We start from the raw sequence: 72,089 nt of genomic DNA on the forward strand, positions 1-72,089 counted from the left end.
TTTTCACTTATAACACACAGCTCTCTTCACCCATCAAAATTTTTTCTGTTTTTTAGAGGCTCTCTGTCTGACTGTCCAGGCTCAATATCAATAAGGTAGTTATTTATCTGTTTACATCCAGTGCTTCTTTTCAAAAATCTTTCCATGTCACTTCTGGTACAAACTCCTAATGAGACAAACAGCTTTGTGACCCTCCTCTGCACTGAGGCTTTATATTTGCCAGTGTAGTCTCATGAAAATTATCTGCCACATTTAATCAAACTTAAGCTTTTCAATTTATTAGTCTTAGCTGTTCTATTTGTGTCTCAAATGGGATTAGTTCATGTTCACTTGGTTCACGGTTATTTTCTATAATGTCGTTTCTTCTACAGCTTCACTTGCTGCTTACTTAAATCAACTCTAATAAAATATTGCCCTTGTAACTTCAGTGATTATTTAGTGAATAGCAGTTAGTTATTACACCTTTGAACATCTGAGCACAATCAGTATTTTTTTCTCCTGACTATTAACTTACACGTTAAAGACATCCAAAATTATATTTTCCATGCTCAGATAAGACTTTGGGGTCTACAGAGAACTGACAGTACCTTGCTAGTAAAACCTTTCTTGCAAGGTATCTCAGTAATCCAGTTTCTTTTTTAGCCATGCTTATTTCACTTTTCCAAGAAACGCACAGTGAGGTGTCTATATGATATCAGACAAGTTACCTGTTGCAAAGTGGTTGACTAGGAATTTTGTTTAAAAACTATTTGGTGGTTTGTGGAATTTTTTTCTTTGCTGAGAGGTGTACAATGATGTATTTGATTTTCTCCTTAGCCAGATTAAAACCAGATAAAAAAATTTCTGCTCATGCCTTCAAAAATATGCATTTGGGGAGAAGCCAAAAAAAGAAAGTAGGGTCTGCACAGATGAATCACTCTTAATAATTTATTAATCTAAGAAAAGAGGGTTTATAGATGAAACCTTTTCATATTTTTACTGTTTGGTGACAAGGCTCTATATGAGATAACTATAAACCATACATAAATTTGCTAAATTAATTATTGAAGAAGAATGTGAATTCAATTTATACCAGTGATAATCCAATAGATATTCACACTTAAAAAAAAAAAATTTTCAAATAAAATTGAAACTCCTTCTTTTTCAGATACTACTTTTAGAGTAAGACTTCCTACATAAATTTTATGTTCCAATAGAATTTTTTTTTCATGGAAAAGCCATAAAACCTTTACATTTGCATTTATGTTAAAAATATGGCTGTCACTGATCAGGGAGTGAATGCACAAATCTTTATTTTAATTACTAAAATAAAACAAAGGAACCCTTATTTCAATTGTAGGTGTGCTACTTGGAAAGCTGCAGCTGACTGATATCTCACTACTCTCCTCAATCAGAAACTGAATATTTTCACAATAACACACAATGGAGCTTAATTTCCTTGAAACTCATAAGCAATGCAAGTGTATAATCTAGGTCTCAGTATAATAGTTGTGCTGTTTATTTTAACCTCCAGAGAATTCCGTTCGATCCTATCTCTCGGATGCCTTTCTTAAAACCTCTGAAAAGAAAAGAAAAGCTGACTTTCCAAAGGCACTTAATGTTACATCATGTGTCTTTATAATTAACTATTTTTATAAAGATGGGTTTTTTTCCAAAGGCATGTTTTCTCTCACTGTTTAAGAGAGTGGCACCCAACTGGGAAGTCACACTGAATGGTCATAGGGTCTTTCAGCTCTCCCATTAAGACCTGCCTATTTGAGTGTTTTATAATGTGGCCATTTTTATTCACATCAGGCTAAATCTTGGCAAGTGTGTCCCCAGCTTAGGAGTAAATTGTGTGTATGGAGCTGAATTGATCTAGCTGTTGCTCAGTGAGAACGATGCCAAAACCCGCAGCTCCTGAGGTCAACTTCCACCTCGCAGGCAAGTCAGAGGCCAGCTAGGCATTAAATAAACTTTGGTTTGGGACACCTACGCCCTCCATTCCTCCCACTTCTGTCCTCTCCTCCCAGTCAGTTCTGCCTTTACACTTTCGGCAGGAACCTAAGTGAAAGCCATTTCTTTCCCTATCAGACTATTTGGAGGATATCGATGTTATTCTGAACCAAAATATTGCCATTTTGCCAGGAACAAGACGGACTCCGAGGATTACCTGCAAGGTTCATCTGGATGTTAGATTCACAAGCAGTGCAGGAGAAGGTGTGGAACATCCAGGCATGGATGGTCCTGGGCAGGCCACGGAGTTCATCCCCAGGAAAGCTTGCCTCTGCCTCCAGGCCACTGCTTGGGCATCAGGCAAAGGAGCATCCTGTCTCAAAACCCCCCAGAAGTCTCCTGTAAGAGGCTGCAAAACACAGTTCTCAGTGTAATTTCACTTTGCTGCTCTCAGGTAGCCTGGATTGTATTTCTCAAATTAGTGCATTTTAATTTCAACAGTTCCTTTAAATTATTATTTGATGCCTCTCACAGTGGGAATTATACTGTCTTCTCTTCAGAACATACTGATTGCATTCTAAATACTTGTATTCTTTTACAAAGTAAAAGAAATAACGTAATAGTCTACTGTTGCAGTACTTCTTCCCACTGTTGTTCTTAGCAATATAAACAGCATGTACAGGTCTTTGGGTGGTTCATTGCTGGATTGTCTCTTTTTATTTATGAGGCCCACTTTCATTTCAACTGAAACAGAGATTATTTTCTGAGTACTGAGTAAAAGCTAAGGTGTTTCTTAATCCTACTAGCAAACGCATTTTTTATTATCTGCAGCTCATCACAGAAATTTCAGATGCTCTCTTGTGTCCTGTTAGACATGCCTAAAAATGGAATCAGGCCCAGTAGTGCATATTTAACACTAAATACCAGCTGAGCTGGTATGTTGCACTGTGTTTGATTAAGTTGTTCTTTTGCCTTAATTGTAATTTGACAATTTTAGTTTCCCAGTTCAACATTGTTAATGGACAGATAAAGTTTGCATATTCCCTGCATATCCCACTGTCAAGCTTAAAGTCTGCTGTCAACTGTCATGTAAAATCAATTAACTTTTTAAATGCAATGACTTACAATTACTTTCTCTACTTCAATGTTTTTAACCTTTGTCCTTTGGAAATCTTTCTATTACCTGGCACTCAATCCCCAACAAAGTGAATGAAATCCTGTATCATTTTATGCTACTTTTGTCTGCACAAATATTTGGGTTTTACACGCAGAAGTGGTATAAGAAATAACTATCATGTTTTTCTTATTATTTTCCCATTTGATGCAAACTTTAAAAAATGTTTTTGATCAGTGGTGCTCTTTGCTGAGAAGCTAATTTTTCCATGTTGGCTCAGTGCAGCTGAGTACCAAATGGAGGTATGCTTGGTAAAATTTAGTTTCAAATGTTACAGTGCAGACTGTATCTACAACATACCGAAAAGTTCAATAACCACATAGAGTGAATACCAGCTAGGTCATCCTTTTCATAGACATGACACTCTAAAATTACATTTTTTTTGTTAAATTTAGTTTTAAATTGCCAAAGAATTTATGTTTTTTCAGTTCGTTACGGAAAGTGTTCTGCAGAAGGGTAGACCTCAATATCAGAATATATCTTCTGGAGGTTTTAATCTTCCTCCACTTTATTCACCCTGTCCCAGCCAATAACTATTTCAGGGCTGCCCTTAGACACAGCCCTGACCTATTTGCATGCTAGACACAAATAAAAAGAGATATGCTGGGATGCAGACACACACCCAGCATCTGCTGCCAAGGCAACAGGAACAGGATGTTTCAGATAAAGAAGGGATGACGTTGCAGTCCTGCCAACACCCACCATTTCCTTCAGGAGAGGACAACTTTGCCAGTAGACCTAGAAGTCATCTAGGATAAACACTTTGCACTTGGCTTACCTTGAGTTCATCTGACTGAGACAAGTACAAAGCGTGACTTTCAACATTGCTATTTAGAAACTGGAATCTGGGCTCTTCCTTCCACATGGGTATATATATGTATCATGAAGACATTTCTTGTGCCTTTTCCTTACACCATGGCCTCAGGAGCCATAATCTGATCCGGAAAGTCTGTGTCTTCTGCATAATACTGGCACACATCTTTGGCTACTTGTGATATTACTTCATTTCAGCACTTTGATCACGTTTGTGCCCTTAGGCAGGTGTTATGCTGAAAGGCAATGGTTTAAATAGCAGGTGACTACTCACAACCTGTCAATGAAGGTATTTTGCATGCAAAATTAGAAAAAGGACAAAAAAAATCTGTAGCTGTGGATAAACATGAAAAAAATGATGAAAAAAATGGGCAAATTTAGTTAAATTATTTTCTTACCCGTCTTTTAAATTTCACTAAATGAAATGGGCTGAAACATTTTATTTCACAGCAAACAACTCCGCTGTGTGCTGTTGGGCATGGAAAAGTCCTTCCTTTACCTTCCTGCAGGACTACACGTTCCAGCAGAGCAGGAGCTGGGAATGTTCTCGGGAACACCAGAGCACAGGAAAGAATCTGCTAATTGTCTTTTGGAAGCCTTTTTACGAACACAGGAAGGGAGTGCCGTGTCCATTTAGAGAGAAATGTATGCGTTTGGAGCACAACACTCTGCATGAGAAGTCACTGGAGTCTGGCATTGCAGAAAGCCTTAAGCAGCCAGCTCACACTGTGTCACACACTGGCGTTTTTCAACCTCTCAGATGTCCTCACAGTTCATCAGAAAACAAGCAGAAAATTCTCTCTGTGTGCCTCCCTGAATGTACATTAAGTATTGTTGAGGCATGTCTGCTGAAAGGCCTCAAAGCCTGAAGCAGCTGCAGAGTGCGAGGGGAGAAGTTGCACACAGGCCCCACTACCCGAGACAGGAGACCTGCTTTAAGTTGTGTCAGGGGAGGTTAAGTTTGGATATTTATGAACATTTCTGCATGGAAAGGGTTGTTAAACACTGGAACAGGCTGCCCAGGGAAGTGGTTGACTCATCATCCCTGGAAGCATTTAAAAGACATGTAGATGTGGCACTTGGGGACATGGTTCTGTGGTGGGCTTGGCAGTGCTGGGTTCGTGGTTAGACTTGATGATCTCAAAGGCTTTTTTGCAACCAAAAAGACTCTAATTCTAAGATGCTGTCCTCATAATCTTCTGCCATCTCCAGTGTGTCTGAAGAAGATACAAATTTTTGTGTTATGACCTTAAAAACTGCAATGGTTGAATACACACATGGTGCATTAGGGGACAAACTACACATAATCACCACAGGTGATGAAATCTCTAATGGAAAACCAGGTTTAGATTGTCTCACATTCCTTAAAATCAATGATATAAACCATTCACCATAAATCTTACTTGCATATTTAGAGATATCAGGCAAAAACATTACTTACTGTGATTATTATGACAGTGAATATTATGCAAACTTCTAGTTTGATTCATAAAATCAGATCCTTTTTTATTATTTTCCTTAATTTTTATTTAACTGGTCAAATAACAGTAGCTGATGCACCACAGAGGAAACATTTGATTATCTATTTTAGTAAACCACTATGGAAGATATCAAAAATTTTAGTGGTTTTGCAAAGACTGAGATAGTGCTATAGGAAATATTTCTAAAAGCAAAGTAAGTTTGAAAAGTTATTTCCAAACTGTAAATTACAGCTATTTGAGATAAAAAGATTTTAGTGATTCTATGTCCCTGAAGAGTGTATTAAAAAAAGATTATACAAATATACATTTTACCTAACTGTAGTCACTGTCAAGGGTTTTTAGAAAGTTTGGGGGTTTTAAGTGAAGTTATAGGTCTAGGCAATTTTTAAGAGACTGAAATAGGAATTTCTGGTGCTTACTACATGCTTGCTTTGTTGCATTTTAAATGTACAGTGCTATTCAAACAGTCTGTCTCAATGTATTAAATTTGGGAAGATAATTGGCTTTACTGGAAATACAATCATGTATCTGCATATTCAGGTATTTTATGTCTACTGGCAGTTATTTTTCAGCCATGGTCTTTTCATTTTACCTAAGCACTTATTTGGAAGTTTCATTTAGGATAGAAAATAATAAAAGTTAGTGTTAACATTCTTGGCTTTAATGCAAAAGAAATCCTCCTGAAATACATCTCACTGTACCTTGAATCTTCAGGATTTATGTACCCCCATGCCCAAGTTTATATCATCTAAACAGCAAGTGGCTGTTCCACTCCACCCTTTCAAAAGCTTTCCAAAAGCTCTCAGCAACTGAGAGGGTTTTTCCAATACCTTTCCTTTCTTATTGTATCCAACAAAAGCATTTTAATATTACAGCAGACAAAGCTTCCCTTGTGAACTGGCCTCACTTCCGCAAAACATTAAGCACATGATTAACTTTCAATGTATTTTTTAAATTTAAGCTCAAAATGTATCCCCATATGACAAATATAGCTGATATATCACATATGTGAAAGTAAACGCATGCTGAAGTGTTTTACCAAATCTGAATGCCTGTCCTGTGTGTTGAAAGATAAGTATGTGCTTAACTGGTTGGACATTCCTTAATATCAGTAGAGTTTTGTTCCCTGTACTTTTTATTTCTAAACAAATCCCACTAACAAACCATAAAGAGGCTTTAAAAAGGAGAGTTCTGATGGCTTTATGAAGGGTTTCTGTTCATTTAAATGCTTAGGATCATGTTTTTACAAATATATGTTAGTGTTTATTTTAGGGGGTTTTATACTACTTAAATGAATTACTTTTATGAAGTACAGTACATTATATTGTACTGTCTTTGATTTAACTGAGCTAAATTACAACCTTTCCTTTTTCATGATTTTTTTTAATATGGAAAGTGTAATTTAATTTTCTCTTTTTTCAATCTTTCTTTGATTCATTTAAACTATTCCTGTAGTGCTTTTACTTGTGTATGCCGCATTTACCCTTAAAATGAGGCAGAAAATGAAAAGTCCCCCAGAATGTCACAGGGGTTTACCTAAGTAAAGCTAATAGTTCCACAGGGAATAGAGGCAAAAAGTTATACCTTAACTTTTTGCAAGTTCAGGTAGCAATTGAGTATGTTAGATATGATGTGCCCAGTTCTACAATTATTGTCTCTCCTTTCTTTTCCAAAAGTTTCTGGAGATTGTGCTCTCCAGGACAAAATTGTTCAGCTATTTTGTACAACAAATACAGGTAGGGCAGAACTTCAGCCGTGGTGGCAGTGCTATTACTATTATTTCTATTACTCTGTTACCATTACAACACTGTGCTATATGATCTCTTCCTAGGCCATAACAGAGCGTCCCTTCCCAAACTGGTATAAAGATAATGCTATATACAAGCAGATCCTTTTCCTCCTTCCTCAAATCCCACTTCTTCACAAAAAACATTAGAACTTGAATAGCAGTTGAATAATGAAACGACTGTGCCTAGTCTTTGCATGAAGTTTATGAAGAGATTGCCTAGGACATTCTTGTTTTTTATGAGAGTATTCAAAACATCTGTATATGGATAGAAGAGCATGCAAATCCAAGCATTAATCATTTGCATCTAGGAGTGATGAAAAACCTACCAAAAACTATGGTTTTATCAATTCAATTTTTTTGATGTTGTTGATCTGTAAGAACAAAGATCTCATAGTACTAGCAATTGTAGAAAGTTTATACAGATGTGTTTTCAGAAATAATAGATCATATCCAAATATCAAAACTTATTCAAAATCTCTTCCCTTAACTGTAAGCTTTGCCTGTTGCAAGAAATGCAGTCAGTCTCACATCACCTAAAATATTTTCACATATGCAGATGAATTTCCCACAAACCAGATTTATTTTCATCACAGTACATTGAATCTTACAATAGAGATTGTTTTGTATGAAGATATTTGTACCTGTTGCTACAATAATCAAAATTATTGATACATTGTCACTATCATCTGAATTCTTTGAGGTCAGAGCTTGTTTCTGGCACCATCAAACCAAAAATATTAACAAGAAACACAGCTGCAAAATCTGTCACAAAGCTACAGCTTTATACTAGCATTTCTTTAACCACTTTTGTCTACATAAGGGGAATTCCTCTCCCCTCAGTTCTGTGCATGCATTGCCATCCAGAAGCATCTGATTGGTTTTTTGGCTTCGAGGCTCACCCCAAGTATTCCACCAATTGTATTGCTCAGTCCTTGCCTTGAAGTAAGACATACACAAGAGCTGCTGTCCCCTTTCACACCATGGAACATTTTTACTGGTAGTGGCTAACTAACATCCCCACTATCTCCCACATCCTCATATCCTCACTGAAACACCTTCCTTGCTCTCTGTACAGCAGTCTTTACGAGAAGCCCTTTCCTGAGCTCTGGTTTCATGTTTCAAAATAGGAGGAACCTTCTGACCTTTTCCAGAAGCTCCCATGCACCAGAGGAGCCATAAGTCACCCAAATCTGGCAGCAAACCTGCCCGCATGTCTACTCTTTCTGCTCTCTCTCCTGTGCTTTCATATTTCATTCTGTCTCTTGGTGGTCATGAGTGTGTATACTTACCTAATAGCAAAGTCTCTCGTGTGCTCTTGATGGGGAGCCTGGGGTCCCACCCGGAAGGTTTTGCTGGCACAGGCACAGAGATGTTAAATAACCAGAGACAAGCTACAGGCAAAGGCTTCCACGGCTCACGGCGTTGCATGATCCCAGATGTGATTATCTTTAACGTGGCAGTGAGCCACACAAAACAGGCTCTGCTTGAGCCTGGCCTACAGCTTGCAATAACCTGGTGGCAAAGCAGGCAGGTATGCAGTCCTGCTCCTGACAGCTTTGGTCCTGCCCACAAGCATCACCCAGAGAGTGCAGAGAGGGGATGGCCAAGGATGTCAAAAGACGGTGACAATCCCTGGCACTGTAAAGAGGTGGTTAAAATGTTTTCATTTCCAGTTTTGATTGATGAGGCTACGGAAAGGGTCAACATAGGGATCACTGTTTTCCTTCATTCTCTGAAGAGGCACAATATAAATTGCAATCAAGGCTGCATTTCTTTTTTCTGTACTTTACAGCAGTAGTTAATGATCCCAGTAAACAATATATTTAATAACACTATTTGGAGCAACTGTGTGTGCACCTGTATTGAACAGCTTTCGCAAAAGCAGGGCCAAGGGCTGGCTGCTGGAAAAATGGGAATGAGATCCAGCCACATCTCTCCTGGACAAGCTCCTTTCTCACCACCCTCACCTGGCAGCAGCAGAGCTGCAGCTGAGCATTTTCAAAGGGCTTGCAAATATTTTATTTCTGAGTAAAATCTACTTTTCATAATTATTTGATTCATTCTCAATTTTGCCTGTTGTATTGGTCATAAAGAAACCACCTAACATTTTTAAAATGCATTTCAGATACATTCCCTAGCAAATAACACTGTCGAAAGTCTTGCTGGCTCACCCATGGTCTGCTGCTTCTATTACAATGAAATCAATGGAAAAGGCACAGCAGTGTCTTAAGAGACTCTTTATAAGCTGCACAATAAAGTGAAAGGCTTGGATAAGGATGTGTCATTAAAGATTGTGAACTTAAAGCCATATGTGTGGCAGATGTGTTTGATTGTACAGAGAATACACAGCAGCCTCCTATTTCCAGTGACCAGAGTAGTGGCATATTAACATGGAACAAGTTAAATAAAAGTCAGAGCATTTAATCCCCTAATATAACCAGAGTAAATGATTGTTTTTTACTGCAAAATTGTGACAGTTATAAAATAAAACAGGATATAAACTCAGGTAGGTAAGCACCGAGATGGACTGCAAATTTTCCCTTTTTCAAGTACAGTACAGGTATTTTTAAGTGGATACACCAAAATATTCCTCAAATATCTAAATGCATGCTCAGGAGTTTATCACACACACCAGCTCCATGCACCTCGCTGAGAAAGGTCAATGTTGTGGCACGACCCAGACTGTGCAATAGGTTCTCCAACTGAGAAGCAACTGTTGGGATCAGTGGAATGGCCACAAGAGTCAAGCTCAGACACTGACAACTGAAACCTGTAAGCATTATGAAAAATATTTCAATTTACAATGAAGTGAGGGAAAGATTTATAAAGGAAATCTGTATCTGTAGTTCCCTAAGTAAGCCGTCTCTTTTGCTGAATAGCTCAAGTGGCTTTCACTCTGCTTGGATAACCTGCAATAATTTGCTTAATCAGCTGTTCTGTTCATTGAATCTGGACACCTCATCAGGAAAAGGAAATTCCATCCTATGAATTAGATCACAAGCCAGGTTAAAAGAAAATACTGAATTTCAGACTCACTGCACGTGATTTATGAATTTCCACAAACCAGAGAAGGTTGTTTAAAATCATTTGGCAAAAACATATAAAATAATTAACAGTTTTGGGAAAAGTCACCAACACATCATGAGAGTCCAAGAACAGTAGAAGGAACTGACAATTATTTTGTCCAGATATAGAGGTCTTCAGCTCTGTATTTTGGTGATTACTGAGCTTTGAATGGAAGTATAAATTCCAGATGAGGTCTTCTAAAAGAAATGCCCACCAAGCACACAGTGTTTCTTAAACCCTGGCAACAGCTCATCGCCCTCCTACCTTTTCAAAAACTTCTTTTTTTGGCCAATACTGGTTTTAAAACAAAACTATGTAACTCTCTCATAAATATAAATAGATTCCATGTTCAACTTGGTTTGTAATCCTTCAAGTAGATCTGTGTTTAACTCCCATCCTCCAGAAAAAGATAGATGGATGCAGTAGACTATGTAGGTAAGATTTAAGTTGGATTTAATTAAAGGAAAATCTTACATAATCAAGATCCCTTCCTTTCCAATGTAAACATGAACTATGCCCTCTCATACAATAGCTCTCGCAACAGGGACTTCCTGTGGATGTTTTGTTAGCATTTTCACGTGCCTGTGTGCCTGCCTGTGGTGGTACAGGTTGCTGCAACGTGGCAGGATCTCTTTGCTGTAGGCAAAGTGCCCTGTGGCAGTCACTGCCCAGAGCAGCACTCATCAGGACTCCCAAGGGAGCAGGGCAGGTATGCCCTGTTGGTCTGTCCCCATGGCCAAGCAGGTTCACACCCTCCCATGGCCAGAAGGGAGTGTTATGATCACACACTAGCATCACATTTCTGCTTTTGCATGCAAAGGAACAGTTAAGACTGGAAAAGGACAGCTCCTAGAGGAAAGAGATATCCTCATTCTTCAGTATTGAACAGAAATGTCAGGTTAGGACCTTTTTTTTCTGATAGAAGAGGCTATTGTCAGCTTACATCTCAATCTATAACTTCCACACAGGTTTTATCCATTTTTCTATGATCAGGGAATAAGCTCTCAGTTTATAACTAAACTGCTCCTCACTTTCAGGAACAGAGATCCTGAAATTTATGAAAATCAAAAACTCTCACCTCTTCATTAGCACTGAATATTCAAAAAATAATCACAAGAAAACAGCCTTACAATAGTTTGGAGTATTAACATACTGCAACAATTAACTTCAAATGCAAAGTCTTAGCAACCAGAGCTGCATAAAGGCTACTGGAGGGTCTCTGGACCTCCCAAGAGCCTTGACACATAAGGCTGTACTAATTTACAAGACAGGCATCATTTATGGGAAGACACAACCATAACATGAAGAAGCAGACTAGGCAAAAACCACCATGGCACATATCTGGAGATCTGCAGTTCCAGAGGGCTGGTGGGTGAACTGCAACCCTCTTGACTCCCCTTTCCTCCTCATTCTGTCCATAAATCCTTGTGTCCTCAGCTCCGACAGACGCTTTGAAAAAGTTTCACTCCAGTTGGAGAAGAAGGCATAGATGGAGGGCATCTCTTCTTCCCTCTATTTCTGGAGCAATGCAGGATGACAGAAAAGAGCATGAACTTCCAATGAATACCTCCTCATAGGAGGCTCTATAACAGAGTAATATAAATATATACCTCCCAACCAACCTGATTTTGAGAGGACATTTTTCCATATCCTCTGAAGCACTGTAAGTACATATATGTGTGTATATACACTCACACAGCTGCACTATCAGATCACAGAGCATAATACACAGTTTCAGACTGGCAGGGGAATTTTTAGTCCATCAACAATAAACTCTGGTATTCTATCAGCACTATATTTAAAATAAATTGTGTTTGAAGTCTGGTGAGTGTCGCTGCCACATAATGGAGAATCCAGGGCTGACTCAGCTGTCAAGAGTGAAAGACTACTGCTTCTGGGTATAAAGGAGGAGGTTGATTAAAAATATTTGGATGTATGCAAGAAGGGCTAAATTCAGGGAAACACCTAAATCAATAGACATCAGCTTTCAGCCTCTCTTGGGGAAGGCCAGAAATTACTCTCACCTGTGAGAAAGTAAATTCTGATGAACACTTGCAATATAATGATAAAACTTCAATTCATTTAAATGGAAGTACCTGACTATAAAAAGTAATTTATTACATACCATAAAAGAGAAAAGGCAATTACAGGCACAGAATACAGGAAAAATCTATTATATACAGGATGAAAATTACTGTACTGTAAATAAGATAAACTCTCATTTATGTATTTATCTGAGAAGTTCTGATCTATGATGGCTACCTCAGAAAAGCATTGTGCCCTGTGAAGTTGTTGAGTAAGTAAAATGGAATTTATATCCCAGTGAGCCAGGGAATAAAATATTATCAGTATAAATGTTTTATTTTTTCCTTGTTTATAGTATTATTTTTTTCAAATTAAAAACCTGATCCTGCAAACATTATCTTTCCTGCCCACAAGCAAATTTACTCATGTTTAAACATTTCTAATTTGTGCTTGCTCTCAAATAGTCCAAGAACTTAGGGCTTTGATCTGAACATGAGGATTCACCAAACAATTTGAGTAGAACAATTTTTAATCTTTGGGTGATTATCAAAAATTTTCATTTGGATTCCACATTTTTGGGAGAGTCATTGGACCTTGCAAATTATACTATGCATGATTCCTCCCTTCTTGGAACTTTTAACCAGCAGACAGCAAAGTAGAAACCAGTGAATTACAGTCTGTCCTCCTGACCTTTAGGTTAAGCCAAGCCTGCTCTGCAGTACCATCAACGAAGCAGTCACAGTTTTATTGCCCTCCTTCCAAAAGGCTGCTGAGCATTAAAGCTACACCATGGTATTGTATTCAAAGGGCAAATCTGAACACATTATACAGGTTTCAAATGCACGTCCTTGCCACTCACATCAGGCCTGATCCAATGCCCACTGAGGCCACTTGGGATGGTATTCCCCTCTTTTAACCTTGCACAGTTAAAGTAAACATATCTACACCTCAGTCAAATTTTTTTTTATATAGTCAATGGAAGAAAATAGGTCCTTTAAAGTGTGTTTCATCTGACCAGATTTTGACTTGTACATGAGGATGGAATAAATTTCCCTCCTGGAGCTCTTCTATTTTTTCATTGATTATAAAGTGATCACAGTATGACTCAGATGACTTTATGAACATCTAAAGTTAGATAAGAGAAACTGGAACCTCTGACTCACAAAGTTGGTTTTTGGTTTTGTTTTTTTTACTCGCTACAAGGTAGCACCTTGGTGCAAGTGTTAATCAGGACATGAAAATTCTCAGTCTCTACAGTTGTATCTGTGATGAGGAAGACTTCAAAATAACCTGGAGAAGGAAAGGAGTCTGCAGTTCCTTTCTGAGAAATCCTGAGTGCCTCAGTGTGCATCTTCAGGTCTTGGAGATGAACAGTGGAGTGTTCATGTACGTTAATTCAAATGCATTAAATGTAAGTTTTGAGTTGCCCTACTCTAGGTCAGTGACCTCATTTTACACAGAAGGCACCTTGCACAGTCTCTGTAAGCCCCACACACAAGCTCCTCAGCCAGCACCTGTCACAGGCTGTGGGGAAATCTCAAGCAGTGGTAAAGCTGTGCCCTAACCCCGTGCCATGGCGTGTCCAACTTGTCCCTATCCTTGGGCATTTCTGTGTTTTCAGTGTTTCCCAGTGGTTCTGCCTGGCAGATTGGATTGATGGGCAGAAGCCAGGACGAGTGTGGCCAGCACAGGGCAAAGAAGGGTACACAGCAATCACTCAGGGCCATGGCCCTTTCATGAACTTGATCCAAAGACTGCGAGGGCATCAAACGCACTCTGGTGTAAACTTGCAAAGTGTCTGTTCTGTGTAAACAGCTTTCACCGCCCCAGCAGTTTCTGCTTGCAACATTTCAGATGCAATTCTAAGTTGTCATCAGAGACTGGGCACTGAAAGGGGTGGATAAAAGCCTGTTCCTTTTATTCTAACTCCTCTTCTGTTTAACTGAAAAACCATATTAAATTATTTGAGAACAGAGTTAATCATCTTCTGCTTTGTTCTGTGAACTGCCAGGAGACACTAAATACAAATTTAACACTGTAACATGAGTTACATGAATCTCTGCCTTAATATTTTAAGAGTGAATTTGGTTTTATACTAATTATTTGATTTATTATATTTATTATTGAAATTTACTTGTTATGAGAGAAGGATTCTAAGTCAGGTGTTTTGCCTGAGTAAAAAGTACAAGTCTGTACTGCTTCTGTAAATGAAAAGTTGGCCTGTTTTTCCACAGACATATGTAACATTCTGAATGCAACAAAAACAGTGTTAGAAAAAGGAAATAATCTGAAAAGGAAAAGAAAGAGATTGAATTTCCAGTGATGTACTTTCAGGTATTTGCATTAATACTTTATGCTTCCAGCTCTTCTCTCTCAAGAATCCATAAACAAGATAACTAGCTCCTTTATGAAAGAATAACATGGGTCTAAAATATTATATAATGAGATGCAGCTTCTTTTGCAAAAATTACTGAACCCGTAATTGCTAACATAGTACCTGCCCTTAAGAAATGCACATATTTAAATGCATTAATTATAATGTGTTGACTGTATTATCTAAGAAATTGATTTATTTTTTCCTTCTGAAGATGCTAATCAGGTCCTGTGGCAGATTTGTTTGAGTGTGCAATGCCCAAGCTTTTATGCTTTAATTTAAAATAAATTCTGAGATGCAAATTTCATTCTCTTGTTTTCCTTTTTTCTTGTTACTATATTTCCTCCTGTGCTCCCCAATCCATTCTAAAGATGAACTTCCCATTGTTTTTAAGTCCTTTTCAGAGATTTTAGGCACAAAATCTTCTCTAAGGAAGCACAATGACAAACTTCAGATTAATTACTTTTGTGATAGTAAGATTCTCAATTAATTACTCAAGTACACTGGTGAACATGTTTGAATTGTAACACTGATAATATGAATGTATTTTCTTTTTATACTCGAGAAAGCCATCTCTTAACCTAAAGCTTCCTACACCGCTGCGCAGCCTCAAGAGCTCTGAACCCCGAGGACAGATTTGTGTGAACACAAAGGCTTCGTTGCTGCATGTGTTTGCAATTGGTCTTTGTAGTTTTTTATTGCAAAAAACCACAAAATTAAATAGAAAATAAACTCTGTTTATTTTAATCATTGCGTTGGATTGATCTATCTAAGATTTATCATCTTTTATTTCTGACCCAGTGCATGGGATTGACCTTCCAGTCACACCTGACACATGCAGACAGGTCAGAAGGAATTCTGGTATTTGAACCACTTAAGCACAAACTGATGCTGTAAAATAGGAAACAAACTAATTAATTTAGCCTGTTACACTTATTGAAACTATACGATGGTTTGGCTTCGTTTCACATCTGTATTTCCTGACATTTGCTTAGACTTTGAATTCTGCACAAAACTTCAGCATCCAAGAGCAAGCAGAAATAACATAGAAATCCAATGCTTAGTAATGTTCATTTTCATTGTGCTTATTATCTGAAAAGTAATGTTTAAGTTCATTCCATAACTTCCACAGCTTTCCTTTCCCCAAGGAATGGCTTTGAGAAGATAAATGTAGCTTGAATCCTGTGGAGAAGACAGAAGAAGAGTAGGGTAGCTGGACTTCAGGACTGAGTAATTATCTTCCATGAGTAATACTGGACAAAGAGGCAGACTGGGACTTGTAACTCCATGCTTGAATGCTGGAGATCCTGCTAATAGGAAGGGACTTTGGGACATTTGCCACAGAAAGGGAAGTTTGCTTCTGCCTTTTCTCCACTCCATGCTGTTTTGTGTAACTCCTTTTTCTTCTTTCCCCAGGTGAAACAGGAGAGTTCATAAATCTGGCTGAGTTCAGCCCACAGGAGAACCGGTTAATAATGGTTTTGCACCTTTCCCATTCATACAGATCAGGTCAGTGTTTTGGCTTCTTGACTTGAACAGGAACCTCAGTCTCAGGTCTCCATTTACAGCCCTGAAGCAGGTATACACTTTCAGGTGCAATTGTGAGGAGAATGCCTCTTCAGATGGATTTAAATTATGACAAAATCCTGTTACACACATTTGAAATAAAGTAGAGGCAGGCTGTGCCTTCTTTCTTTCCTGTCTATTTTTTTTTCCTTCTTTTTTTTAATTATTAAGTAAAATGTGACTTTTTGTCAAGACAGATTAGGCCCTCCTAAAAGAGAAAAAGTTGGCTCAGTCCAGGCACTGGCATGAGGCAGCATCTTGGGCTTCTGTCTGCACAGAGTTAATCCAGGCAAGCATCCACAGGGAATGCCAGGAGCAGTTAAGCACACCAGGCATCACCTTTGATAAACAGGTTTGTTGCCACCCTGCCACCCTTCCGCAGCCAGTCTCACTGTGTACCTTGTGCCTCTTTCTGCAGAGCAGCATGGCCAAAATGGGACTGAAGCCAATGGAATCATTTCAGCTTCAGAGCCTCATTTCTGGCAATAATCCAGCTTTCCTCTGTGTTTCCCAGCAGACCACCCTGAGCAGCAGCATACATAGACAGGACTTTCTGTGGAATTTCTCCACTAGCAGTGCCTGCTCCCCCTCTGGCCACAGCAGCATGAGCCCAACATCTCTGATTCTGGAGCTGGTTTCGTTTACTGCAGGTAAAAAAGAAGGGGGAAAAAAAAAAAGCTGAAACTTTTCTCAGTGAATCACATTGAACATGCATAGCTGAGGGAAAGGATGGGAGATGGCTGATCATTGTCAGTTAAATTCAAGGTGCTCACTACTCAACAAAAGCACCATAGGAATCCCACAGGTGACTCTGTGGTATTTCAGAGTAGTTCTGCTGCTGTTGTTGCTCTCGGGGTTTTTTCTCAAATCCTGAATTGAGATTTTTCTTCCAGAAATGAAAAAGAATTCCTGAGCTAATGTGTTATTGAAGCACTGCAAAACAATATATTCCCTTTACTTCCAAGGCACATTTTGTGTTCAAAATAAAACAGTAACAAAAATAAAAATACTTTTATGCTATTCAGAAGAGGACTTTGTAAGGCAGCCAAGAATTTTCCCTCATTATTTCAGTCTGTCATTGAGCCTGACTTTCATAATAATAATATTTTTATTACTTTGCATTAATAGGAAACACGAGCCAACACTATCCAGATATAGCTGAGATGAGTGATCACATCTCCCAGGACTGCACACATAGCGCACAGCACAAGGGACACCCTTGTCTTCCTCAGCACAGGGCACTCCACTAGCACTGCAAAGAAATCCCAGCACCAGCCCCTGGCCTGGCTTGTCAGTAGAGTCCTCAGGGGAGCACAGAGGAGCTCCCATCCCAGAAACAAATGAAGGGGATCTTCAAAGGGAGCCTCGAGGAAAAGGAGCAGATTTAAGAATATGGGGTATCCAGGAGATGGCACATGAGCCACCAATCCCTTGAGAGGCTTTGGGGATACCTGTAGTGAGTTCCTCATTTGTCAGTGCTGAACCTCCTGTGTTTTTAGGATATCCTGTTCGTTCAGAGCCCTCTGCCCTCCACTTTGCGGAGCTCTATGTCCTTCTGTCTCTCATCACCTGTTACCAATTCCCCATCTGTAGCTGGGTGTGTATGTTTGCTGCAGAGGTTTGCCACCCTTCCACTTGAATCCCACCCTGTTTTGGTCTGGCCATCATTTCGGCACCTGCTTACAGGAATGTCATTGATGCCATTGGCTCTTCTAAGGAGTTGGAGGATCTGGCAGAAGTTTCTTTTTTGTTCTTCCTTTGGTCACTCTATCAGATAAGAAGTTCATGACACTTTCCTGTCTCAGATCTCTATTTTTGAAGCACTTCAGAACAAAGCATTCCCCAAGTTATTTCAGGAAGTTTCTGCGAGCTAAGAGCAGATTTTCTGCATTTTCTTTTTTATTATATCTAAACTAGGGATATACACACACTGTGAATGCTGCCTTCTTTTAAGGAAATACAGGGTGGAGGAGGGTGTTTCTCTGATCTGACAACACCATGCTTCATGACTGGGTACATAATTCCTTTCACCTAGACCACTGTGTTTATTGTCACCCACCCCAACCCCCACACTCAACTCAATTAGACTCTACTGAAAGCAGTTCTTCATTTCTCTCAATAGGACAAAAATTCCTACGAGTTCTTGGCCCAGGTTTTAAACTAGTTACAGAGTCAGAGCCAATTACCACCATGTCCATTAAATGATCATTTTAGCAGCAGAAAATCAGGAGAAATCATGATTTCTCAAGCAAACAAGATGGCCTATCCATCTGCAATCCCTTTTCCAATGCATGCCTATATCACCGTTAGCTAAAGGAAACTCACCACAGCCTCCATCTTTCTCCAAAAAAACTGTTAAAGGTCTTTGAAAGCAGTTATGACCCTGTTTGTGTAAGGTCTCTGATTTCTAATCTTTGGTATGGGGAGAGCACTTTATGCCCTTTGTCCCCTTGTAATATTATCCTGCTCTCTGAACACCCAGACTGAAGGTTGCATTTCTCATGTACCTGGTCATGCTTCCCCAAGATGAGTCGCTCTCCCTATAACTACTCACTGCCACACCATCTACCAGTTCTCTCCATTTCACCCATTAAAATTAATTAGGCTGAATCAACTACTTTCCTTAAAAGAGATTATAAAAAATATCTACTGCCCTACCAAAAGGGGGGACACCTGAGCTAATAGTTGAAACAACCATTAACTTTTGGTATGATTAATATCTTGTGGTTGCCTGATTTACAGGCCCCTTTCAAGAGTAAATAGTTGATACAGAAAGAGCCAAGAAATTGTTGGGATGTTTCTACAGTAAGTATGAGATTCTGAGCTGACACAGATGTCCTGCTAACTAGCCAGAAAATGAGAGCCATGACTTAGTGTAGTGCTATTCCAGGGAAAGAATCTGCTTCTTCATCTAGTGCTTTAAGGATAAATTGAGACCAAAATCTACTCCCAACTGAAAGAACAAGCTGTGTCCAACCCAAAAATTACAAAGAGCTACTCCTTCAGTTTAGGGAATCCACAGGAAATAGGCACTTTGCCTTCTGGCTGAGTGCTGTTTGCTCAATACTCAGCTCTCTATGCAAATGGCAAAACAGATATTCCAGTACCATCTGATACGTTTTCTAAGTTACATGCAAAGATGTAGCCTTATCAGCAATTTGGTTTGTAGGTACAAAAACTCTATTAAATACCATCAAACACAAAGAGATTTTTCTTGATCTCTTCAAGCTAGGGAAGAGATCAAGACAAATCTCAGTTTCCTAGAGAGTTTATGAACCAAATCAGCAGACCTAAAATTTAATACTTTAGTCCTGGTTAGTATTCTCTTTCATGAATTTTGCCAGCACATGTCCATTTCCACACAAAGCCCAAGAACTCAGATTCTTATTCCCATCCTTTTCCCCAGACAATTGTAGAGAAAGCATGCATTCTCCTCATGTTACTTCTTCTATAGCCTGTGGACTTGCTAAGACAACTACCCATGGCCACCACTTGTTTCAGGCAACTACTTTTATATGAACTTCACGGCAAATTCAGAATTTACAGTAATCTGAGACACAGATTATTAACTATAATTTCCACAGTTGATAATGCCTAAGGTTCTTAGGCTGTTCAACACCTTTGCCCATTAACTAGCTTAAAAAGCTCAGTGATTTGGAGCAATGTGCCTTCCTCTATCAATGCTTCCATAATAGTCAGACCATTCTGTAACTCTCAGCACAGAGAAAACAAACTCTTAACTGTATCAGTACCAGATATTTTCTCAAATGAATAAACTGACTGAACATGTGACGTACACAATGTTTTTTCTGTAGACAGTTTGACAAAGACAGGGCAAGTCTTAAGGGGTTTTTGTTTGAATACTCTAGTCTTAGCCATATATTTATGCTTTCTTCAAAGTTATGTTGAGATAACATCTTGCATTTAGTAAAGAAAATCCCACTCCATCTCCATCTTCTCTTCACATTCTTTGTCAGGCCTTGTGGCTGGAGTCCACTCCACTGTGTGCATAGTGTGCATGTGCTCTGATTCCTGCTCCCCCATCTTGCACCACTCAGCAAGAAGAAAGAGGTAACTGGGGGGATGTCCACTTATCAGTCATTGTCAGGGACTGGTGGTGACAGCAGGCAAGCTAACATCCTGGAAATCCCTTAAACAGCTGAAGTGCAAGAGAAGAAAGGAATCAAAATAAAATAAGGCTGCAGGCAGTGGAAGAGCAAAGACTGGTATTAAAAATATATGGACATTTTGTTGGCACAAAAATAGACGTTGTAGGAGTGCCATGTGTTTATTCTATTGCATAGAAGTAATTAATTGATAAATTAGAATTGTTCAGTGTTCAAAAACATTTTTTCAAAGTTTTACAATCTAAGAAATCGAATAGTATGTATTGAAAATATTTCGTATTTTATGTCTTTTATTTCTTCATGTCACTGTCTACTAGGATTTCTTTCAGGCATGTGTTCTGGCTTACAAATTATTCTCACTTCTATTAAAAATGTTATCATGAAACATTCACTCTCAGAAGTGTTTTAAAAGAATATGCAAATATATCTGTCTTCACTCTCCTGAATATGGAGGGAGTAGTCAGCTAATCTTCCACTTCCTTAAAGCAAACTGAAAGATACCTTTTAGGGAAAATTAAATTAAATTTTCTGCTGAAAATTGATGTGTTCAATAGTGGCAGAGCTAGGTACAGAACTCTTTCAAATAGTGTGAGAAGGAAGATGTGACTCCCTTAGTATTTCAGAGTTATGCTATTATTAAAAAAATCCCTTGCACAGTTTTAAGCAGATTTAGGTTCCTTAAAGGTGAGTAAGTCACCACAAAGCAACCAAGAATCATGCAGTGAATCTCTGCTCGGTGCCCCAGGGCTCTAACTAAATTATTTGTCTTTGTGGCAGCAGAATGTGCGGACAATGGGAAGAGCTGAGCAATCCCCTCCAGGAGGGGATGTTAAAGAGCAAGTCAGACTGTATCCACAAGCAGTGAGAGTTTGTACATGCTGTTTCCCTGCAGGGAGGTGCAGGGCACTGCCTGAGGGCCTTTTTGCAGCTTCAGACTTGTTTCCACCACCCTGACGTGTCAGAGATGGGAAGCAGTAAACCACCAACCCCACCCCTGGAGCAGGTCATCATATTTATAACCTCCTTATACGTGCACACACTGACCCACCTCAGTTCCTACTTCTGCTCTTCTGCAGTGCCATGTGTCTTTGCCAGATAAAACAACAATGAAAGAAAATCCCACTACTGCATATACATTCTTCTTTAAACAGTCCAAACCTGTCTTCAACCCCCGACTCACCCTAACTCACCCAAGCCATAGGGTAGTCCTTATTTGGGGTGAACTTTTGGCATCCTGGAGCTCAGCAAGGGGGCAACTTTATACCCAAGCCCTGGGTGATCGTTCCATGTGCACTGGTGCCTTGAAAGTAGGAGATGGAGTTACTCCCACCAGCACCTCATCCTGGCTTCCTCAGTAGCTGGATATGCACAGCACTCTGCAGTCCCATCTGGCCAGCTTTAGCCAGAGGGTTCAACTTGTTCTGCTTAGCTGAGGGGCACCACACACTGCAGCAAGGTGCTGCAGGAGAAGAAAGTGAGTGAGGAGGAGGCAGCGGAAGGTTGGCAGAACAGACCCAGCTCTTCAAGTGACTCTGTGTTGAGCCAAGGGGAGTCCCTTGCACTTGGGATGCAAACTCAGTTGCGTTCGGGGCCTCCTGTCATCCTGCTTCTCCAAACAACCTGGGACAATGCAGCCTTTCTTCAGAGGAACCTGCCTCTAGGAGCTGAGGAACTGCAGGGCAGGATTTATCCCTCCATGATCAGGGATAAAGCAGCAATCTCACAGTCTTTCCATTATTTTGTCTGGTAAGGATTTGTCTTAAATCCTTACACAGTGTCAGTCATGTAAAACTTCACTGTTAACTCCATTGTTATGTTGGGAGTGACAACTAAACTCCAAATGGATTTTGAAGCATTTCATTTAGCTGAGCGTGGCTTACTGTGGTCCTAATATATGAATTTCATATGCTGAGCTTTACATCAGAGTGACAAGATAAACAGTTTCAGAAAAACATTTTTCAGTAATTCATAAACAAAAACCCCAGCAATGTTCCAGCTGAGAATTTTTTTTCTCATAAAAAAGTGTGATGTATCTAAAATATGTATTGACCATCAGTGCAATCTGTAGATAAACAAAAATCTGAGTATTTCATTATTCACACTTGTCTATACTTGGTATTAACATAACATAGAGTAAACAAGAACAGACAGTCAATTTGTTTTATACATAAACAATATTTGAAAATATAGATGCATTACCAGCAAGTCTTAGCTTATTATTCTAAAAGGATTTTGTAAATTGCTCTCCTTAGTATACTACCACAATTTTTATAAATTGCTCTATTAGCACAATTTATGGAGATTGTGTCATGCAGTTTATTAGTAACTTGAGTCTGTTTTTCTCATTTATTTTCATATTTCTTTGCAAGGGCACAATTCAGCAGAAATACAGGGATCAGATTCTTCTCTCAATTACACCAGACAGTGTCTGAGTTACTACACTGGTCTCATTTTAAGAAAGTGAAACCTAGATCCTTATTTTCCATGTTTTAAATTCCATGAAAGAAAAAGTCTTCAAAATGTTTCTGCAGCTGAGATGAAATTAGTTTACCCATTACTAACAGGATGCTCAAGTATTTCTTTTCTTTTGTCTTACCACAGTATTAAGCTAGACAGTAAATTCTAATTTCATCTAAAATAATGTGGTTAAGTTTCCCATAGAATTATTATAATTTAACCAAGTTTTGAGCAAATTATCAATGCTGGAGGGAGGGGGGGAAGCATGTGCAAGAAATTAGCAAAGTGTAGAGAAAAGGGAAAGACAATTACCAAAAACGTGGAAATTAACCTCACTCTAGGCTGACTTCCAAAGTCTCTGGTAGCAATTCCCCTCGCACACAAACCTGAATGAAGCTCCTTTCATTAGACTTTTTTCTTTATCATCCACAATATGGGACACATTTTTGAAGACATGCATTCCAGAGGATACAGCATGACATTGCAAACAACTTAATCCCAAATATTCAGAAAATGTGGGCTTAGATCTTGAAAGCTTTCAAAGAACAAAAGGAATCCCACGGGGTTTTCAATAAGTTTTGTGCAAAATCTTTTATGTTTCCATTCTAAGAACAATATCCTGGGATCTCCTGAGAAACACTGCAAATTAAAGTTTAGAGAACCTAAGGAATAAGGATCATTGATAAACTGAAAGAATATGAAGGAGGGCCAGTCACCCCAAAGAGGAGAAGGATGATTCTGCCTCTCCAAGCTCTAAACACTCACAGAGGCAGCAACAGGCTTGACAGCAGAGGGAAATAAATGTCCCCATCCCTTCCCTTAAGAGTCTCATGAAGGAGAGGCACAGGAAGCCAATCTTGTCAGGAAAGGTTAATAGAGGTGCTGGAGGTTGGAGGCATTGGGGAGCGGAGTGTTACACGTGGAGACAGCCCAGAAATGCTGCCAAAAGCATCCTGTCCCACCAGCAGCAGGACAGAAGAAAGCAGGAAGCACCTGTGAGATCAGAGGGAAGACAACAGAGACAGGCGCAAAAAGCAGAATGCATTAGAGCTGCTGAGGTATAGAGGAAATGCATCTGACTGTTGGACAGGGGTGAGGAGCAACATACACCAGAGATACATTTAAGGACAACTATCAATTTCAGAGCAGGACCAGGGAGGGCAGGAAAGTGAGACTGATGCAAGGCGTGATTTTACACCAAACCAAGACATTTTGGCAGGTTTTCACCATCCTGAGGTGTAGTGATGACCCTCAAGGCTTTGGGGTAGGAGCATCCTTTGCGATGCAGAGTTTCTGCAATTTTACTCACCCACACCTCCTGCTTTTTGCCCCGCTTGCTGCTCTAGAGACAGTAACTGATTCTTAAAATGTGCTTATGTATTACTTAATATTGAGCTCAAACTCAGCATTAGTCTTACTTTAATGAGCATAATGATATAATTTCCATTCCTTCATCTGGTGGAAAGCTCTGGTAAGACACTAGGGGCCCTGAGTAAGATGGAGTAATTTACTCTTATTGTTATAGGAGCAATTTGTAGATCATTTTTTCTCTAATATTGATAAAAGCTTAGAGAAAGAAAATAAAAAAAATGTATTCATCTTGCTCAAGATACAAACATATTTTAAACAGAAAAAAATAAAATCATATTAAAAGCTCAAGAATTTAAATTGAAACAGACCTTTTAAATGTTTTATGTTAATTTTTCCTTTAAATATACATTTTAAAATTAGTTTCATGGTTTCATAACTTTAATAAACATTTCTAGAGAAATATATGAATGCAAATGTTATAAGAAACCATGTAACAAGTATCCTTCAAGAACAATCATGTCACTGCAATACAAGCATGAACTGAAATCACATAATCTCCTGGTATATCTCCCCTTAAGAAAGAAAAAAGTTGCATGATTTTCCTTTCATCTTCTGACTTTAGCCAAGAATAATCAGAGCATCAGTGGGTCATCAGGTAGCACTCTCCTTGCCCACTTTTCCCTCTCTAGTTTTCTTTTTAGAGAGCTTTACTACCAGACAAGCAGACAAGAATGACACTAATAGAATCATCATCATTACAGTCATAGAATGGTTTGGGTTGGAAAGGACCTTAATGATCAAAAAATTTTAATCCCCTTGCCATGGGCAGGGACACCTTCCACTAGGCCAGGTTGCTCAAAGACCTATCCAAAGCCCTGGCCTTGAACACATCCAGGGATGGGGCATCCACAGCTTCCCTGGGCAATCTGTTCCCGTGCCTCATCACCCTCATGGTAAAGAATATCCTGCTAATATCTAATTGAAACCTTCCTTTTTTCAGTGTGAAATCATTCCTTTTTGTCCTGTAATTACACACTCTTGTAAAATGTCCTCCCCCTCTGACCTTCCTGTAGGTCCTCTTCAGGTACTGAAATACTGATATATTCATATATATATATATATATATATATATATATAAAGATATATATCTATATATATAGAAGCTATAAGGATACCACCACCATATTTATGTAAATGAATGTACAGCAGAATGCAGGTCTCCCCAGCCATCTGTGCTTCACACAAATATCACATACAGTCACATCCTTGCAGGTGTCTAATAATGAGCAAGCAATGAGGTGTTTGAAGGAGCAGGAGAGGGTGCATTTCAGGGAAGCCTTTTCCCTAACTCAAATCACTGTTATGTTTTCAGGGCACATGACTCATCTAATGAGCTTTTTCTTCCCCTCCCCACATAAGTAAAATGGTGAACAAGAAATAAATGACAGGGTTTCAACACATACTACAAGAGAGAAATAATTAGCAACTCTGAAGACTTAGGAAAGGGAGCTTCTTAAGAAAGGGAAGTGCAACCCTCAGCTTGCACTTGCAGGCATTTTTTAAATTCTCTTGTCAAAATGAAAAACAGGATAAGGAGTCTTGATCACAGCTTCTGTTTCATTTTCATTGTCATTGATGTGACAATAATTTAAAATTTTCTCAGTCCCCAAATTCTTCAAATGCCAGGAATAGATTATTTTACATGGACACCAAGAAATGACTAAAAATTCTGTAGAATAGACATTCCACCCAGAACACTGAAAAAAAAAATTGTCTGGTAATGGATATGGCAGGAAAGATTTTGAAGCATCATTAGTGACTAGGATGCAAGTCTCTATGCTGACTTCAAATACATGTGCATGAAGTGAGAACCTGCCCTATTACGAAACAATGAAGGATATAAGGAACCAGCTGAAGTTCTCCCACTAAAAAGCTGATTGAATAGTCACACCTGGTAAGACTCAATCCTCTCTTCACAGGGTCTGAACTTTAGCAACTGAACTTTACCTGCTAAGCACCTACTTAGAAGAAAAGAACACTAAGCTGTACTAAGGTGAAGCATGAAAAAATAAAATATATGATTCTAAGAAAAGAGGCATCTAGGAGAGACCAATCCAGGCAATTCAAAGACAAAAAAATGAGCAGGCATAGCACGGAGACAGTCATTACAGCAGGAAAGGGGTGAAGGCAAGTCTGGAGAGAAAAGAATGCAGTAGAGAGTTAAGCAAAAGTGAGATAACCAGAGAGTAGTTGAAAACTACAAAGGAGGTCACAGATAATAGGTAGGAAGTCCCCAGACCTGCTTTTAGGGAAGATTAAACTCAGGTTGAATTGAATTCCGTTACAGGCTGGGTGATGGAACTGTTCTCTCAGATGGCTGGGCAATAGGGTTAAGAAACCCTGGTATTGGCTCAGGGGCCACCTCCAGCTGAGACAGAAGTCTCTTGGAGCACATCTTTTCTCATCCCTTCTCTCATGTATTTACCTTAAGAGCTCATTTAAAGGGGGCTTTGTCTGCCCCAGGCTTTTGCAACAGCAGGGAGTTTTAAGCTGTTCAGATAGATCTGTATGTCAGGTGCCTGCTTTGCTCTGGGGAATTTGGAGATTTTATAGGGGCACACTGCACATGTCACCCCTACAGAGGGTACATTACAAGGGAGCCCTGCTTTTGCAAGTAATCCTTAATTTAAATCACCCCATTTTCTCTGAGATTTTAAACTAACAGTTCTGTGGTTTTCTCACTGTTTTTCTTATTTTTGGATTCTTTTTCCATCTTCATTGTAGCAAAGTCTGTCCCATTGTTCCAAAACTAATATAGTAATATGACGGGAAATGTTCCTTTTTTTAAAAAGGGCAGGGAAATGAGAAGGTAAAATAAGAGTTCAGTAAATACTCCAGAACAACAGAAAAAATAATCAGGGTGAGGCAAGTACAACCATTTTCTTTCTGATATTGTTTATGCACATCCTATTTTTGCTCATTTTCAAAGCAGTCTTTGTAACCATCAAACCACATTGTAGAACCTTCTTATTTTGTCTGTAACTTTTTATACTCATGCTAATCCAAGTCAACCTAATTTCTAATTTCTTTACAGATGTTTCTTGGGCTTGGGTAAGTGAGAAGATGGTGATTCAGCAGTGGGTCTCTCACTACTCTTCCCACTGTCTGAGCACAGGGAGGGTTTGTAGCTGTGCTCTTTGTACTGTTTTTGCCAGCAACACACAACTCAGCTCAGCTCCTTTTATGCAGATTTGCTTCCTGAAGGCCCTGAGCAAGACGGCCTCTGATTCAGTTGAACCCACTTTCTGCCCACCTGTGGTCTCTGTTTTGCTGCTTTTTCTCCTTCCTACTCCAGGAGTCAGAAGCTCCATGCTTTCTTCCCTTCCTAGCACTCAGCCTGCTGGTTAGGACTTAATTAACCCCAGATTCTCTCTTCTGCTGTCTGTACCTTCTAAAGAAAAGTCACCAACTCTTCTCGGTCATCTCCACCTAATCTGTTGCTTCATTGTATTCCTGGAAGGTTTCATTATTAAAACTCGTCTTCCCCATCAGTGTCAGCAGGATCACCACATTGAGTGATTCTGCAAAACTTAATCATCCTCATTTGGGGGTCACCAGAGAAGTCCTGACCTGGTTTTGCCCGTGATGATTTCTCATCTCATTGATCCACTCTTCAATATGATTCCACCAACATTTGTACTGTCAGGACCAAGGGGGTGCTAAACATCATATAAAGTCTGAGAAGAAAAAATGTCTCTGCCCCACAGGAAAAGGTTTAAAACAAACTCTTGTTTTGATAACTGCAGGATTTTCAACTTTGTGCTTGTTTGTCAGTAGCTTTGTTCAGAATGGAAAGAGCTGGAGGAAAACGGCAGTAAACCAATATAAGCTCTTTGCATAATGGACTTACTACTTGCAAATACTGATGAACAAGGTTCCCCTTGGTTAACTTGGAGGGCAAAGGCAATTTTCTTTGTTTTAACATCAGCCCTTTCTGTTCCCTAGTCAGGCTGCCATTGTCTGGTCTCTCTACTCATATCCCAACTTTCCTTACTTTTTAATGACCAGAAAATTTTGGTCATAGCCCATAATCAAAGTGAATTCTCCCACAATTAGGTTTCCAGACATACAAACACATAAAATATGTAATTAATAATTTGCATTTCATTTCTCCACCTTCAGATGATTGACTAAGAAAAGAATGTAACCCTCCACTGTGTTTCTGCAAACACACAAAAGCATCCATCATCTCATGAGAACACCCATCCCATTTAGATGCCTGAGCTTGAAGTGCTCAATTACAAAAGAGGGACAGTATCTGTACACAAATGTCAAATATGGTGGAAGACATGTTGGGACATGTGGGCTAACATTTTGGAGAAGTTTGTCTTTTCGACGTTTACAGAAGCCTTCCAGGTTCCATAAAATCCACATGGGGTTATGCCACCTTACTGAGGTGCTGCAAATGATGAATGAGTGGCATAGCACAGCAACCATCAGAAGACAGGGAAGACAGGAAATGGGGAAGGAAGGAATACTTTTGTTGAGGTATGAAGTCTCTGTGTTCTTCTGTTTGCCATTTCCTCACTCTCAGGCAGGACAACCCTAAAAAAAAAAAATGCAGCAGACCCTAACAAGGTGTTTTCTTCACAAAAAAAACTGTCAAAGCCACTACTGGATCAGAGAACACTTTGTCATCTTTGAACCTGCAAGTAAAAGTCCATTTTGTATCATTTCAAAAGTATAATTTTTCAACTGTTATGGCTTTATATGTTTTCTGTGCCTGGACAGAGCTCAGACCAAAAGCAAAGCTGTCATGGTCAAGCACCACCTGAGTCAGCTCTTCGAGCTGTCTGACAGATTTTCTGTGTCATGCAATAGCTCTGTGTTCCCAGCTGCAAATTACACATAATAATGAAAATCTCTGTTGCTTGCAGAGACTGTCCACAAGCCAGAAATGTCCAAAACACTTAGTGGATAAGGACAGTCCCTGTGAGCAAGGCCAATAATAATCTCAGTCTGGTCTGCGAGGCACGCACCTGAGCTACAAAACAAAAAGTCATCAAAAAAGAAGCTTCATTGATCACAGAGGGATAAAGGCATTTCCTTCCTGTTTGTGGAAAGTTTTCAGACATGCAGCTTTAAAGTGCTGGATAAGAAAAAAATCCTTCCTGATTTACATCTCCTTAAATAGATTTAATTAGTTGTGGAATATCATAAAACGCCTAGGAAGTAGCCACTTGCTGATGTATTCACCTGGGAGCAATTTGAGGAACTGTTCCTCAGCTCTGTAGACATGCAAGATGAAAAAATAGACAGATCATTAGCCAACAATGAAATTAAAAAGAAAAATACAGTGACTGGAAAAAGCAATTATCACCTCCATTAAATTTATCTGATTCACTATCAAGTATGGCTGGACAAAGGGACAAAAATTGGTGTCCCAACACTTCCTTGGTGAGCTGCTGCATTCAGGTCAAGAGGAGATGAAAGGTAGCCCCCTGCACAGAGGGTTAGGTAGGACTTTGGCATATCAAATCACTCGCCCCCAGGATCACAAAATGTTCTCAGGAAGATGGAGAAATAAAGCAAGCACTGATGAGTAATTCAGAGATAGGACCTGAATTTGGAGCCACCACTCAGACCTGAAGTCAGTAGCTGTTTTGCCTTCAGAAGAGCCATGGGGATTTCTAAATAAAGTAATATTTTTCATAATGTGTATGAAGCAGTCAGCAAGAGTCCTCTTCTGCTCTCCATGGGCAATCCTCTTGCAGGGCAGACCCCTGCCTCTGCTGACTCTTAGTAATTGCATGACCTGGTGAGTGGTCACAACATCTTCCTGGATACCACTGGACCAGGAATCCATGGCAATGTCTGTCTGAACCTTCCCTCAGTTCCAGGTGGTGACTCCTGTGCATGTCTGCACCTTAGGGACTTTCTTTCCTGAGCCATGGCATGGTCATTCTCCCCTCTTAGGGTAACAGATTTATTAGGGCTACAGCTACTTTGCACAGAACAAGCTTTAAAATATTTTATTAAAATAATAAAAACCCACACCAGTAATTTTCTAGCTTATTTTCTCAACTATATCCAGGAATATTAGTAGATCTTCATTCTCCAATAATGCTGTCAAATTAGAATCTCCAAACTAAGAGGATAAAGTTTATTGTGAATACTTGTAATGTCTGTGATTAAATATGTATGTTTCTTATTTCTATTTTTCAGGCTTGCTCTGAAGGATAGGTCATATTTAATGTCCACCATATGGGAAACAGCCCACCAAATGAAACACTACTTGAGATAATTTCATGGGAATTCAGAAGAACACAAAATTAATTTTCCTTCTGGTTCTCAAAAACTACCTAGACAGAAGGGAGGATTTATGAGATGCTAATTTTCTTTCTGTCCCAAAATATCATAGGAATAATTTTCTTGATGTATTTTGCTATTTCAGATTCTTGTCCTGAGCAGAAATGAAAAAATTCAAAGGATGAACAAACGTGAAAGGTTAGCAAAACAGATTTGAACCTCAAAAATGTTACATTTGCAGTTTTGGAGAAATCTAAATGTCATTTCATGCAAACAGATTTTCCCACAGCTCTCCTTAATTCTTAAAGAACATGATAACAAGGATACAGTCAAGAGGTAAAACCAAGATTAATGAGACATAAGTGAGGCACTTAATAGTTGAATCTGTGGGATGATATGCACAGGAAAATGATGAAATGGTCATGAAGCATGATTCAAGAGTGAACTTCACAAGAAAAAATATGTATCACAGGAAATATATTTGCATTTTAAGAGGAAAGAACTCAATAACCCAGCAGGGCATTTCCGTTTCTCATTTACTGCTGTGATTCTGTGACTGGATCCTGGGTTTTGTGAAAATGCTTCTGTACAGTGCATGAAAGAGATCAAAAGTCATCCATTTTTATGCTAATGTAAAGAAGTTCAATCTCAATTCAAGATCTGCCTTCTCAGGCCCTTATAGAAATACAGCATCCAATTAAAAGCAGCCCAATACCTCTATTGACATGAAACTCTACAGCAGCATGCACATTTGCAGTGTCCTACATCACCTTAGACAATTCTTTTTAGATAATTCATTGCTCAGGTGACAAATTTCTCAGCTTCGTTTGCTGATAAACACAACCTGTATTTGCACATTTCCTCTCATCCAGGATCCTGGGCCAGGGGTACACAGCTAGGAAGTACCTCACATTACAGAATATTAGAAAAAGGATAAGTTATTTTGAAGTGGTTTTGACAGCTAGTGTAAAGAAAAGACCTCAAATGTTCCTTTTGCAAAATAAGGACTATTTGTCTTAACATTTATCTTAACATTTTCCTTGGAGACTAATATTCTTTAAATGCTGTGGGGTTTTTTTCTTTAATGACAATGCTGAAGATTTTTTCCCATTTTTTGTCACTCTAAACCACCATAGTTTTTAAATCATTCCTCTCAAAGGAAAGACATTTTATTCACATTGATAACACTCTGATATAAGTGTTAGCTGATAATAAGCAAAACGGGAAATTATCAAGATTCCAATATTTTTCAAAGATATTCCTGAGGACTGGTGAGTCTAGATTTTATATTAGCCTTAAAGTTGCTTTAATATGAAGTTTCTTTGTTCCAATTTAAAAAATAATTCATGAGAAACACAGTCTTTGTATCACAAGGTGCTATATTTCCATGGCAATTTTGGAAAGTGATTTTTCACTACTTTCTGGATGTATGATTCTTAGTCTATGAATGGTAGGGGGTTTTTATTATTATTCTAGAAGATTCATTTGTTGAAGATTAATTATTAAGCTTCAAGCATCCTGCTTACACCCTACTCATCCGTCATGTTAAGGACATGACCCTATCTGACAGCATGAATCAGAAACTGATGGTAGGGCCTCTCATTGCACCTTGTAAATGAAACACACATACAGGTACCCGAAATTAGCTTCCTTCCTCAAAGCTAGAACCTTCTGGGACAGAAGCACGGGAGTACAGTTCAAACCATTAGACTTTGGAAGGAAATTTGACACAGGACAGGTAACAATAAAAGAGAAGAGACAGAAGAAAGTCAGGCTCTACTGACAGTAAACTTTATTAGAAGTAGGATCCATCACATTATTAAAATGGTTCACAACCTGGCTGCCTGTCTGTGCTTTGCTTTGACAACCAAATGCAACACCAGGAGAAGGGAAGGAGGAGGATGGCAGCACTGGACACCGGCTGTCATAAGGAGTTCAAGTTCTTGGGGACAGAGGACTGTGGCTTTTCACGTACGTCATTTATGCTACAGTTCATGAAAAAGGATTTGATATATGAATAAATACAAGACTGAATTTAGGAAAGGGGAAAATAGTATTATCAGAACAAAGCAGGCCTCCAAAAGATAGCTGCAGTCCTAAACTCCACGCTGGGCTATGGGGCATGCCATTGGCTATCCCCACCTCTGGCCTCGGAGCCGTGGCAGCCACAGATCAACAGATAAACCCTACTCATCCTCTCCATCCTGCCTCTGGGAGATGTGGAAGAGGCTCAGGCACTGTCCTTCTGGCATCCCACACAGAGACCACCCTGTAAGGTGACTGTAGATGTGACTCACTCACATCCCTTCCAGGACTTCCTGGCAAGAGCAACAGGGAAATGTTTAATAAACCCTGTAGCACTGACCACATTTGGGGAACACATATTTTACTATGAAAACATGGAGCAATGAGCCTTGCTAAAAATGCAAATACAGTGCAAGACATTATATGTGAAATGTTTGAATCTCAAAAGGATACCCAGAGGAGTGTCACAGCTGTTAAACAGCCCTATGCCAAGTGCTCAGCAGAAATATTGCTCTGAGACACTGCACTCCTCAGAAGCCACCTGGGTCAAAGGCATCACCTGGGCATCCCTGGTGCTACTAAAGGCTTTATGGTAAAAATGAACCCATCAGGATGTCTTCTTTGTTCTGACTTACTTGCAAATTGGGTTATTCAACTACGACCGAAGACATCAGCTGGATTATGTATTTATCCCTTCCCTCGATAGACTGGTACAGCATGTGACTGTACACCATTAAACAGCTGTTGGCTTTCCTGCAAAGCTGGCCATCGTTCAGCCATGGATAAAATAATTATGTACAGCACTTCATTGTGTCTAGCCATCCCAAGACAGCTGCTCAAGCGGTAAAGAAACAGATTTCAGGGAATTTGCCCCCGGCCCCATTTCTGAGGTGTTGCATGACCATGACCAGCCCTCTCCAGCACAAAGGGCTGTGTAGTAAGGCCTCTTTTTAACCCACAGATGGGTGTGCAGAAATGCCCACAATGAACTTCAGTCTGAGCTGGGGAATTTGGTGTGGTTTTATAATGCTGCTTTTTTAAATAAGGTATCCAGCTCTCTAGAGCTGCTGTAGGTAATCCTAATAGGTACTTAATGATTTTCTTCATTTTATTGTTTGGGCTTCAAGTATATTAATGTTAATGTGCTACACATGTTCTAGAGAGAAATCTTTTTCTATTTATTATTTTCTGATTGTCTCTTGGACATTACGTATGTTTTCTTCAAACTCTCTCTCATTTGTAAACTGCATTTGAGAACAATTTATGAAACGCCATTTGAACCAAGAAGTATTTTTAATGAGTATGTTTTGCAAAGGGCAGCAGCACCACGAATAACACTAATTAATAGCTCTATTTGATCTGGGGAGGAGAAAAAAGCAAATAGAAACTCAGATATTGATTTGTCCAATGGTCTGCCTATTGTAGAACAGTAACCCTATGTGTTCTCCACAGTGTTCAATTTTTGTTTCTTTTCTGAGCATATACAAGTACAACATCTGAGCAGAAATAAGAATTGGGAAATTCTCTTTCTGACAGCATACAGTAAGTAACATGTTTCTTTTGGCACTGGATCAGAAGCAACTCTAGTTTTAATACTGTTGAAAAAGCCTTGATTTGAGAGACACATTTTCCTATTGGTTCAATATCTACAAACGGATAAAGCAAAATAAATAGACTGGCCAGTTTAATTCTTAAAAACAAGCAAATATTGTTCAGTTCTTTAAAGCTTTTCCAGTTGTGTTCTTTGCTTCCTGCATTTATTTGTCAAAAGCTTACAATTTTCCTTCTCTCCCTGCTCCTTCAAGACCTTACCTAACGACTTAGTAAGTATGATCCTCATGAGTAAATGAGGATGCATGGAGAGCAGACAAGGGCAGATTTCACAGTCAAGGGCAAACAAGCCCTGCCCAAGGTCTGTACTTCCCACAGCCCTACACAGAGCCTGTTGTCTTGTAGCTAACCACCAGTTTGTTCCACGTCACCTCAGGCTGCTCCACTGTTGGTACTGAATGCACTGATTCCCTCACCCTTGAGCAGCTCTTCAAGCACAGCCTACCAGATTTGCTGCTTCAACTGCAAGACTTATTAGGTATTTTGTCTTGACACCTAAGTTGGCTCTCAGAGCTTTCTGAGAGTATCTTATACTCTTCCTCACCCCTTCTTGCACTTCACATGAAACAGCCCCCCGTGTGACAGAATGTAACAAAAATTAAAGCAGAATTCTTTAACAGTACTGTAGATCTGTAACACAATGTAATATAGAATACAAAGATTATAGAGATGATTCTAAAGTATGTCAAATAAAAGTTAAAAAATATAGGGGCTCTGACTATATCCATATCTCTTTGATATCAACCCCTCCCCCCTCCCCCCAGATGTGGAGAAATAGTTGTGGCCTTTAGGACATTTTCAAAGTGGCAGTAAGTCCCTCCATTTCCCTGTCACCCTGAGAAGTAACACAAATACAGCACATTTTACTGTTGTGATTTTCTGGAGGCTGTTTTTCATATGTAGGACACCTGGTAAGGGGGAATGACAGGGAAATTCCCTCCGGCCTCAGGGCAGAGTAATCCAGCAGTGCCAGACCTCCTGCACCCAGGTCACTGCTTCCTCCTTCTCCCCAGCTCCTTGTGGACAGCTTGAGGGCTCTGCAGCCAGCAAGACTGGCTCTGGGTTACAACATCAAGGAAGGAAAGAAAGAAAGAAAGCATTTTAGATGGCAGGGACAGAGGAGCTGCAGAGAGAGAGAGATGTGAGGATTTGGTTTGCCAGAGGACCACAAACCATCTCATTGAGACAGCCTTATTCCAGGTTTATTTCTACAGGTATACTTCCTGGTCAATAGAAAGGAATGCCTAACTGACTGTTTACCAGCATTCTCTGCTTTGGAACCCAAATTAATAACATTTCTTAGGTATGCTCATTTTAATACAAGTATGCGTTTGGATTTCTTCCAGGTTTGACATTTACTGTGAATTTCCAGGATTGATGTTCTGGAGTTTCCTTTAAAACAATATGAGATTTACAGATATTCCAGTACCCCTTTACTAGAGCAGGCCTTGTTGTTCTTGTAACAACATGATCCTCAAATGCAGAAATTTCATATGTGAGTCCATGATGGACCAGAATCTCTGATGGGACTTCATTGTTAGTTACATCAAGGGCCAAACCTCATTCAGCATACTGACAATAAGCACATGGTGCAGCCTGATGAAAATACTTCTAGTGGCCAAAGCCTAAAACACCATCCCAAAAAGTTCTCTCTGATGAACCCCCAAAGTCAGCTGCAAGCTCAGCAAGGCACAGACAACACCTGAGCTGCTGCATTCAGAGTATGTTTCTGTGGCAGATATGCAATATATTTTTTGCTCTTCATGTGATTTGTTTCCAGGGTTATTAGAGGTGTTTTGCTGCATGTTAACCTCCAGTTATTAAAGCCAGTGATGCTGCCTGCTGTGTGCATGACACCACCACCACTGTATAGATGATCTCATCTTTCAGGGACTTTGCCCATCCATCCCAACCACCTTGAAGAGCGCTGAGTCCCTGCAGCAAATCAGAATGAAGGGAAGGCTCACTGGCTGGCTCTTCCCCTATTTTGTGTCTGTTCCCTGGACATTTCAGTGTGTATTGAAAGAGCAAAATAGGCCAACTGGGCTCCAGCTGCCTCTGCAGTATTTTAAGCAGGTATTATGGAGGTAGAGGAAGACGCATTTAGCTAGAGCTGCACAGAAATGCAATGTTTCTTTTTAAATATGCTTAGACAATTTAAAAATAAAAATACTATGCTTCAGGACTGCCTTTGGCTCTGATTAAAAACAGCTGAGCAAAGCCAAATGCTCAGCTGTTTCTGCAAAGAGATTAACACCTGTTGGAGATGGAATAAAAATATGTGACAGAGTTTAAACGCAAATATCAAAAGACCATTACTGTAAAACTAACAGTAACACCAGTGACTGATCGCATCCCCACCCTGTCATGCTACATCATTCCTGGAAGGGAGAAAAGCACTTTAACACATCCACAGCACACAAGCAATAAGTGCACACATTTTCAGCCCTTCATCCACAGCTGGAAGAATGGCTTCTCAACCCTGTTATCCAAAGAAAATTTACAGGTGGTATCAGGTCATCATGAACTAACATCTACCTGTAACATCTATGAAATAGCATGCCATGTACTCTTGAGGCAGACAGCTGTATGACAGCATGTGTTGTTATAGTTCATGCTAGTGCCCCATTTGGGGTAGGAGGAGCACTCTTAGTCCTTTACAGAGCAACCCTTGAGGTACAGACAGACTGGGGAACAAGTTGGAGAGCAACTTCATGAAAAATTCTGGGAGGTCCTGGTCGCTGATAAGTTGAACATGAGCTAGCAGTGCCCTGGCAGCCCAGAGGGAAAACCTGTCCTGGGGGCATCAGGCACAGCATGGCCAGCCAAGCAAAGGAGGGGATTGTCCTGCTCTGCTCTGAGCTGGGGCAGCTTCACCTCAAGTGCTGGGGACAGTTTTGGGTGACACAACATAAGAAAGACATCAAGCAATTAAAGAGCATCCAGAGGGCAACAGAGCATCCAGAGATAGGTGAAGGACCTTCAGGGGAAACTGTATGAGCAGCAGCTGAGGGCCCTTGGCTTGTTCAGCTTGGAGAAGAGGAAATTGAGGGGAGACCTCATTGCAACTCCCTCACAATGGGAAGTGGATGGGCAGGCACTCATCTCTCCTCTGTGGTGACCAGTGACAGGACCTGAGGGAATGGCCTGAAGCTGTGTCAGGGGAGGTTTAAGATCTTCACCCAGAGGGTGGTTGGACACTGGAAGAGCCTGCCCAGGATGTGGTCACAGCACTAAGCTTGACAGAGTTTGGACAATACCCTCAGGCACATAGTGTGACTCTTGGGGTGTCCTGTGCAGGCATAGGAGTTGGACTCCATGATCCTTGTGTGTCCCTTCCAGCTTAGGATATTCTGTGATTCTGTGTGTGATTTTCCACCTTTCTATTCCCATGTGCTGCAGGCACAGTAGGCACACGTTGTAGCTCCCTCTCTTTAGGCTGAAGGCAGCCTCCTGCCTCAGGGACCAGAGTTTCCCCTCAACCCCACAACGCCAACCTTGCCCCAAACAGTACCAGAAAGGAAGGCCTGGCACTGCCAGAGCTCTCCCACCACCCCAAGGTGTCCTCCCAAGGGCAGCATCAAGTGCCAGGCCCTGTGTGCTGCATGGCAAACTCACTGCATTTCTGAGGCTGATGCTGAAATAAGCTACCTCACATTTCTGACCCCAAAACAGTTTCTTTCCTGATGAAGGCCAGCTGCAGGAGCGCTCCAGATCACAGCAAGCTCCTCGGTTCATCAGCTGGAGCTGTGAAAAGAAGGGGCCACCAGGCTCCCCCCAGGATGCGGAGCTGCCCACCCTTCCAGGAAAGGGAGCACTCCAGGCAGTGCTGAAGGTTACTCTTGCAGGGTCACTGAGAACATGCCTGAACATGCCTGAACATGCCTCAGGAGTGCCCTGTGGTGCAGACATACATCAGTGTGCACCACACCACGGGGGTGGGCACAGCCCACTCGAGCCCCGAGGTGGGGATCTCACAGCTGTGGCCGTGGGATGGTGGTGCTGGGGACACAGCCTGGGCTGTGCTCTCTGGGCGCTGATTAGACCTCCACAGCCTCAGGCATTTGAGCTGCCACTTACTGCCTTCACGAGTGTGGTAAATATAGTATGTTAATTCATGTTTTTATGGATTATAGTATGTTAAATCACGTTTTGGTAAATGCAGACTGTAAATATGTTCTGTAGAATGTAACACTAGTTCCAGTCATCCACGGAATTGACAAATTCCGAGGCAGGCAACACCCAGAAACCACCATTTAGAGGAGGACAATGCAATGCCAGGAACTGGAGACTTTGCCATTGGCATCAGAAAGGAGGACACATTATGATAAGCAATCAGTTCTCCTCCCGAAAGCAGCAGAGCCATCAGAGCTCCACCATCACGCTGATCATTGGAGGAGAACATCTGTCCATTCAAAATTTCATCTTCCATTCACCCACCAGAGAAAAGAAATTGACACTTCTCCCTCCCAGAGGAGACCCCATTCAGCAGACCAAGGACAGCAATGCATTCGAGTAACTATTCCAAGGAAACAAAGAACTGTGGGGAAATCCTATGCTAGGGGTGAAATAAACTGTATAAAACCTGGACCCCAGATGGGGCCAATTCGTGAAAACTGGGGGATTGCAGTGTGATAGAGGCTGCTTTCCATTCACCCTCTGACGATCCCGGGAATCGTCACCCTAACTCTGCTTGTTGGTTTTACCGGAATTCTGTGATTTGATTTTTTTTAATAAACCAAATTATATTTAATTGACAAAGTGGATTGGCATTAATAACAAGAGTAAACCTTGCCATTGTACCTGAGCCACACGTGGGTGTTTTCCAAAGCTCCCTGTGGTGGCGGAGCCCACACCACCCAGGCCTCCCACCAGCACCTTCCTGCCAGCTGCTAGAGACTGCTGCCACCTCTAGCCATGAGAAAAACTGGCTGAGGCAAAGGCCACCCCTGGCTCTCCTCTCCCTGCAAACTGACAAATTGCAGCTTGCTTCACTCCTGCAGATATGACATTCCTCAGGCTGGAAAAGCTGCTGAAACGGCTGTGTCCAGTCCATGTCCCTGCACAGCTTCTCTGTTCCCAATGGAGGCAATGGCTCAAAGATTTACACCAGCTAAAAGTTTTCAGGCATGTCTGCTGAAAGCAAATTTATTTTTATTCCAGAAGGTATTAATAATAGAAAAGCCTGGGTTCTGTTGGCTGATCTCTTTACTTTTTCTCTGGTCATTTATTGCAGCTCCATTTATTTGTTCCTCTGATTTCAATTTCTGTTCTTGTTTCATTTTGATTCTAGTTCCCTCACATATTATGCACATAATTTAAGCAGCAATATTCAAAAAAACCCCAAAACCTGGGAGTCACCTGTGTAACCCAGAAGCTATGAAAGGATGCAAAATGCAGAGAGAACAGAGAATGAGAAAAAATACTGACATTTTTATTCTGTTTTCTTTCAGTGTTGTATATGAAATATTGTATTTCTCATGCTATTAAAAAAAAAGATATAGGAAGGGTTCTGAAAACATACTTTGAAAGGCTAAAGAAACTGTAAGACTATCCATAAGAAGACAGACTATAGAGACTTATAGAGAGAAATGAAAAAGATGATATGCAGTAGGTATATCTAATAATGGATTTTTAGAGAAAGTAATTCAATATATCATTTTTCCATGCTATAAAGGAATGATGCTACCCCTTTGGACTAGAATTTTTTCCTTGGCTTGGTGAAAGTTTATTAATTCAAAATGTTAAGTTTTCAGAAAATCATTGCATAGGTTCAAAAGTAATTCAGAATAAACATCCACACATTACTCTTAGTGTATTATTAAAGAATTGACTGCTTTATACTGTTCATCTTGAAATATCTTGCTTACAGCTCTGGAACATCTAATTAACACTATCAGCTTCATTGTTAGTAGCTGGACTAAGCTGACCAACTGTGCAGAGTTCTCCAGGTCCAAGTGAGAAGAGTAAAGCCACCTATTTATTCTCAAATGCAGTAGTTTATTACTTGGAACACTTGGTTTAAAAAATCATAATATTTTGCATGTCAAACACCACAAACTAGAAAAGTAGAAAAAAGGAGGCTACTGAAACTAAGACAAGGTTAATAAATCTTTTTAATGCTTGAATAGCTAACAAGGAAGGGCAAGCAAGGACAGACTTAGTGATATAATCATTACCAAAAAAGGATTTTGTGTCACCTACTACAGAAGTGTAGAATTTAAAACATTTGAAATTATTGCCTGAACACGAATTTCCTTGGGCCAAAATACCATATTTCTGGTAATTGCTTCATGCCATTATCTGCAATCACAAATTATTTCACTCTGCCATTCACATGAAAATAATCCAAGGACTGTCGATGCAAGTTTGAACCTATTTTTTCTCTGGGCTGTCACTTTCAGGTGAATGTTGTAGAACTGCATTTTTCACTGCCAGGTTCCCTCAGCCAAATGGGTCTGTCTGGCTACAGCACAAAGAATCAGTAAAGAAGTAGTGGAACCCTCTGTTTACAGCTTTTAATGGTTCCTTTACTTCTACAATTAGCACTGTTTATAACAGAAGGGAATTATTTACTTCTCGTATCCCAATTTTAAGGGTCCCTCATTTTAAGAATCATCAGATCTCACTGCTGGAAGAGGCAGTCATGGAGTTTTCCTCACTGAAACCAAAAGTTACTGTATCAGAGAAAAATTGCCACCTACATTGATATAATAGTGTTCTCCCTAAAACGAGTCTTCAGAGCATCGTTTCTGTACAAAACTTGCACAAAGTAATCAAAATGAAACTTCTGTTAATTGCCTAAGCTATCCAAAGTTCCCCAGTAATTTGACAAGCTGCAATTAGCTGCATATTTTCCAGAGGGACACTTTGAGAGGGGAAACAAGGCAGGGGGAACGAGGAATTCTGTGGAAATGCAAGATTTCAATGACTTGCATTCTCTTGTATTTATGGATATAACCCTACAAATGTAGTTAGAGATTTTGTGACAAAAGCTTGTGTGTACCATAGCAGAGGCAGTCTTTAGACCCCTATTTGAAGCACTGCCGGGCAGGCAGCCATGGCAGAGAGCTACCAAGCTCTGCAGCCACCCAGGGAGCCAAGGGCTTGGCAACAAGGGCTTGGCTGTGGGCTACCACAGCTACCTTATCATCTGTTTCAAGCCAGGTTGGGTGTGCCATATGAACGTCAGGAGCAGTTTTGGCAAGAGAGCAGATGTGGCTACACGGCTCCATTTCTTCTCTTTAAAAACACACTTGAGCTCTAAAGGCTGGAGCTGAAAAACATTGATCTTTTCTGACCATGCATGAAATCCACATGAATCCACAGGTGAAATGGGAGAAATTGAGCCCATTTCTTTGTGAGCTGGTTTGGTTACTGCAGAAGTAGTCCACACCAGGTAGAGCACACCACAGACAGGGCTGTAGACTACACAGTAACCTGCCAGCCCATGTCCATGATGCAGAGAGAGGGGCTCTGGTAGAACAACCTTCTCACAGAAGGCTGTGGGTGCTCATTGCAAAGCCAGCAATAGCTCCACATGCTCCGCATGCTCCTTTGAGAACAGCCCGGTGAAAATCCAGGACTTCTTCCCCATGCACTCAGGTACCAAAGTAAGCATCTTGGCAAAGGAACTCACATTTTTCTGAAAAATAGTTACAATCTCATTACCAAGGGTGAGAGTTGTTCTTTGATTTTGGTTTTCTTTTCTCCCCATTTGTTCAAAGCAGAAATCAAATGGACAGGTTTAATAATTATAGGCAGTGTGCTTTGGCAAGCTCAGTATCTCTTTTCAAGCAGTGGCAGCTGAATATAGTAGGCAATTCCCAACCTCCTACCCCAGAGCAGGTAATCTCTGTCTTCCCTTTCTGTGTATTTCCTCAACTGCCAAGTACTAAGCAAACATAGAAGGAATGCTGTCAGATCACATCGAGACCTGAAAATTTAGAATTTTCCAACATGAACAAGATTCTGCAGACAACAAAACCCACTACTTTCACCTCTATATAATAATAATAATAAATAGTTAACATGTAAGGTAGAAACCTTCATATTTCAGTATTGCAGAGGCTCATCTCTGCACAGGTTCACTTGTACAATTGAGTAAATTGCCAAAGAGAATTAAGGTCTCTTACTGTTGCTAGAGGTGAGGGAATTGGGGGAAAGGGGGGAAGAATACAAAAAGGAAAAGTAAATTACATTTTTTAAAATCCCTCCATGTTTCAACCTGGGGAGTTTGATTTAATGTAGTAGGTGTTCTTGGAAGTGAGCATTCCAGATTTCATGTGTTTTTGAGCTTTAATTAAATAATTTGAAAAAGAATACCATATGTGCACAGACTTCTCAAGGGATAAGCATGAAAATTTCTGCATTGATATTTGCAGACTGTTGAATTCATACCAGCATGGAAAGAGGCTTAGGGATTTTTCATTTCTTCCAAATAACTGCCTGAGCAGCTAGGAAACTAAGTGGGCATCTAGTAATCTTTGTCACATTCTCCAAGGTTAAAGTTCCCCAACAAAGAAGCTACTGCATTACTGAGAAATTTTTTGCCAGAAAGAAAATAAACCTTTATGAGTGTTTTTGTCCTCCCATAGTAATAATAAAAAAACATTAAAGCACACATAATGCAGCAGTCAGTACCTGTTCTAGCTGTGCAGTAAAAAGCAAAAGGAGCCCAGAAGAACAAAGGGAAGGCTTGAATAAGTGCTACCATAGGCACCAGGTGGAGTGGCACATCTCTACCCTGACTGGCTCACTCACCCAGCTTGTTTTTATACACACCAGCCACTAGAGAAACTCCACTGTTATGTGCACCTTTGATAATATGTAATTAGTTGGTGATTTAGCAACCATCAAAAAAAAAAAATAGGACAGTAATCATGGCAGGGCGAAAGAATAAAACACCACAAAAAGGAGCTGAATTAGCCCCTGCAGCCAGCAATTTTTGAGCTCTTTGGGTAGTTTGTCAGACTGTAACAATAGAAGTGATTTTGGAAATAGGAGTAGTTGTTAAAGTGGCAATGCTGCTGATTGACATCCCTCTTCGGAACTAAGGAATCTGCAATATAGAACTATCTTCAAAAATATATTAAAACCTGAGTAACTACTGCAAGTATTGTTTCTCTGATCAGAAGGATGAGGTGAGCAAAACCTACACAAAGAGGGGGGTGGGGTACAAGGAGGCAGGAGACAACCAGACCTGAGGTTTAATTCTGATAGAAACTCACAGCTCTCTCACCAAAAAGAAAGGTCATCTCTATGCCTTCTGCTGAACAAAAAGACAAGCATTAAAAGCAACAAAAATGAGTCCCAGTCCTCACTGCAGCCAGTCTGGAACATACCACTAGCAACAACAGATGTAAATACCTGCTGAATTCTGCTATTAAAAAGACAGGAAATATTTTCTGTTAGGAAGAAAGTGCTGTAATTAGCCTTTGCATTCATTAGAGGTACATACTACAGAGATTATGCATTTATGAAAATATGTAATATAACTGCAGTTTTAGGGAAAGGCTCTCAGGGCTTACAGTATGATCCCATTTTTTAGTTTGTGATCTCTGGGATCACAGACTGGGAAGAGAGCTCTTACCCAGTCACTTTATCATTCATCTCAGCTGCCTCTCTGTGCCACAGAGGAAATTCATTCCAAAAAAACTAACCTGAAGGCTCCAACTTAACTTGCTGCTCTGCATTTATGTTTAGTATGTTCCCTAATAGAAAACTATTCTTGAACAAGCATTTATACACAACTGCAATTTTCTTTGCAAAACTTTGTACAGGAGAAATAACAGCATCATGTTTGTAACCCTAAGACTCAACGTGGGCACAGTTCTGTGTTTAGTTTTGGGTTTTTTTCCAGCTAAGCTCTACAAAGCAAGAGACCAACTCAAGTTTTATTAAAATATAAAAATGGTGCTCTGGAGTTGGAGGCAAACCTAAACTTCCAATTATGTCACATATTATCTCAGAATTTTCCCCTCTTTCCCTCAAAACAATTCCAGATTGTGGGATCTTTAAGTTGGAGATGGTTTAATATTTAAATTTCTTAACTTCCAGTGCATTCTAACTTAAATTCAACAGTAAATTCAGCTTAAGAGCTTCAACATGGAAGTTAAATTTTTATTAAATTTATCATAACACAAAGATCTGTCAAGACAGGCTTATCTTTTACTGGCTGACTTTAATCTTGAGTTTTCACTTAAATAAAGAAACAAATAAACCCTCATACTTTCCTAACTCTGAAGGAACTTTATTAGAATGAAAATTACTAACCCAAAGTTTATTCTCCTTCAGCTACTCTTGCTTGGGCACAAATGCTCCTTACACTTCTTCAGTCACCCTCCTCTCCAGTGTTCTGCACAGCTTTGGAAAAAAAATACATATATATATATGTTGACAGACTGTTGTCTACCGTACCAAATAAAAATGAGGAAAAAAAAAATCAGTACTTTACATTTGAAAATTGGGCACATGTGATGTCAAATCAGCAGGTTTCAGACAGGAAGCATACTGCCCTTTTGGTAATGTGTTGGTCCTTTGGCATTTTAACATCTAGCAGTGACTCTGGCAATAAAAATCAAGAGGATCAAGAATGATAAATTCAGAAATGGTACTGTGAATGAGATTGAAATACAGTTTTCAAAAAAATAGCTTATATGCAGATTGCATATAAAATGTAAGATTTTATGGTAAATTTCATATTGATAAATATTGTTGTCTAAGGCATATGAAGACAAAGATGTCTGCTGACAAGCTGTCTGGTTCATTTCTAAGACATAAAGCAAGAACTTCTAAAATGTAGATGAGGTGATGAGACACACATTACGTTTTTATTTCTTAATTTTGCTGACAGACAGTGTTGGCACCACTTCTTGCCAAGTTGTTCTGGAGTTCATTTTTCCCGAACATCTACCTTTAAAATAACTCTTTTGAATGTTGAGAGCACTCCATAGAATAATGGCATGGTGCAATCTTGAAACCTCTGCCTCGCCAAAGATAATGGCAGTTCTCCCAAAAGCAGTCAGCTGTGCTCCTGCTATTTAGTGATATGTATCTGTATGATGCACTTGAGTCTATTAGGGTACCCACTTCTGTAGCTTTCAAAACACAATATTCTTGTGACTTAAAAAGCCTTTTTTCAAATGATACTTGATGTGTAAGGGTGCATTTGAGCCCTGCTATATCAAATTGCAAGGCTTATCCTTGGGAGGAAGCACTACAAACCTGATTGAGGGACATCTGAAAAATCAAACATGCTTTGACTTTAGGACAGAAGCTTGTATTGCTGGAAAAGGACCAAAATTTAAGATCTTCTAAAAACTCTGGCTATTTGGAATTATGGCATCAGCATTTCATGAGTTTTTTCCAAAAGCAGGAAACCCCTGATTTCAAATAGGGTTGTGCCCACTTCCATTTTCCTCTTCAACTGTAGTTCTCACCACTCTTCTGCAAGTGTGAAGGAGTAAGAAAGTTCAAGAGGCTCATTTGTCTTAGTCATCTACTTTTTCTTTATTTTGTTAGGTAGAAGGCACACAGGTCTTTTTATACTCCTCAGTTTCCTAGTGCTAAAATGTAGCATTATATTTCCAGATATGCACAAATTTCTCTGAAAAAGAGAAGAGGTGGGAAGGAAAGTCCCTGAAGCTTAGAAGTTACATATAACATTGCATAAAATTGCTTTTGACTGTATTTTCTGGGGCTTCTGTTTGATGCTCAAAGACCTGAAATTATCATCTGCAATTTCTGGTAAATAACTTTTGACAAACTTCTGCTTGTCAGGAGTGTCCTTTTTGGAGACTGTGCCACTTGTGATGGCACTTTAGAGGCTGGGGTAGGATTTACTCATTACTGAGGAATAGAATATGAAAAAGGAGGTTAGATAACTGGCTCTGAAATGGTGGTTTCACCATAAAATAACTCAGCTCAGTGCTACATTTCTGTCTGGCTCTGGGAAAATGTGCTTTTTGAAATTCCTGGCTAAATAGACACGTGCTTTCATAGATCGCCGGAGTTCATAAACACCGTGTGTTTTCATCAGGTTGGCAATTTGGTTTCATTCTGATCCAGTGCTGCAGTCAATTTGTTGACTTGATTTTGATTTGATGTCTATAATGCTCCACTTTTACTTTCGTGGAATATTAATGCTAGATTGGCTTTGATTTCATGGTTCTATTTTACTTCAAGTTTCTTAACAAAATATATTGAACTGATCCTTCAAATGGGATTTTCAAAAGTGCATAATCTGCACAATTTTTTTCAGTATGCAGGCATCACTGCAGAGTCTTTGAAGACGTGGTAAGTATGAGCTAGCCAACCCAAAATACCAACTGGCTCTCAGTGCAGCAAGGAGTTTGCTCAGTACAGCAGTAAGCATAACAAAAGCATCATCCAATGCAGTGAGTATTGGAGGGGGAGGGGAAAAGCTCTGTTTCCTTTTGAGGTTTTGGTTTTGGTTTTTTTTTAAGAGTAATCTTTTTCAACAATGTCTAAGAATAGAACTTTCATGATTATATACTATGAGCTATCCAAGGATGTTTGTGGACATAAAACAAGGGCATTTGCACACCCAGACACAGCTATCTGAAGTCTTCAGCTAGAGCCCACGTGCCCCTGAGCTGCAAGGGGAGACAGAAGGCTGCACCTGCATTCACCACTTGCAAGAACTTATTTCTTCCACCTGTCAGAGACCAGTCCTTTAAATTATATGCCAAACACTGGCTAGAGCAAATAGTCCAAGAGCATGCAGAAATGCAAATGCAATTTCTGCATTCAGCCAAGGGGTTTCTGATAGGAGGCAGGCATGGCTGGATTGTGAGGAAAACCCCTCATGGAATGTTTTGTGCCATTTCTTTGCTCCACAGTCAAGGACATGGAAGAATGATTCAGGTCTGCATATACAGCTCCTTACATTCTCCTGCAACACTCGTCACACTGAGTATACTCAGCGTGCCAGTGGTGACGGAGCTGATAGCAGGACTGCAATTTCCAAAATCTTCCCCTGGTGTTTGAACTGCGAGGCAGCCTTGTCTACACTTCTACACTACATTTGCAAGCACCCCACAGCTAAAGTGAGGCTAATTCACAGCTCTCAACACCCTTATGAACTCCTGTCTTGACTCAGTATTTTAAAAGATTAAGAAATGTAAATGTTCATGACCTTAAAACTGTATCATCTTTTCAGTCCAGTTGCTCTTTGTCTTTCTTCAGGCTCTAAAGAGATTGGTTTGTACTCTATTATTATGCTGAAAAGCTAAGTTAGGGCTGCCACAGGTCACCTTCTTATCACTTCGTTTTAGTCTGGACTTGTCACTCATCATTCTCTGCTCAGACCCAGCACCCACTTCTCTGAGTAACAATTACAGAACCACAGATTCATGGAATGGGCTAGGATGTAAGGGACCACAGTGGGTCATCTGGACCAACCTCCTTCCTCAAGCAGGGTCATCCTAGAGCACATGGCATGGGATTGTATCCAGATGGTTCTTGAATATCTCCAGCCAGGTAGACTCAACAGCCTCTCTGGGCAATCTGTTCCAGTTCTCAGTCACCTGCCCAGTAAGGAACTCCTTCCTCATGTTCAGGTGGAACTTTCTGTGCATCAGTTCCTGCCCTCTGCCCCCTGTCCTGTTGCTCGACACCACTGAGCAGAGCCTGCCTCCATCCCCTTGGCTCCTCCCTGCAGATACAGACATGGAGGAGGTCCCCTCTCAGCGCCTCTTCTCGAGGCTGAACAGGCCCAGCTCCCTCAGCCTTTCCTCGTAAGAGAGATGCTCCAGTGCTCAGTCATCTTTGTTACCCTCCACCGGAGCCACTCCAGGAGCTCCGTGTCTCTCTTGTCCTGAGGAGGCCAGAGCTGGACACAGCAGTGCAGGTGTGCCTCACCTGGGCTGGGCAGAGGGGCAGGATCACCTCCCTTGAGCTGGTGACATCCTTGTGCTGGCATAGTCTCTGTAAATAAACCAAATAGCCTCTGTGGGAAAGCAAGTTCACCTGGAAAACAGAAATCAGAGGGGTTAAGTGATGGAGTTCATTGTAGGAAACACTTTCCCATTTCCTTTCCAAATCTGAATTTGGTATGTTCAACTTCACTTCCCTCAAGAGCCCATCTTCCCCTGCCTTCCTCTCAACATTTATCCCTACTGAATTCCCAGGCCTTTTTGCTGCACCACCTTCCCAGGCTGCCTTCCCTCCCTCTCCAAGAGAATACTCTTTCCCAAGTATTTCCCATATGCATGGCTCCATCAGTCAGTGCTGCACCTCTCATAAGTTTGGATTTTTCAGCTTCCACAGCCAAATGATTAGGTGAGAATCTTGGCTTTTGGTTTTAAGTAAGTTTCCTAGACCTCATAGTAGCAAAGAAAAACTTGAAAACATGACTCAAGTGCACCCTAAAGGCTAAGAAACCTGAAGGTAATAAACCACACCCTAAACTTGTTTTATTTTTAAAATCTGAGGTTTAAGTTTTTAACCAATATCAGGCCTTTCTCGGGCTTTTCTTGTGATTTGTGAACATCTGGGATTGGCAGTGCTGCACTCAGAGCAAGCAGGTTGGAAAACATATTCCTACAAGCCAGCTGCTCCCTAGGGTCCACTTCCCACTGGTTCCACCAGACTGCATCTCCTGAAATGACCTTCTGAGATGCACCAGGGATTCCCCAGGGTCACATCAGGAACCACAGCATTGCCTGAGCTTCTGCTTCCCCATTGCTATCTTTGGAAAAGTTAATGACCACGTTGGTTTTTTGAACTACCCCAGGGACAGCAGCGTTCTTCAGGCAAGCACAGATATCTGGAAGCAGGAAAAGAGGTGTGATCAAATCCATGTGTTTTCTGTTCCCAGAGGAGTATGTATTCAGCCTTCACCAGCAAAATCCTCCTCACTTGCCTTTCTTCTGAAAAAAAAAAAAAAAAAAAATTCCAGGCACTCCTTCAGTTTGGTAAACATGCATAACCAGAGGCTGGATTTTTCCAAGTAATAAGCTTTTGTTTCTTCTGTTGCAAACATAGGAGGCCCAGAATAAAGGTTTGTATACGATTTGCCCATCAAAGATTATTGATTTCTTGCCTAACAAACATGGCATTTCACTCCAGCTGCTTACTCTGTTTTTCCTCTGTACCTTACTCTGGTTTCAGATCCCCCTGTCATGCTAGGCAGAAGAGCCTGCCTCCATTATTTAATTTCTAGCCTCACTAAGTGCTTACATTTTAAAGTAAAATTGATTTTTCCCTCTGTTCTGTGAACACTGTCACTTGGTCTTCCAGCCACACCAGTCCACCCACAACAGCCAACAGAATTTGCAAACTACAAATTATGCATTTTGTAAGAAGCCTGAAGAACGGTGAATTCTAATGAAACAAGACCAATGTAATAAAAAGCACTGAAATTCAGTGCTGATGCTACTAACGTCACTGTTAGACTTAGCCCTGCTGCAATGAGAACTGCAGGGATTACTAAGTGTGTCTTCCTTCTTAATAACTCAATTGATGGTTTCAGCAGTGATGCACAAGTTGCTGCCACGTGCTAGATAAAAATAACCAAATACAGTGTGTTCACCACAGTGCTGATCACTGTGGGTTGTGACAAAGAGTCTTTTAAAGGAAAAACTCATTTCCCATCTTTGGTCTGCTAAGGGTTTTCTGATTCTTAAGACTGACCTGAAATAGAAAATAACGTTTTTTTCTTTTGTGCACAGTCTTGCTGGTAATGATCCATTACTGGAGGGCAATAAAATTGATTTATTATTAATTATTAGTATAAATATACCAGAAAAACCAAAGCCCTGATATTTCAAGACAGGGGTTGGAGCTTAAAGTCACTGAAGTCTGCGGCTTTTGTTGTTGCAGGGTGAATAAATAAATGAGTGGAAAATGTGAGGAGGCTCCATTGACAGAGACCCAGATTGGATGGATCACAGAAGACAGAAGATGACTTGAGGCATTTCATCTTTAAAAAGTCTAATTTCTTGATGCCCAGACAGAAAGGCAGTGTTGAACAAAATAGCACACAAAAGTATATCAGAAAATTTCCTCTGCCTACCAAGGAAATGTCTAAGGTGCCATACATAAAGCATGTTCAGTAATTAATGAAAGTTTTGATTATGCTGCTGACCTTGAGAAAAAATGTTTTCTGTCACTGAAAAAAATCAAACCCATGTGAAAATGAGCTGCCCCTTCCTTCTAGGTATGAGCTACAGTGACCTCCTCTATGCCTGGCTAGTGGGGATATCAGGAAATCACCTTTTTGCTATGGGTTGTCAGCTACTGAGAAGAGCTTCAGTAGTAGTTACACGAGGGCATTAAAAGCTCCTTGAAATGGAAGCTGAAGGAGGGATGGGCTGGGAAGGAAAGTAAAGAGAGAAATGAGACTGCAGCCTGCTCCGGTTGCTGCTTGATCTGCAAAAATCACAGAGCCTTTTCTTAATATATGCTTCTAGGCTAGGATTGAAACACTCAATAAAAATATACCTGGAGCTAACAGACAATTAGCTTTTATTGCTACTGCTTTTTATCTGTCAGAACTTCTTAGATTAACAGCTTCACTTTTATTTCAGTATTTGAACAAATGGTGCTATTACAAGCTTCTCCTCAGAACCAGTGAGGTGGTTTGTTTTGGTAGCTAAGAGTACATTATACCCCACAGACTATCCTCCAAGCCCTAAAAAGAATAAAAACCTTTGTACTGTGCTAGATATTATATTAAGCAGAAACTGAACATTTTAGAAGCGAAACACCTCTCTCAAAACACGACTTCTGTAAGTGTAACTGTTCAACCTCATGAGGAGTTGGGTTTCCTACACAGTGAGCTTCCAACTAATTGAGATCAGTACAAAAAAATGCACACTGGGAGTTCTTACAAACTTTACAGGGATGCAAACCAGTGGATGCCATTATGCTGGTGAACTCACAGTCTGAAATGCATATTGAGGTAAACAAGCTCCTCTTCTGCTATTTTTCCCCCTCCCCCAGAGCACTGCTCTCACCTGGGAGGAAGCAGAGCAGCATCATTTTTCTGCTAACTGGCACCAGATGCTGCTGTTCTGCAGGGATGAAAGGGACCAAAAGGAACTGGTTCTCTAGAGAGCACTGCCAGCTTTCCCAAAGTCTGAGAGTGGCAACATATGCTTACATATTCTCTTTTTTTCACGTGTAACTCTTATTCTTGCAACACCAACACAAAGGGGAAGGTGTGAGCTCTCTCTTGCTTAAGCTGAAATGGAATAGCCATTTTTTCTCTCTCTAACTCCCTGGTAGCTCTGATCCTTTTCTTGCTCAGAAGGCTGCCTTAGAGGAAAGCCAGGTAGTGCCTTCATTTATGTGCCAAGGCTGTGCTATTGGCAAGATCAAGGCCAAAACTGTGTCCACTTTTTCCCCTGGTAGAAGTTGATTCACTGAGAGGTCTGTTATGTGCTGCTTCTGCTGTGCCACACATCGTGAAGTAAAGCCAACAGCCTGGCAAGGGATCAGTATTGAACAGAGAGATGATACAAATCACTGAGGAACTGAAATGACTCACTGAGTTTGCATTCAGCTCCACACCTACAGCTTTGTGGTTATTACATTAAAAATAAATTAAAGCACTTTATATTATCTGCTTTATAAGGCAATATTAGTGACAGCTATCAGGGTTCTGTGCTTCTGTAAAACTCACACTTTACAAATGTTAAATTACACAGTTATTTATAAACACAGCATTTTTGTAAAACAATAAAGATATGGTAAATGCAACTAAACTTAAGTCAAAAAATAGATAAACAGTGAATGAAGATGTCAACCTGTCATGAAAAATGAGTGACAGATTAATAAATTTTTCCATGCATTTCAGTATACTTATGATAAACCTTCACTGAACATTTCTAATTATGACATGCTTGCATAGGATCCCTTTTTGGTTTGTTGTTTTTTTTTTTTTTTTCCTTTAATTGATTTTTAGCAAAGGCTTGCTTTCCCAGAAGAATAATAATGCTGGGCTGGACCAGTGGTCCACTGGGTGAAATTTGTAACAACCACAGTTCTAATGCAGCTGAGTGATGCACTTGGCCTTCAACTTTAATATCCTTTTGATTAAAGCATAACTATAAATGAAAACGAGTGAATTCCTAACACTAAAGTTGTCAGCAGGATATTTTCTTCCTCTTACTTCTCTTGAAGTAAAATATCACCCATAACTGTGACTGGGAGTTGCTCTTAATTTGTCGGTTTATCCTAGGGTTTTGGGGGTTGTTTATATATATTTTTTTTTCTTTTAAGATATCTAACATATTTTTTTTACTTTGACCTCCACTTAAAATAGCAATAACATTTTGTTCTTCCTTTGTCCAGAATAGCTGAAGCTATTTGTTTCCATTTATTCTTCCGTGTTCTTTGCCTTGCATAACTCAGGGATATTTTTCAGCTTCCACTCTACCATGCCTTAGCTCGCTTTCATTCCTCCAAGCCCCTCAGTCATCCACCATGCTTTAGCTTGCTTTCATTCCTCTAAGTCCCTCAGTCATCTCTCATCCAAGCTAACTTTGATCACTTTGCCTCACTGCATATTTTTCACCTCAGTGTTCACCTGCTTTTCAAGAAAAGTATACATGTAAACACGTGTATGCAGAGAGGGAGCCAGAGGCACTTCAGTATTAACCTTTTCCCTTACTAAGATTTAACCATTTAATCCCACTTTAGTGAGATTTTCTTGTTTCTCAGTCAGGATGGTGCAGCACTTCAGCTCTTCCTCCTATGAAAACCTATAATCCTCAGTCATAACTCGAATGAGGGATGAAGAATTTTCTGAAAGAAAAATCCAACTTAAATGCCATCTTACTCTTTACTAGATTTCTCTTAACTTATTTAAGGTCTTATTTTTTTAATACAGGAGTTATGATTTATCACATAAAACACAATATAGATTAAAAAATCTGAATACTATTTCAGTATTTCCATGTGTCAGCATGCTGATCTTATAACATCCTTTACTTTTGTTCCTTATAAAGAATAGGTTTCAGAAAAATGTGTGGTATTAATTCATGTGGTGAAGAGGGAGACAAATCTTTCACCGTACTGCAGTACCCATTCTGCTCAGCTACAGCTCAGCAAACTTACAGGTTTTCATGTAGGTTTTCTGATTTCACTTTATTGAAGACTTAAGCTTTATTTGGTCTTCTTTATCTCTGGTTATTTGTGTTTCCCAGGCTTCCCAGATTTCTGAATCCTCATCTTTTTATCTTCTATTTCATTCTGTTGAGCTAAACTGTAATTTTTGAAGAACTCCTGATTGCTTAGGAGAAACCACTTGAGCCTTGCCACTGCGTCTGGGGTGTTTGCTCTTACCATCTTGCTTTTTGTTGTACCTATTTCTGTCAAGAAATGATTCCAGGTGGCCTTTACACTTTTCTAAAAATTTTCACATTTTAAAGTACTTTTATCTGTAGGAATTTTTTTACTGGATTTTTTATTACTCAAAATACTTTTCTTTAAAGCTAAGTGTTAGGGTGATAATTAATTTCTATTAACTTATTTCTTTGGAACACTCATCAGAGATTTTTAATGCAAGTATCTAAATTTAGGTTGAAAAATAATTTGATTTTTCTAAAGCACTGAGCTCTCTGAAACCAAATGAAACTGCTCAGTATTTTTAAATGCTCATATCTGGAAGTAAAACTTTGCAGATCACTTATTTTTAAAGTCCTGAACCACATCATTTCAGAGAAAGAAAACAAACTTTACATGACACTCCAGATGTCCAAAACAAGCAAATAACATCCACAAAACTAGGTCTGCAGCAGCATTTTAGAAATTTTAGAGAAAGCTTGCCTGGCATGTACATGCTTTAGGGCCAGCTCATAAGCAAAACATTTATGAGCAGAAATCTGGGGATACTACATGCTAAAGATAACAGAGCAATTTAAATCTCTTCCTCTGGAAATATTATTCATTATCAACATTTTTACAGCACTGCCGTCCACAGAACAAACCCGAAGCCCCCAGAAATGGTTTAGTGACCTCAGCCTTTCTTTCCTACACGCCTGTACAGATTGGCATACTTTCCACAGAAGCACTTCACTTCAGTTAATGAAGTTATCACTCAGTAAAAGGGAAATACTTGAACAAAGTTGCTGGTTTTGTCATTTTGCTATTTTTTCAGAATTTCACATGAACAAGACTGTTGCAAGAAGAGCATTTGAAAAGCAATTGTAAAAGGCATCATTCTGCCACAGCAAATAAGTTTTTCTGGAGCCTTACCTGGCTTTATTCTTCAGCTTTATTGTCAGTAGCTATGCCAAAAAATCAAAAGGCATATGAAAAAAAAGGTCAAAGTGAAACAGAATTTTGAGGTTTGTTTTTAAAATAGCCAAAGACAAAGCAAATTTTTATTTTACGTAGATTAAACATTCAGTTCAATAGGAATCTCTGAACTGATTTCTGAGTCACTTCAACCTAGCTGTCATTTTTCCACAAGTTTCACAAGACACTAGACTTCTTGACACTTAAAAAACCTTTTAGTTGTTCAAGAAATTCTAGAGCAAGCCAAAGAAAAATATCTTAAGAAGCTGCTTCCGTGTTTCACACAACTTAATCCAAATCATTCTTCTAAAGTCCCTTCCCTTAATAAATCACTTGGTTAATTATGGCTCTGCCATCACAAATAAGTGCTGTCATGCACAGGTGCTAAAGCTGTAGTTTTCCTCTGTTATTCCAAGTAACAGATTAGATAGCAATCTAATGTGAGCTATTTCAAATATAGGAAAAAGAGTATTCATTTTAATTCAACAATAACACGTTCATGCTCTTCATTGTTATTACCAGTTTGATGGCCTTCTTCCCCAAGAGGCTCTTATCTTCTTGAGACAATTATCTTCTGCCGCTAAAGAATTAAATATGTGGTGAGATGTCACGTTTGAAAACTATATCAAGAGCAGTCTATTGGGGGTTTTTAAATATTTGTTTATATACAGGAAAGTGTTTCCAAACCAAACCATAAAAATCTTTCAGGTAGACTTTGGCACTGAATACATAGATGGGAGCAAGTACTCAGGGAGGGTAAATATTATGTCTTCATCTAGTCACAAGTGATTTATTCCCTGCTAAATAACCATTTCTTGGTTCCTCAGTTACTACCTGAAGTAGCAAATGATGGCTACTGCAGAAGCAGGCCTCACTCACCACAGTGAGTAACCTAAAAAATGGAATTATGTGGATTGACCAACTCTGAAGATAACACAAAATGGAAATTCCTACCAGAGAAGTGCTTGAAGACATGTTGTCAATAATTTCCTAAGTCATTAAAAGAGCAGTGTATTCAGTGCTGGCAAATCTTTTGAGAAGAGATGTAAAGCTTTTCTCAAAAGATCTCACCCAGGCTCTTCTCTGAAGACCCCATCTGGGTTCGACAGGCACGTCACTTACTTTCTTGAGCTTCTTGAGCCTGTTTATAACACCATCTTCCTGTGTGTCCAACCACAACAGGATCTTCACCGACCCCCAAGTCTATCTCCACAATAGTCAGAACTGGCAGTAGTAGCTTCTTCACAAAGGAAAGCCAAACCCACAGTGAGTGATGTGCTAAGAGCAGACGTGGCATGCTCCACAGGCGACGTGTCATGTAGGGTTTTTTCCCTGCAGCCCCTAATAGACTTGCTGTTTTGTCAATACTTTTCCAACAGCAGATTTAATGCAAGGCAGAAAATTTCATCTTAATTCTAATAAGAATTTAGGAGACCTAGATATTGAAAAGATGAGATTTGGCATCAAAAGTCACCTGGAAATGACCAGTATTATAAAGCTGCCTCACATTTGTAATTTTAAAAACAAAATCCCCATCAGCTGGGAAGTTAGAATACGAGACAAAGGAGGTGAGGCTAGACAAGAACTAAAAATCTTTTCCTTCTTCTTTTTTAGTCTGTTTGCATCACATGTAGCCAAACATTTTCTCTTAGGTCAAACAGTCCCAGGTACACAAATTGCTAAGCAACACAATGCCACCCTTACAAGCTTCCCTGTTCACATTTAGTGAACATGCTCCTCCGGTTCTAATGAGTTTAAATAAAACTGTATCCATAAATTAAAACGGTTTGGGTTTATTCATCAGGAATATTCCAAGCGTGGGTTGCTCATCACTTTGTGTCCTCCGTATCGAACTGCTTTACGGGGAAGTGAGGTAGAATAGGCACGCCCCGTGGCAGAAGCAGGGGTGCTGCTGGCCAGTCGCGGCTCTCCTGTGCGGGTGGGAGGGTGATGGATGAAGCGCTGTGCCAGGCACAGGCGCCGCTGCCTCTCCCTCCCGGCCATGCCCCGCTGCCATGTTGGGGCCGCTCCCGCCGGGAGCCGCGCTCGGCGCTAGAGGGCGCTCCGGGACCGGCGGCGCCGCTCGGGCCGGGCCGGGGCAGCCCCGCCTCATTCCCACCGGGAATTCCCACCGGGAATTCCCACCTGGAGCGGCCAGCGCAGCGCTCTCCCTGCCCGCCACAACGGAGGGGACTGGGCGTGCTGTGCTGCCAGCGAGGAGCTGAGCCGGAGACGCTGCAGCCTCCTGGCAGAGATAAACAGTGGTCACCTCCGGGGTGACCTTGGGAAGAGGCGACGTGGCTCTTCCCAAAGGATTGGTCAGTGCAGCGCTTCTCAGTCACGGTGCTGGGCTCCTTTCCTCGTGGGGTACTGAGTACTCCTTTGGCTATGTCTTCAACCCCCTGGTTTTAAAGAAGCTCAGATTGCGACTGCTCTCTCATCTTTCAGAAAATGCCTTTGTGAATGAACATCACCTCCTGCTCCCCGGCAAGGCAAGGAGAAGGGCACATCTCCAGGCATCTGTTTCTTCTCAGATGCTAATGAGAAAGCCACTTAAGAACTGTACAGCTACTGGGCTAAAACATGAAGGAGGAGAGAGAACTACCCGGCCAGACAGTCCCTTTCCAGAAGGGAGACGAAACCCCTCGCTGAGGTTCAAAACACAGCCCGTGGCTAGAACGTGAGAGGAGCCCGCTCCTAGTAAGCTGCACTGTCTTGTTTGGCTGATAGGAGACTTAGGCTGACCCTAAACCATCTCCAGCCGTGCTTTAGGCAGTTTAGCCTTAGTCTCAATGATGTTGATTCTAAAATATCCCCTTCGTCACTAATTCATATTTTTCTTTGATATTTAATCTAATTTGCTGCAGGCTAATCCCTTTAGTTTTTGGTCGGTTGACAAACAAAAATGACCAGTCCCTGTACTCCTGTTTCTTCTCTCTGTGGATCTATGGACACTTATTATCTCTTTCAGGTATTTTTTGTTTCTTCAGCAACTCTTAGAGCATAAAAACATCTGGTAATCTTCTTCCTATTTAAGAGAGAAGATTCTAGGTCTGCAGACATGACTGAAGGAGACACTATCAGCAAGTTTTTCGTAAATGCTACATTCCCCTGCAATGTAGAATGAAATTTTTTTTGTGTCTAAGTGCCTTTAATTACCACCTTTAATAAATAGGCTCTTACTGAAATACTTCTCCCTGGAGTCTTTTCCTCCTTGCTCTTCTGGGTAATATATCAGGGTATCTACTTCACTGCTTCTGTTGGCTTTAGTTTAACAGCTATTAAATACTTCATTAATACTTTAGGTAACACATAATATAAACCTAATGTTTAATATGACCCTTTCAGATGGCAGTAGGTTTGGGGTTGATCCTGGACTATAATATTCCACACATCCACTGCAAAGAGTTTCTCAGGGATTGATATATGGAAATTTGCTCAACAGAAACGAGCATGCTATGGCCACCAAGTTTCTGTTGCCTAAGAAGACAATATCTCTTTGTCATCCTAGAGCAAGGTTTGAATTCTTTTATTTTGTTCAGAAAATACTCTGAAAATTCAGACTGTAAAAAAAGATTGCTCAGTAGTTTTTGCAGCAAGTGGGATGACAATCCAAATTCCAGCCCAAGTTTTCATAGGCAGCCTTGGGGAGCTATTTTACCCAACCTGCATCTCTCAATTTCACTTCTATAAACTGAAGATAATGTTCCTTTCCCACCTGGGAAATGCACTGATACTAGTGAGATATTTGGATGCTATAAAAGAACACCTAGGCAAAGTTTGTGCACAGTCAAATTATAAAAGTCCTCACAAATAAACAAAATAAATCAGATTTAATCTTCTTCAGCTTTTGTTTACCTACCTCCAGTGCTGGAATTTCCCTGGACTCACTGCTATTCCCTTGTGTTGTCTTCATAACTGAAGCCTTGAGCTGGCCAGATCACTTAAGCTCAGGCAAAGCTTTCTCCATGTGGTGCCCCATTGTGGTAGCTGGTTTAGGCACCCCAGCCACAGCAGTGGCAGGAATAAACAAAAGAGTTCCTTGAGATGTGGATTTCTTTTTGGTTTAGGGTAGCATGCACTGAGCAACATATAATCAAATGCAACAAAACTTTTAACCTGTTTTGGTTGCATTTTGAAGAAGAAATCATTTGGAGACTAAAATGGAGAATGAGAAACTTCATCTCAACGGGCTGATTTTTATAATAAAAAATATTCTGCCTTGCAGAAGGAGAAAAGGAGAGGCATTCCCACCTGCTGCGTATGGTGGCTGCCTGTGTTCTCTAATGCAATGATCCATCCCGCAGGCCAAATTCTTCCAATCTTTTTCTTGCAGGTGCCACCTACACAAAAGTTCCCAGTGCTGTAGCATATCTCTTTTTTTAATGAAAAATTGTTAATTTAAGTATGCTACAGGGATAGACACGAAGCCATCAGGGAAAAAGGAAATCATACAAGCTGAGCTTAATTTCTAAGCCGTTGTTGCACAGAATTACTTAAACACATGACTCCAAGCTTTTTCAGATAACTGTGGACCATTCAAGCAATATAAGGCAAGTTCAGAAAGTAATGGACACACTGCTCATGCCCTGCACATTCCCAGTGAGTGTGCAAAGGGAATGTGAGGGCCTTCCTGTGAATACGTGTACACTGTGAATGTACAGGTCTGCCAGGCAGAATATCTGGCACTTGCAAAATTCTGCTCATATATGCCAAAGGGCTGTATCACAGGGCTAGAAATCCCAGGTAAAATAAGCAGTTCCTCAGAGTCTTCCCAAATTTTTCAAGAGAGAAGAAATAATATTCACGGGAAAAATGTGCATATATCAACCCCAGTTATCAAATATTTTATTTTGATTTCTTCAACCCCCTGGGCAGCAACCAGCTCTAAGTTACTACACTGAACTGGATGGAATTACTGCCATATTGGCATGTAAATAGGTCTCTGCAGAATTCTGAGCCTGCTTTATGATTAAACTTTACTGCCATTGGCAATAAAGATGTAATTAGCATTATTGTAATAATGGCATCATCTTTTTGTCTTGTTTTTACCCAGTCAGGAACTAGAAAAAGGAAATAAAATGGTGTCAGTCTTCATGAGAAGAATGCTGGACCTGCAGAGTTATACAGAGCACTGCAAGCATCTTGCTAGTGCAAACAAGAGCAGCTCACCATAAAATTAAGGGAACAAACACTATCCACTCAACAGCATAGAACACAATGTTGTTCTTTATTATATTATTTAAAAGGGGCAGATTTACTCGGTCATAAATTAATAATTCAGAAGGTGTAAGAAGGCACAGCCAATTAGCTGCAGTAATTTGCATTTTTATGCTCTTTCATTAGTTTTCTAAGGTTCTTCTCTCCTGTTATAGCAATGCAAATGCCATCTTCCAAAAGGTGAATAGCCAACCTGTTTTTTGTTTGCATGGTAATGAAGCCTTTTCAATTATTGAAAGACCAAACAATTTAATAATTTTTAAGACAAATTTCTGTTGCTATAATATCTCTTCCTTGTGTTTTTTTCAAGAAACATGCTTTTTAAATGTGATTTATTTTAACCTGAAGCAGGGAGTTTATCATGTGGCTGATCTTCTGAGGTTTCTAAATTCATGCCTCACTTTAATCATGTGAGTATATCTCTCGAAGCAAGGTATTAAAATCCTTTCTTAATTTAGCGGCTGACAAATAACTCAGTGTATGATGTCTTTGTTTGCAGCATAGAGTCTCTTTATCCTTTGTGCAGGAATGAATTGAGAAGGGTTTAATATATGAATTTCACTGTTAGGGGAACTTCCCTTTCTTATGCCCACGCCCCAGATATCTTCTGGCACAAGTACCTTCAAAAGCTTCCTGCAGCCTGCCCCAGGGATTTCCCTTTTGGTCATTACCATCTATGGGCACAGTCTTGCTAAAGTTGTCATCTTTAGCTTCTGAGAAATACTCCTGAGGCCAGCGAGGTTAAAGTCTTCCTGCAGGCATACCTGAAGTGCTGCTCACCCTGAGCGCTGCAGGGCAGCTGTGCTGGCTTGGTCTCTGCCTTCCCATGCAGGGCACCAGCAAATCCCACTGGCTTCCCACAGGGCTGCTCCTAACCTGCAGCTGGCCTGACACGTACTTATTTTTCCATTTTTACTCTGGTATTTTCCTTTCCAAATGCTTTCCAAGTGAGGCCATTTCATTTTATTTTTATAATTATTTTATTTTTAATACGGCCCCTCATTCCAGATGTAGATAGTACATACACACACTCAAACACACATGAAAGTGAAGTAATGCTGAGGCTGCACCTTTATAGAAACGTATCTGAGGCAGAGGGTAACCCAGGAGAATTACACATGTATTTCAGAGGGCAGGTGGGTACTAATATATAAAAAAAAAAAAAAAAAAAAAAAAAAAAAAAAAAAAAAAAGCAGTGGGGGGAAATTAAAACCTGGAGAATAAACCTAAGATATGATATGTTTTCTGAGGCAATCTCTGAAGGGACTTGGGTGTTCAGGTTATCATGAATGCTATCAGCTGGCTGAAGAATACAGGAGACCTGCCCTTCGCCGTTTCCATCGGTAGCATGCTTGTCTTTTGGGATGCTGGTCTATCTAGGGGCAACCTGCAGCAGTGCTTTCTCCCAAGGAACATGGCCCCACTCCCCAGCCCATCCACTCCACCACTCCATCCTGGTCCCTAGTCACTCCAGCCTTTCTTTCTTTTAGCAGAGATGTTGTTCACAAACTGCACAGATCATCTTGGACTTTTTTTGCCAGCCAAGAACATACAAGAAGGCACAGTTTTTGTCATTTCACTGATCATGCAGACAGCCTTCCTGTATCACAGACCAAATGCCCAACCATACAAGAAGCAGGGTGCATTGGTGTGTTTTAAAAGGCTTTCTTCCCTTTTTTGTTAACTTCTCGGTGAAGGCCACATGGGAAGGCCAGGCTCTGAATCACTTCAAGCAGGAGGGGTGGGGTGGCAGAGGAGTGGATGCCTGCCTCAGCCCCAGTACTCAAAGGCAAGTGACATTATGCCAGTGGGTATAATGAGGACAAGCTAGTGCCAGCAGGTGTGACAAGAAAGAAGAAACAAGATGGCTTGAGGTAATATGTAATTCAAAGTACAACTGGCCAAAATTAAAATCACCAAGACTTTGCAAACTATACAAATAAAGAAATCTTTAGTATGAAGTAAGTATAAAGGGGATTTTCTAACATCACAGTAGTGGCAGCAGTCTCTGTCTATGCCCTGAGTCCAGTCCCTCCGTTTCCTCCTCCCCTTGTCCCCAAGCCCAGCCCCAACACATCTCCTGCACAACCCCATGCAAGGGCACAAGGATGGCCCACGCACAGGCTGGGGCTCTGGGCTGTGCTCCCACAGCAGGACAGAGCTCCTGACTAGCAGAATTAACCTCTAGAGCTGCAGTGCTTTGTGCTTTCCTCTTCCTAAGTGGACAGAAATGGTTCTCTGAACATGCTTATTTGGAGACAAAAGACCAGATTTTGTGATCTAGGTGAATTTTTGTTCTTTATGTCAAACAGAAAAATCAATATTTTGTTACTTAGTGGAGAACTTAAAGAATTCATATCTTATGCCTGCTATTTGGCTCATAAATTAAAGTTATTTGCAAAGTACATTTAAAAAAAACTTCACTAAGACCTTATTGTTGATCATCTTAACAGAATAACATGATCATTTCAGATTTTTGACTGAAATATATTAATATCAGAAGAGTTCTGTTGATTATTTAATGTGACTTCTTAGATCACACATCTACAGGACTCCCCTAAATGAATTTCTGTATCAAGACCAACAGTGCAGCTAAGCCAGAATAAAAACTGATCATGCTTTCAAATTTTCTCCTCAGACAAAGACCACTGCAGGCTACAGTAAGTTTTTCCAGTGGTCCGTTCCCTTCTCTGAGGTAAATTACTTCAAGGCTAAATTTCTCTAGTTCCAGGCAATGGATTTTGCTTGTCTTTTCCAGAGAAATTAGAGACGCCTTTGTGCCATTTTTCTATTCTTTAGTAAGTCAAGACTTTGAACTGTAGTCCCTCATTTTCAGCGTATTTTTCAGTCCTTTAAGCTCAACCAGAGTTGTTATCAAAGCCTTTTTTCTAAACAAAACCAAATAAATAATAATGTTTAAAAAGAAAATTAGAAGGAAGACCAAAATCCTTTTCCACAGGGCAGGATGAGCAGTGGTGCAGCACGGAGGCAGGCTGCTGGAGCCCAGCAGTGGCACTGGGAGCAGCTCTGCAGTGCCTCCCCTTCTCCTCTAGCAGGGGCACAAAGCCCCAGGCCTCCCTTGCCAAGGGGCTACAGTCTGCAGCACTTTCCCTTTCCCCCCACAGTAAATCTTCCCCCGAATAATGCAGGCTCTCTGCTTTTATTCATATTCTCCTCATTCTAGTCCAATGATCATTTTAGCACTTTGGCCGTGGCGCACTGCAGGAGCTCCACGTGTATCTGATTATCCATTATAAAATCAAATCCCTTTCAGTCCCTACTTCCCAGCATGGAGTCTTTTCCATCCTACAAGCATGGCTCACACTGTTCCTCACTGCACAGGCTTCCAAAAAATGACTTGTTCCACTTTGTACAGAAAGTTAGATTGCTCTGTCATTCACCAGCCTTATTTATCATTTAATCCTCCAGTAGTTTTAGTGGTATAAGAAAACTTCATGAAGAAAATGTCATGTTTTCTTGTCTCATTGAGAAAGATAAGGTGGGAGGGAGATGAACCTCAAATCCTCACCTTGATGGCTCCTTATTTGCAGTTATACTTAAATAAATTTTTAATAAAATTCATAGATGTTCGGTTGACTTTCTATTCCTTTATTTTCTTAACAAAATGTCTTCTGATGTGAGTGAGAGCATGTCATTTAAAAACTTTACTACATCAACAATACTCTCCTGATTGGAAAGAACTTGTAATCTTATCAAAATATGGGATCAAATTAGTCTGACAAAAATTGTTTTCGTGAAACTAACGTTGATGGACATTAATTGTATTTAAGCAATCTCATCTTGATAGGCCCTTAATTTCCTGAGTTATTCCTGTTATAATTTTTAAATATTGGTACACTTTAAATTTTTCCCAATTTGAAAATTTCCATGTTTCAACCCTGTAATCACCAAAATAAAATGCCTCTGAGGGTCTTTTACTAGTTCTTTCAAAACTATCAGATGAAAGTTAATTAGACATGCAGGTTTTAAATTGTTTAACTTAAACTGCTGTGTAACTGGTTAGAATTAAAAGGAGTCCATCATCATGTCATACGGCTTTCCCCAAATGCAGACTCCAGGTGACTGAGATTCTGCTTCTCATGAATTCTTGTCAGTTCTGCTATCATCACACAGTCACAAAGCAATAATATTATCAGGATTCCCGCTACAACTGCAAACTGCTTTCTCTGCCTTTCCATTCTTAGGTCTGACAACCATAGATATTTGTGTTTAACATTTTGCTTCCACCTTCTACTTCCTAAAATCCAAGAGACTTGTTACTATGATTGTTCAAGCTTTTTTTTTTTTTTTTCATGTTTTGCTATGATTTAGAGATGTTTTTCATTTTACTTTGACCCATACTGTTCTTTCCTTAAGTCAATACACCAACATCATTCTGAAATGTGCAATTTGGGCATCTAGTAAAATGTTATTCAACAATGCACAATTATACTTCTCATGTTTCTGTTTACATTTTCTCCAGTTGATGGTCTCAATATTATTTTCAGCTTTATTAAATTGTCCTTTTCAACCCCCTGAGAATAAGTATTCTTGGCAGAACTCACAATAAAAATGTAATCAAGACAAAATCGGTTTCATTTATTTTTCTGGGATTAACTCTTCACTTCGTAAGGTCTTGAATAGAGTTCTGCCCCATTAGAAACAATTTTTGTTCCTATAGGAAATTGTTATACATAAAACTTAAAAAATTCAAAGGCTGCCTTAAAAATCAGCAACTTATATCACATCTTTCGAACTGATGCCAACACATAAAAATATTTGTTCTTGCTACATTTTGTAGCTTAATGGTTGCACAGCCAATTTTTTTATTCTCTAGTGTGTTTGTGCATTTCTAGCAGACCAAAGCTAGCAAACTCTTTTGTGCTTTGATCCTACAGAATCCTTCTCTTTTTTATCCATGGCCAATTTGAATTTGAGTGAGGCCATTTTAAAACAGAATCTCTCTCATGCTGCTGCATTTTTCATTCAATCTTCTCAATATTGTTACAGCCAATAATTTCAACATTATCAACAGGGGAATCTTCCTATTTGTTTTCAGAACATCTAGCTTTATGCTAATTTTTGAGAAAATTCCACTGTGTATATAGCACATAATAAATGAAATGCTGTATATATTGGAATCAAATTAGTTGCAACTGATCTATGTTATTAAATATTTTTAAATTTTACTGTTATGGTTATATTTGCCATAGACAGTGTCAGGTAACTTAAGCCAGTGTGAAATTCCAAGAAAAGCAGATATTCCCTATTTTTTCTCTACATTTCAATTTCTTACAATCCTTTTACAGGTTATAATGAGTATGAAGTACAACTGAGTCTAGACAAATGTGTTAAGGCCTTCTATTAGCAAATTTCTTGGTACAGCTGTCATTATTTTTTTAAGTTGCTATGGAGACTTACAAGTTTGAGGCATCACTGTTTTGATGATTTTCCATAGCAATATTGCTTTGGCTCCAGTGCACACCCCAAAACAACCTTGAATGTCCTCCAAGATAATTTATGCCCAGTTGGACATACTGAAGTATCTACACAACTGCCTAGAATATGGCCATAGTAATAGGATGTGAAAAAGGACTGACCTACTTGCTAAATCTATTGTTAGATAGAAAAAAATTCATAACTGAGATTTCAGTAAAATAAAAGTTAAAAATACATAGCTAGGAGATAATAGGAAAGGCAGAGTGTTTTGTCAAAATAATACTTTTTTTATTCCCAGTATTTTAGATTTTAAACCTTAAGGCTAGATCATCCGTGGTAATCTTCTGAGAAGAAGTTAAGATACTAAATTTTTCAGGTATATTTTTTCCTCTTTATGCTTAAAAAGAAATAACTATTTTCCTTTTTAGCTAATTGCTGCTTTATGGAATTGTGGAAGTGAGAGATTTTAAAAATTGTGTAGCTCAATGGCAATAGTGTCAAATGACAAAAATCCTACATTACCTTTATATGGACAAAGCATGTAGCTATTATATGGATGAATGAAGACCTGTCACTGCAGATGTGTAAAATACTCAGAACCTGAAATGTCTTTCACCAGCTGTGCAGAGATATAACTTGTTTTACACCAATGGAAGTCACAGGAAGTACATGAATCACTCCAGCCTATGAGTGAAGGAAGACCTCACCTCTCAGAAGTGCTGGACAGGGGCAAATTACACTGAAAAGTTTACTTCCCACCATTTGTTTTCACTGATGCTTTTCAGCCTTTTGTTGCAGCCTCCATCCCTTTGCATGATGAACCCAATTCAGCTTTCTAGAGACAAAAAAAGGAGAGTAGTTCAAGTGAGAACCAAAAGCAAAGTCAATCAAAGCAATTTTTGCCATTGAAGTGATACTTCACTTCGCTGTTGAGTAATTCAAATAACTGATTCTTTAAACAAAAAGGCCACAGAAAAGTTACTTCTGCTCAGAAGGAGTTCAAGGCTCTCCCTCAACCATTCAGATTTCCACGCTCTTGGTGAGCAGCAGCAGAGGAAATGCCCTCAGATGGGCATGCAGCCTCTGAGTGGGGTTAATAAAGAAAAAAATAATACTAACAATAAAAGCCCCTTCTGTGTTTCTCTTAATTCTATTTCACTGTTTGGAAGGAGCACCAAGAGACAACTTCAGTTTTTTAAATGTTTTCTAGTTTTTATTTTCCTAATTTTTCTCATTGAGAGTCAGTTTTGTTTGCAGGTATTTTGCTTGCATTGCTAATATATTTTCCAACAACATACCCCTTTGTAGGCACATCCAGACCACAGGATGCTCATCTGAGAACTTCTTTACAATAAAATTGCTGCATGGTGTATATAAATTTGAGTTTTCACTTCAGTAACATATCTTTATATTGGGGGAAAAGAAATACCATTTTTCTTCAAACAGCTTGGAGTCTCTGCATGCTAGAGGTACTGGCTTATGGCAAACCTGCACTGGGTTGCAAGCCTCTGCATGGGTTTTGAACTAGTGACTAACCAGCTGAGTGGCCAAACTGGTTCTGTGGACACAGATGTGTAAGTTAATTAAATTCTGTGACAAGGAAGCAGAAAAGCACTTTCATTTATAACCATGTGGAAAAGTCTTATCGGTGTATGACATATGGCTCATTTTTTTTCTGGAAACAAGTTTGCACAGAATACCTCTATTGCAATGCAGGAGAGCAAAGATGCAGGATTGCAGCACCCGGTGTAAGTGGGCACTGTACAGAGCATGTACAGGACCAGTGTACATTGTCACTTCCTCAGTACAGAGTATGTTGACAACACAGAGCAGAACATGCAGCAAGTCAGTGTGCTTTGATACCGTAGATCTGACACTTTTTGGTGTGGAGAATGAAAACAGTCTGTGTTTTAAGGTTGAGGGTGGACTTGTTCCCCCAGTCATCTTAGTTGTTTATACATGGACATCAAAATAACCAAACTGTGTCAGGCCACATATTCATCTATTCTAATTGCCTAAAATGGTCCCTTTAAATTTATCAAACCACCCTCTAAAGCTGTGATAACGTGGGAAAATTTTGCTTGCGTAAGAAATATTTTATTTTGAATAAAAATAGTCTGTGATACATGACAATAATAGCACAGTAAAGTCTGAAGTATCTATCCATTCAAACACTATTAGGAAGTGAAGAGTGGGCTTTTGCTATTTTTCCAGCCTCTCAAAAGAAAAGAAAAATCAACATAGTTACAGTATGTAAAATGGTAATTATAAGAATGGAAAATAATTCTAGCTTTCTGATGAATTTGTTCCTAGCCTAGGATTATAAAAGCATTGTGCTTAAAAAGTGGATTGCATTTGCAGCTGATAAAAAGTGTTCTTGTCACCACTCAAATCTCTTAGGAGAAATATTCCAGAAATGGACATATGAACACTTATTTCTGTCCAGCAGCTAAAACTCGAACTTTGCAAGGAAATTTTTCATAACTCGTGTGACTCTTAATTCATACAAGCAAGCCAGAGGCAGCTGTGAAAAACACTCTCATACAGAACTGAGGCTATGAACTGTTACAGACTAATTGCCCCCATGTGATTGATCCCTATAGGCACAGATGGACTTTCCCCTCCCAGACACTGATGTGTGTCCCCAGAGGAAACTGGCATAAATTGAATGAGATTAATCAGCCTGGTTCACAGAAGGCTCAGTGAGACTTCCATGCAAAGGGAAATGTGCCTTTAATCCATCTGAGCCAAGTATGATTAAGAAGCGTGAAGAAACAGCTAAAACTCTGGGGTAATGGCATTTGAGGGAAGGTATCACTGAGCTTTCACTCCCTGACTTTTGACTATTTAACTGTGTAATTTTATGTTTGCACAGTACATTGCAGGAGAACACTACTGACACTGGCTATCAGCAAGGAATATAGCTAGGGCCAAACGAACAAAAGAATTGTAAGAGCTGCTGCAGTTCATTTTGAGTGCATCTACTGAACGTGTGAGACCAGATTTCCTCTCGGTTATCTCAGGAGACACCTGAGAGCCCCCGGGCCTGGAAATGAGGGTGGACCTGTGGGCATTCTGCCTCCTCTCAGCTGACCTCAACCGGCAACAAACCCCACTGCTGACTGACAGCCAAAATGAGATATCAGTCACAACAGATTGCGCAGATCCTCAATCCTACCCGTTCTTACAGGGGGAAAAAACCAAACAAAATGAACATGAAATTACTAAAACTCCAGGAGGTGAACAGAATAGTTCCAAGCTCAATAAAATTGTTCAGAAAGTGACTTGGGATTTTTTGCCATCTGACATCTTCATATTAAAAGACTGACATCTTCACTTATGTCAATCTTCTGTTCCGTTTTGATTTTTCATACAGAAAATCAGTATTAAGAGGAAAAAAAAATTAAAAGGCTTGCCAAAACCCACCTAGGCTTCTTTTTCAAAAGAGTTAAAATTATTTTTAACTAAGTTAGGATCATCTTTTACAATATCTGTCAAAAGAAACTGTAACCAAATTCTCCTCTATTTCAGTCTCTGTGCAGAACTAAATTCCTTCTGTAACAGTTAGACTTGGTTCATCTTCATTTTGGATTCTCTTCACAGCTAAAAAAGATGTTGAAATAGGAAGTTTAAGTTGACATTTAGGAAGGAATTTAGCTTAAGGAAGTCTGCTTCCTTAAACTAAAAAGTGTTGCCAAATGCAGATAAGCATCTAATTACATGCCCAATGACATCCAGATACATAATCTTAAGGACAGGGGAAAGATCCTTTTACTCTTTATTTCAGGTGCAGGTAGCACTTCATACTGGACCTGACACTGGGGTATTTTGAATTGTGAATGTGTATTTCAGCTCCCTCTGGTGCTGCCATGCACTTTGCAGCATTTATTATTGAGGAGCAAATGGGGAGCCAGAGGCTGCAGAGTGAGAGGTGAAACCAATCCGTCCATTTCTCCCTTGAGCCAAGCAGCCACAGCACCTCAGGACAGGCTCTCTCTAGTGTAGCCGTGAAGCAATTCCTGAAGTTGCTACTCAGTGTTAGTTCTTTTTCTCAAGTAGATGATCCTGAGACTATAAAAACCCACTGTTCTTGCCAGCTAACGTAGGAAATCCTTTGCTTTAAGTCAGTGGTGTCTGTGCAGTGAAATTGAAAGTCTGGATCCAAACACAGCTGATGACTCACTTGGGAAGCTGCTACAGCCACACATAGCAGCACTTGTAATACTGGCCACCTTCCTTTTTTTGGAAAAAAAAACCCCAACATTCTACTTGCAAAACAGAAAGCAGATTCTCCTTCATTTATGCTACTGAGTTCTATATTCACTGTTGTCTTTTTCCTGCATACAGAAGTTCATTACGTTAAACTCTGAAGGTGAAAGAGTAAGAAGTCATCTCCACACCCATGCAATGAATACATATTAGATTAAGTACAAATATAATTATTACAGTGGATGTGCATTTGGTTTGTATTAATTATACCTCTGTACATCTGCCACCCAGTTAGCTCCCAATATAGCCACGCAGCTCCAGCAGCTTTACACAACTGAAAGGAGAAAATAAATCATCGCTCTAATGAGAGTTCAAAACTCCATTAAAGAATTTGCTGGAAGAAATATGAAAATAATTAAATCTGGAACAACTCTGGAATAAAAGGGAATATTTCAGTATGTATTGAAACATGACCTAAAAATGCCAGTAAAGCACTCTTCTTTTTTCCATTATTTGAACGGTGAGAAGTCTCTGTACTCTCTAGAGTAACAGTTAGTTTTCACTCCTGGTAAAATCACAGCATGTGGATTTTTCAGTGTGCTATACTTTGTTACTGAACCTCAGATTTTTAAATTGTCAGTTTCATTTATAAATCATCATAATCTGCTAAAAAATGTTAAAAATATCAACATTTTTTCCTTTAAATATGAGACTTAAAGAGCACTAACTAATCAATAGTCAGTCTCTCTGACCAAGATCTTACCACTTAAGAGAGTGTGTGTGTTCTATAGTATTTGTACAGGCTGTTTCTAACCAGCTTGGCTTCAGGAGATGGAGGAAAAGGGAGGGATTTTCTGTGTAAAAAAGACAAAAACTGATAATATGTATCATAAAGCCACATTTTTGCTGTGTTTATGAGCTATTGGCTTGTTCTCAGATTCTGAGTTTACACTAACTAACTACAAATAAGCTGCAGCAGCTCCAGTTTTCCAATGGCTATTGTAAGGAAGTCAACTGTCCTCGATATGTAGGGCAGCCCTGGATGCAAGAGAGATATTGGCATCTCCACGTGTGACTTTCTGAACATTGCACGAGGAATGACGGTTTGGGGAATCACTCCCAGCTGTTTGCTTGCTTTCTTTTGAAAAGAGAAGGCGTATTTGACATTGTTATTTCTGCAGCATAGCTGCAAAGCAATTCCAAGAAGCAAGATAAATTAATTTTTTAAGAGATAGTACATTCTTCTGTGTGACACACAGAAGGCAAGTCACATTTCAGCTTTAAATTAGCTTATGAAACCCATCTTTTAGTTATAATAAGATTTTTAACTGCAGAAACACAACAAATTAGGAGGAGGCTACAATCACTCCTTAAGGGTTTATAAAATTGCGAGTATGAGTGCGGCTTTTGGTTGTTTTGTCACATGTCACGTGTGTGATGGGTCATTTCTGGTCATGCAGAGTAGATATGAAATACTGCAACCCAACCCTGAACTCAAGGAAAGAAACAATTAGACAAAGTGTAATGTGGCTGTACAGTAAAACAAACAATCATATCAAAAAATATCACGGGGTTCATTCTTCCTATAATAAGTGCTATTGGCTCAACAGTAATTTCAAATTACTGATACGGCATAAACTTGATAACACTAAAAAATCCCCCAGTGCTGTGTACAGGATATCCAATTGATTTTATGTTTTCTGTCGTTCGTTTAAACAGAGTGGCTTGCTTTTTCACAGATAAGCAGCAGTTTCAGGTGTACAAACAGCAACACATGTGAAAGGAACCTTATTCACAAAGGGGTAGCAGCCAGTGTGCACTGGACTAGGTCAATATATCCTTTCCAAGTTACCTTCTTATTCAAAAGAGTTTTGGTTACATCCTGAGATTATCACAAAGGAAAGAGGGACAGATTCCAAAGTCTTTCAGAACCTGAGTTCAAGGAACACGATCAACACAAACATTGTTTGATGTTCATATAATAAAAACTTGGAGCGCATGACAGAAACTCACTCTCCAAAAAATCTAACTAGAGATCTTGAAGTATAATGCCAAGTATGTGAAATTCAAGCTTTGCTTATGTGTAGCTACAGCAAGTGCTTTAGTGAACAAAAGCAACTGCCCAGAAGCCAGCTGAGTGCGTGTTTTCATCCCTAAAACAGCTGCTGCATTTGACTACGCCCCTAAGAGAGAAGGAGTCTCCTCCTCTCCCGCTGGCCACTGTATTAAGTAGTTCGCTGTAATTGCTGCACAGCACTTGGCAGTGGCAGACATGGTAACAGTTAGCATTAATAAAAGCAGAAACTGTTTTCACAGTTGCATGTCTCTCAGTCTCTCTCTTGTGTGAAACCACATTTGGTGTAGACAAACAGGACATCTACAGCACGGACGACTGCGGATTGGGACAGAACAAGCGTGCTCAGCAAAGAGGGTGTGCATGTGAGCACAGGCAGTACAGAAGTTAAATAATTAGGCAGTAAGAAAATATGCAAGTATGATGATTACTGAAATCACTACTTATTTATTTAGTGTTTCAGAGCTCAGTGTTGTACAAATAAAAATTAATAACTTTGAGGGACTGTTTTAATTTAAACACGCATGCCTTAGTGCATGACAAATAATGTGTCTGTATGTATGTTTAGATAGATTTTTCCTTACACCTTCATCTGGAGGGAAGGAGTGAGTCAGAGTAGCCAGCATACAGCTCTATCTGTACCTGTCTATTCCCAAAATATCACAACAAATATTTAAGAATCTTTTCAACCTAGAGAAGTAAAGGTCAGGGTCAAAGCAAAGGGCAGTTTGTGGAGGAGGAGATTAGCATTTCTCTAAGTGATTTCTTCTTCCATCTACTTTTTATATCCTCTATAAACAGTCCTCTCTAATTTCA

Source organism: Prinia subflava, chromosome 2 (genome assembly GCF_021018805.1).
Source record: "Prinia subflava isolate CZ2003 ecotype Zambia chromosome 2, Cam_Psub_1.2, whole genome shotgun sequence".
In the NCBI taxonomy this organism is placed as follows: domain Eukaryota; kingdom Metazoa; phylum Chordata; class Aves; order Passeriformes; family Cisticolidae; genus Prinia; species Prinia subflava.